This window comes from Ursus americanus, chromosome 33 (genome assembly GCF_024610735.1).
Source record: "Ursus americanus isolate L20-20 chromosome 33, mUrsAme1.1.p, whole genome shotgun sequence".
Classification (NCBI taxonomy): Eukaryota; Metazoa; Chordata; class Mammalia; order Carnivora; family Ursidae; genus Ursus; species Ursus americanus.
Window position 1 is genome coordinate 12,242,267 of NC_142159.1, and position 70,745 is coordinate 12,313,011.

The following is a 70,745-nucleotide window of genomic DNA, read 5'->3' on the forward strand; positions in this document are numbered from 1 at the left end:
GGCAGATGCTTAACTGACTGAGCCATCCAGTCATTCCTGAACATTTTTTTTTTAAGATTTTATTTATTAGAGAAAGAATGTGCATGAGCAGGAGGAGAGGCAGAGGGAGAGAGAGAAACAGACTCCTCTCTGAGCCGGGAGTGTGACACAGGGCTCTATGCCAGGATCCAGAGATCATGACCTGAGCAGAAGGCAGACGCTTAACAACTAAGCCACCCAGGTGCCCCTCCTGCTGAACATTTTGAAGGAATAATAGAATAGCAAAAAAAGGCTATCAAATGAATAAAGTTAGGTCCTACAGCTGCAACAATTCCAGGGACCTTGACCCAACTTCAAGAGATCCACTCCTGCCCCAAGTTTTGCCTCAGTTGATAGAGATGCCTGTCAATACCGTACTCAAAAGAGACATTGGAAAAAGAATTGCCCACTTTTAAATGGACGGCCTGTTAAACAATCCAGTTACCGCATAAGAGAGAGCCCTCAGCTCCCAGACTCTGGTGATCACTGTCAACAGTGACGGGGCTTCAAGAATTTCCTGGTAAGCTGCTTCCAATAATTCCTTAAATTAACAAGGAAAATTAAACTACACTTAAATGGGACAATTTCTACTGTGTTGAGAGATACCGGAGCAACTCTATTTACTTTACACCCCACCATTGTACATGAAACCCCACCATTATACATGAAGACCTTGGAGTAACAAAAATATCTTAGCAGTGGAAGTTTCTAGTCGAGTTCAGAGAGTTCCTTTACTGGAATCCATAACTGTTACCCTTGGCCCTTTCTCTGAAAGTCATACCTTTCTATACATGACACTACCCTTGTGAATTTCCCAGGTAGAGACCTGCTTTCTATATTAGGAGGCCACATAAAATCTTCCTGAGGAGAACTAGAGTTTTCAGAATCATCAGACACTGAAGCATTATGTGTTCTCCAAGTCCAAACTGATTGTCCTGAGGAGACTATTAAATTCGCTGGAAGTGCAGAAGCGATAGATCCCTCTGAAATCCTTGATACTCTGTGGGCCTCTTCCACAGATGTGGAAAAAAATCAGAAGTACCAAACCCATTAAGATTCAGATTGATCTTTCTAAACTGCTTCCTCCATACCCCGTAAAACCCGACGCCAGAAAGATCTCACCCCTATAAAAGAAGATTTAATAAGTCAGAGGCTTATTCCTTGTACCAGTCCTTGCAATACTCCTGCCTTGCCTGTAAAGAAACCCCAGGGGCGCCTGGGTGGCACAGCGGTTAAGCGTCTGCCTTCGGCTCAGGGCGTGATCCTGGCGTTCTGGGATCGAGCCCCACATCAGGCTCCTCCGCTATGAGCCTGCTTCTTCCTCTCCCACTCCCCCTGCTTGTGTTCCCTCTCTCGCTGGCTGTCTCTATCTCTGTCGAATAAATAAATAAAATCTTTAAAAAAAAAAAAAAAGAAACCCCATAGATGGGGGTGGAGATTTGTATAAGACCCTAGAGCCATAAGTAAGATTGTGATACTGAAGGTTCTGGTGGTAGTGCAGTGAGTTCAGCTATGTCCATATACACTAAAATAGAAGAAAGACAGTATAGAGGAAAGTAACATCTACAGGTGTACCACCTGCCCTTTGCTTCATTACCTTATTGCTAACTAGCTCCTATTACCTGTCAGGCTTGTTTTTTATAATATAAAAAATAATTTTTGACTTCTGATAATGGAAAACTTCAGGCATATACAGAAGTAAATATCGCAGGGTAAGAGACTTCATGCACAGAGACTTAGCCACGTACTGCCAGCACCAGTGCCTACAGGAGAGCAAAGCCGACAAAACCCTGCACCTCTACCCAGAAAATGTCTAATAACTTGCTCAAGTTTAAGTTTCCAACCTTGTAGTTATACTATGGTTACCACCCCATGCCAGTGGGATACCAAAGCCGACTTTTGCAACAATGCTATCCAGAAAATTCTTAATATCTTACTAAAGTTTAAGATTGCAGCGTTTTAAAGTGCAATCCATATGGATGACGGAATGAGAATTGAAATGGAAGCTGGATATGGGTTAGTACCAGTTCTCCCAATTTACTTCATTATGTCCAAAAGCAAATCACGTAAAACTTGGAGCCTGTTCCCTCAGAGGATGACTATGAAAGCTCAGTTTTCTTCAAGCCCTAGGCCTCGAAGTCTTTAACAAATTGCCTTTGAGTAGCACTGCCGCTTGTTGGAGTTAGAAGAGAAAGCTTAAGCGCTCTTCACAGAGTCCACTGCAACTGAAAATGCTCTAAGAATAAGGTTGAAGTATAGTAGCTGTGACAGTTTCTCAGACTTCCCTTGTTTTTGATGGACAGGTTTGAGGAGTACTGGTCAGGAATATTGTAGATGTTGATGTTTTTTTTAATGTAACATTTCATGATTAAAAATTACTTATCAGGGCACCTGGGTGGCTCAGTCAGTTAAGTGTGTGCCTTCAGCTCCGGTCATGATCTCAGAGTCCTGGGATCGAGTCCCACATCGGGCTGCTTGCTCAGTGGGGAGTCTGCTTCTCCCTCTGCCCCTCCCCCCACTGTGCTCGCTTTCTCTTGCTCACTTTCTCTCTCAAATAAATAAATAAAATCTTTAAAAAAATTACTCATCAGTTGTGATAATAACACCTGTTGGGCCTACCTTAAAACACACACAGACACACAGGCGCGCACACACACATACACGCCAACGACACATGCTATCATTTAAGTGCTGACCAGCCTCGTTCCTCATTCTGATCACTGCAGTTGTCTCCCTGCTTCATCTTAGGCCTCCACTCCCCCATCTTTTCTCCACACAGCAGCCAGAGAGGCTTTAAAATACAAATCAGATTCTATGACTCTGTTCTCCAAATGCTTCAATATCTTCTCATCTTATAGAACAAAATCCTACAAAGCCTTCATGCTCAAGGTCCTGGCTACCTCATTGTTATCACTTTCCCCCCAGCTTGCTCTGCTCTGTCACAGGCCCTGAAACACGCCACACTCCTGCCCTCGAGCCTTTGAACTTGGCCTCTCTACTGGGAATGTTCACCCTCCACACCCCCACACCGTGAGCTCCTTCACTCCTTTCAAGTCTGCTCAGATGTTACCTTTTAAGAGAGGCCTTCCCTCACACCCTGTCTTGCATAACAGCCTCCCCCACAAGTTGTCTTTTCTCCTTAGCCTTGTTTTAATTCAAAGTAGTTATCACTACCTGACGTTATAGTCTTTGTTGATTTGGTTACTGTCTGTCTCTTCCATGAAAATCCAAGTTTCATGAGACCAGACACTTTATCCAATTTATTGCTGTGTCTTAGGCTCAAAGTTAACACTCAGTAAATATTGGTTGAATAAGTGAATTAATGCATAAAATACTTTTTTTTTTTTTTTTAATGAGCAAGTTGAATTGTTAAGTCAGGTGGTTCACAATCTGGGACTCCCAAACTCCTAGACGTCTTTGAAGGTAGCAATTTTCTGAATTTCTAAAGGTCTGATCAGACATGAGTTAAGAACAGGGGCAAAGGTTCTTTCATGAATGTGTCCCCAGAACCTGGGACAATTCCTGGAATACACTGAGCAATCAATAGATCTATCTGTGTTATAGTAAATTGGGATGGAATGGCAACAGGGGAAATAAAGAATCACATTTTCTCCAAAGTCTTTGTGATAGCACCATATTTGAAAGGCAGAGAAATGATGAGAAAGTTTATGTACAAGGACAGTAACCTCAAAATAAAATTATCTTTACATGAAGTCTTTTATTTTTTTAAAAAGATTTTATTTATTTATTTGAGAGAGAGAGAGGAGGGTGAGGAACAGAGGGAGAAGCAGATCCCCTGCTGAGCAGGGGGCTCAATGTGGGGCTTGCTCCCAGGACCCTGGGGTCATAACCTGAGCTGGAGGCAGATGCCCAACCAGCTGAGCCACCCAGGTGCCCCAGTTTACATAATGTCTGTTAATAAGTACTGTTATGGACTGAAATGTGTCCCCCCTTCCCCAATTCATATGTTGAAGCCCTGACCCCAAATGCGGTTATATTTGAAGATAGAGTCTTCAAAGAAGTCATTGAAGTTAAATGAGGTCATATGTGTGGGGACCCAATCCAATAGGACTTGGTGTCCTTATAAGAAGAGGAAGAGGGGCGCCTGGGTGGCACAGCGGTTAAGCGTCTGCCTTCGGCTCAGGGCATGATCCCGGCGTTATGGGATCGAGCCCCATATCAGGCTCCTCTGCTATGAGCCTGCTTCTTCCTCTCCCACTCCCCCTGCTTGTGTTCCCTCTCTCGCTGGCTGTCTCTATCTCTGTCAAATAAATAAAATCTTTAAAAAAAAAAAAAAAGAAGAGGAAGAGACACCAGGAGCATACATGCACACAGAAAAGGCCATGTGAGTACACAGTGACAAGGTAACTACCTGCAAGCTAGGAAGAGGCCTCACCAGAAACTGACCCTGCTAGCACCTTGCTCTTGAACTTCCAGCCTCCAGAACTGTGAAAAAAAGTAAATTTCTGTGTTTAAGCGACCTAGTCTGATATCAATCACCATGAGTGAAAATATTAATCACCTTAGAATGTGAAGGATAATAAGGAAGGTACACACCCTCTCCACTATGTTTCGGGGTGGCATCAAATTCCTTGTTTTATGTACTATATGAGAAAAAAAATCCATGAAATAAAATTGTATTTAGTTTTAAAGAACGAATAGGTTGGTTCTCTTTCATTCCTATAATGCTCATAATTTAAAAGTCCTGGAAAAACAAATTCACAATCAAATTTTTAATCTGTAATTATAGCTATATAAGTGAAACCTTGGTAATTTGATAGCTTGTTCATCTTTTGTTTTTATTTTTTAAGGGTTCTGGACCCAAAAAGAACCTTGATCTTTCAGAATTTTCAATGAAAATAATCCTTTGACCAAGCTAAGATTCCCCGCAGTAACAAACTACATACAGCTATGTTCAGGGACCAAATTGTGTTTATTCCTTTCTTCAGCAATGGAGTTCCTTTTGACCATTTTTTAAGAATTGTGCAAGAAAACTGCCTATTCGTTTCCCATATTCTTTTTGGCAAACAAACTGTGACAGAGCAATAGAAAAATACAATCCTGGGATGCATTTGCAATCAATGTGTCAAAGTGTGGCAGCTGCTTAAACACTGCCACACACTGTCTGTCTGTGTGTCCTGCACTCAAAGGACTCGGCTCAGCCCTTGGACTCCGTGGCAGTAACACAAGCACTATCAGGTTCACAGAATTGTTAATTCTTTGAAGGAAAGTATAAAAACCTTAAGACTCTAATAGCATACTCTCATTTAGATTCCAGGTAGCACACGATTGATGTCTTCAGGAGCAACTGGTCACGGTTACAAAAGTAGAGGCCCCACCAGAACGATTTTATATGTAATGTATTAAACTTACTAATGCGTTTTAACTTTTTATGTTACAAATGTCATAACATTCTCTCTTTATCAGTGCTAATTTTATGTGATACTACATAGAACCAATTTCTCTAAAAGAATTGGTTCAAATAAAAGTATATCTGCCTTTTCTAAAAACAATGTAATATCCAGATGCCTGGGATGTATTTCAAGGTAGGAATCATATTTACTTCAGTTTTTTTTTTCCTATAACTGGTAAAAGAGGAAATACAGAGAAAATGCTTGTTGACCGACTGAATGCATGGATGCTAAGCATTATTCAGAATTCCAGAAATTTCTAGAGAATACCAGATCCTTAAAGAAGCTACCATTTACTTCTAGTCTCCCCCTTTTCTGAAAATAATATGGAGATGGAAAGATTCAAAACTAGTCAGTTTCACATCCTTTTTTTTTTTTTTAAAGATTTTATTTATTTATGTGACAGAGAGACAGCCAGTGAGAGAGGGAACACAGCAGGCGAGTGAGAGAGGAAGAAGCAGGCTCCCAGCAGAGGAGCCCGATGTGGGACTCGATCCCGGAACGCCGGGATCACGCCCTGAGCCGAAGGCAGACGCTTTAACGACTGCGCTACCCAGGCGCCCCCACATCCTTCTTTATTCAGCAACATTATCCTCAAGAGAAATAATAGCACTAAAATAAAATCGTTGTTTATTCTAATTACATTGGACAGAAAAACTGAACGAGGATGTGTTACTCTTTGCTGTTGTCTAAAGTCCTTCACTTTAATAAACTCTAGCATGAACCATTTCCAATTAACATAGAAATAGCAGATTGAAAAATGTCTTTTGCGTATGTAACGTCAACTCAGTATTAACTCCATTCATTGAAAACTGATAACTTCTAATATGGTAAGAGAAGATCAGATGCTGGAAAAAAAATAATACTGACTGGCCTCATTTTAAACTGATAATCACAACCTCAGGTGGCTCTGAGTGATGCCTCACTGTCCTACGTCTAGTCACTGTCACCTGAGATGACTGTATTGGACCTTCTTTCTCTTCACACCTCCAATAACTCCTGCCTCTCTTCAATCGCAGCTGCTTATTTCACTGGGGAAAAAAAATCACAAGAGGACTTCTACAAGTGCTCACCACCAAGCTGTCCTACCTCCACCTGTACTCACACCCTGTCTTCCCACTTGTCCTAGTCCATTTGGCCTGATGTAACAAATTGTTACCACAGACTCAGTGGCATATAACAACAAAGATTTCCTTCTCGTGGTTCTGAAGGCTGGAAGTCCAAGATCGGTGCCATTATGGTTGGGTTCTGGTGAAGACTTTATGACTTCTCACTGGGTCTTCACATGGTGGAGTGGGTGAGGGATCTCTCCAGAGTCTCTTAGAAGGGCACTAATCCCAATCATGAGGGCTCCACTCTCATGACCTAATTGCCTCCCAAAGGACCCACCTCCTAATCCAGTCACGTTGGGGGTCAGATTTCAGCATATGAATGGAGGGGGCAGGAACGTTTAGACCCTAGCACCACCCGTTGTGTTGGGTAAACTGTCTGTGCTCACATGTAAGGCCAGCTCCTCCCCTTGTTCACTAGACCTATCCTCACTCCTACGACATGGAGCCCACAACTGTCCAATGACTCTCCCACATCATCCATTTTCCCCTTTCTTACAAGATTATTTCCATCAGTATACAAATATGCTATATACAATATAGCCCCTCTTCAAACAAAACCAAAACAAAACAAAACAAAGCTTGATCCAACCACCTTCTCTAGCCACCAGCCCAACTCTTTGCTTTTCTTTATACCAAAACTCCTTTAAATTCATACCCACTGTCATTAAAAATTAAAAGAGAGAGAAAATAAGGTGTTGGCAAGGATGTAGAGAAATGGGAACCCTCATACACTGCTGGTGGGGATGTAAGATGGTGCAGCCACTGTGGAAAACAGTCTGACAATCCTACAAAAAGTTAAACATAGCATTATCAAATGACCCAGCAATTCCTCTCTTAGGTATGTATCCAAGAGAACTGAAGACATATGGTCATAAAAAAACTTGTACATGGGTGCTCATAGCAGCATTATTCATAATAGCCAAAAAGTAGGAACAACTTAATGTCCATCAACTGATGAACAGATAAACAAAAGGTGGTGTATCCATATGATGGAATATTATTCAGCCATAAAAAGGAATGAAGTATGGATACATGTTGTGACATAACATGCTAACTGACAGAAGCCAGACACAAAATACCACATGTTATATGGTTCCTTTTATATGAGATGTCCATAATAGGCAAATCCATACAAATGGAAAGTAGATTTCCCCTTGGGGAGGAAGGGAATGAGGCATGATTGCCAATGGGTACAGGATTTCTTTTGGGGGTTATGAAAAAGTTCTGGAATTAGTGAATGTCTGGAACATTGTAGATATGCTGAAAACCGTAGGATTGTATACTTTAAAGGATGAATGTTCTGGTAAGTACATTGTATTTCAATTTTTAAAGATTTTATTTATTTATTTGAGGGGGAGGGGCAGGGGCAGAGAGAAGCTCAAGCAGACTCCATAATGAGTGCAGAGCTGGATGCGGGGCTTAATCTCAAGACCCCGAGATCATGACCTGAGCTGAAATCGAGATTTGGACACTTCACTGACTGAGCCACCCAGGTGCCGCAAAACATTATATTTCAATTTTAAGATCATTCTAATTGGTCTAAACCTATCTTGACTCCTGTTTTCCCACTTTTTTCTTGAGCCTACTGGTCTTCTTCCCAATACCCCATAGAAACCATTATTGTCAGTGTCATCTATGCCCTGTTGTTTCCCGTAGTTTTAATTGAAATCTTTTCAGCAGAATGTCAAGGAAAAATAAAGAGTTTAAAATTCCTTTCGTAAATCCTCATAACAGAGGATTCTGGAAGTCGTGAAAAGGAAGCTAAATATGTTCACTAAGGACAATATTTTAATAGTATTCTATAGCGCATAATAAGGTGTGAGATTATGCATTTTTGTAGTAAAGCTGTGTTAGGTGTCTGTTTAAGGAGAGCATATATTAAAATTAAAAGCCTTTTGAATTTTATTACCCAAATCCTGCAAGTATTTTCTTCTTTCCAATCCACTTAAGTCAAGCTATTTACCATCTCAGTGTTGTCCAGTTAGCTTTGGAAGGGCAGTTCAGTATTTCTGACAAACTAGGACCCTGCTGCTTGAGAATCGGACGTTCACATTTATGGCTCATCCTAAGCTGCCCTAGTTCTGCACCTCCAGTTTTATCTTCCCCAAATTCCCCACCACAAACTCTTTGCTCTAGCCAAGTTCACTTATTTTCTGTGCCCGAATAATAAAATGGGCATTTCCATTTCCAAGATTTTGCTAAGACCTTTGTCCTTCTCTAGAATGTTCCCTTCCTTTCCCTCTGCCTATCCTTCAAGACTTATTTGAGATCCTGTTTCATTTGTTTATTCAGTAAACACTGAGGGTGCACTATATGCAGTGCGCTGTCTGGAATGCTGGGGTTCAATAAAAACAAGGCTGTCCTTATGTAATTTATGTTCTAGCAGGAAAATGATACAAAATGAATTAAAACTAATTATTACAATTGTGACAAATGCTAATAATGTGAGGCACAGGAAAATAGATAACCTATAATGGGGGAAATGAACTGGTCTGGGGCATCAGAAAGGCTTTCTCTCATATATTGTTGTTTGTTACAACCTCTTTGGAAATAATACAGCAATATTTTCAATCACATAGACCCCCTTTCTTTTTTTAAAGATTTTATTTATGTATTTGTCAGAGAGAGAGAGAGTACAAGCAGGGGGAGTGGCCCACAGAGGGAGAAGCAGGCTCCTAGTTGAGCAAGGAGCCTGATGTGGGACTCAATCCCAGGACCCTGGGATCATGACCTGAGCTGAACGCAGAAGCATAACCGACTGAGCCACCCAGGCATCCCAATCATGTAGACCCTTTAACCCAGATATTCATTCTTTTTCCTTATTCAAGTATAATTAACATATATGCAAGCGTTATACTAGTTTTAGGTGTACAATAGAATGATCCAACAATTCTATGTATTTCTCAGTGCCAGCAATTCCACTTTTGAGACTTTATGATTTAACAGTAAAAGTACCACTACTTAAAGTGGCATGCGACTGGGACACCTGGGTGGCCCAGCTGGTGATGTGTCCGGCTCTTGACTCTTGATTTTGACCTAGCTCATGATCTCAGGGTCGTGAGATAGAGCCCCCCCACCCCCCGCATTAGGCTCCACACTCAGCAGGGAGCTGGCTTGAGATTCTCTCTCTCCCTCTCCCTTTGTCCCTCCCCTTCTCTGCTCGCTCTCTCTATAATAAATAAATAAATCTTAAAAAAAAAATAAAGTAGCATGTGACTTTTGTTCCTAGCAAAGTTGCAAGTCTTACAAGGTTTAAAATCCCACCCAGCCAAGCTGCGCACGAGGTCCTCTCCAAGCCAGTCTTGTGGATGGAGGAAAGTAAATGAAGGTAATCTAATGTGCCATAAAGTACTACTCATGTAGGTGCACTGATCGTGAGATGCATGGAACATTCTAGAGAAATCAGATTTAGGTCCACTTGCATAATACAGTGGATCCAGCACAAGAGCTTGCTGTAAGATCCTGACAGATGTCTCCCAGTAAAAACTTACCCATTAATGTGCTTTGACAAAATGGTTGCTGAAAATGGGGACAATGGTCAGGGTGACTACGCAAGGCACATTTGTTTTATTGGCCAGATTAGTTGATATGTGTCAACCTTTGCCTCTGGAAGGCAAATTACTATATAAGATCCTATCCAGCTGGTAAAACGTCATGGCTTCACTGCACTGTACCTTGAAGCAAAGGCCATCCGTTGTTAGGTTGAAGACAGAACAGTGCATCTTTACACAGGGCCAGACAAGTGCCCAGTCTCCTGAGACAGTACCTGAGATTGTTTGGTTTTTGAGCCCAGGCAGCAAAAATGAAGCATGGTCAAGTGAAGGCTGTGAAAGGACTTGAGGGAGCTGGCATGCAGCAGACTGCATGACATCTAACCTTTGAACAAGAAGTCTTTTACAGCGTCAATAGCGTAGCCTTGTGCGATACCTCTCCTGTTTCCATTCTGGGCCAGTTGACATTCTCTAGTTATTTTGCCTCCCATGACTGTGCCATTATGGGAGTCAAATTCCTTGTGAAGGTTGTGTAACATAATCCACATAGGGTTAATTATGGTTCCTTCGACATTCAGGTGAGTGTGGCTGAGACAGCTTGTCTGACTGAGTAGCAGGACCCTAGTGAGCAGGGTGTGCACTGATTGCAGAGTTGAGTAATTCTCAAGCAAGAGATTTGGGTGGCCATTAGGCAGGGAAACGAATGTCACATTCTTAGGTAGGCAGAAGCATGGATCAGTCCTTATACTGTAATACCACCACTGGGACTTGCACCTTTGTGGGTTATCAGGAATGATATTGGCAGATACACATCTGGATGTGTGCTGCTCACGTGCTCTCCTGGCTTCTTCAAAACCAAATGACAGTACAGAATCCCCAACACCTCTCTATGGTGGCTGCAGTGGGGACAGAGGAGCAGCTTCCATGGTGATGTTACAGATAACATCCTCATGTGTAAGTCTTCATGGCAGGAAACAGATGTGTTAAGCTTGATAAATCGAGGGGTGCCTCTTGAACAGCACTGTACGCCTGATATTTCCATGCCAGAGCTACCAACCTGAGAAATGGTTATCAGGAGGAGCAGTAGGAATAACAGTCTTGTGGCGCCTGGGTGGCTCAGTTGGTTATGTGACTGCCTTCGGCTCAGGTCCTGATCCGGGAGTCCCAGGATTGAGTCCTGCATTGGGCTCCTTGCTCGGCGGGGAGTCTGCTTCTCCCTCTCCCTCTTCTGCTCCCGCTGCATGTGCTTTCTCTCTGTCAAATAAATAAATAAAATCTTAAAAAAAAAAAAAAAAGGAATAACAGCCTAGTTATGTCTATTTGGAGGCAGTGGAGGCATGAGCCCACATGGGTGATGATTGAACCAATGGCAGGAGTTCCTTGGGACATACTGAACACAGGATTGTCACATCAGACTGGAGTTTATCGATCTTTGTGTGACATGCCTTGAATGTTGCACTGGTGACTGTAGTTAACGATTCTACAGCAGCTCTAACAACAGAGATGTCGGATGTCAACTCGCGTGTGATATAAGATCAATGAATATGTCTTCTATGTCAGAATCACTCCGAGCTCTTTTTCCTCTTTGTAGCTCACTCCAGATGAGCTCCTTGGTTGAAAGCTCCTCTGATCCTGTCTCTTGGTGAGCTGAGCTCACCCCTGAGCTACCACGTCACGTGTGTTGGAGGTAACTCCTCAAATAGTGCTGGGGTATGAATTGCAATCAGCTGCCCCAGGTCGTATCCTGAACATGGCTCTGTTGACCTTGAAACCACGGATTAGGAGCATTCCTGGCATGCAGAGGAGCTCTGCAACTGCTGACATTTTCAGAATCAAACACTGGTTCCAAGGCATAGTTTTTAGTGGTGGAAAAACTGGGTACCACATGACTGTCCATGAATAAGCAAAAGGGATAAAAGATTAATTTCTGATATTTCTAGACTATGGAATATTTCACCACTGATAAATAGACATAATTTAGATCTATATATCTCAAAGAATACTGTCATAAAAGCAAGTTTTAAATCAAATTTTTTTAGAATGAGTCCATACTCATAAAAGTCCACATGCTTGTCTATTTGAAAGAGTTTGGAGAAAGATGACAGGGCACTTGCTAAACTGTTAACATTGGTTACTTCTAATTTATGGGCAAAATAATGGGGACCTCTTTTAGAGGGTTTCATACCTCCAAGGAATGGATTATCAGCTTTTACTTCATATATCTTCAGATTTCCTCACTTGTTACAAAATTAGCTGTCATTAAAATTAATGAAAAATTTTAATTTGGGGGAAAGGACCACTAAATTTTTCTCAACTTACCCGACAGCATCTAATATAATAAACATTCTATGAATATTTGTGGAAGAAGACAGGAGGAGAGGAGAAAAAGGCTAAAATATTTGGTAGCGATAAAAAGCCATTAAATCACTAATGACATGAAGCATTGCAGAACCTCTAAATGAACAGTGAGGGGGAGGAAAAAAGAGAAACTTGATCAGGCTGGCAAAATAAAATGGGAAAAAGTGAAAAAAGCAAAGTAAAATAAATAAGATACTAATGAGAGTGATTAAGATCAACATTGCAGTTACTCCAATCAATGTAAGTGGGTTGAATTTACCTATCAAGTGAAAAAAATCTTTCATATTGTTTAAAGTCAAGGCATCAGCAGGGCTGTGTTTCTTTTGGAGACTAGGGGAGAATCTCCCACACCTTGCTCATTCAGGTGTTGGCAATATTTAATTCCATGAGGTTATGGGACTGAGATCTCCATTACCTTGGTCTGTGTCAACAAGAATCAGACCCTAGGTCCTAGAGGCCTCTCAGGCTGTTGGAGATGGCCCTCAACGTTTCAGAAGTAGCAACAGGAAGTGCCATCCTTCTCAGGCTTTCGATCTCTCCAGTGATTGGATTGGGCCTACCTCACCCACCCCCATAATTCAAGATAATCTCATCACAAGGTCCTTCATTTTAATCACATCTGCAACATTCCTTTTGTAAGGTAACACTGCCAGGTTCTGGGAATTAGGGTGTGGACATCTTTGGGAGCCATTAATCTGCCTACCACAGTGAAGGACCTAAACAATTTTAAATCAATGTAGAAAAGCATCACATTCTTGGGTGGGAAGATGTGCTATTGTAAAGATGTCATTTTTGCCTGAATTAGCCTACAAATTCTGTGCAAGATGCTTTAATGATAACTGAAACTGGATTTTGAATCAAGTGGGGGGATAGATGTTCAGAGAAGAATGTATTGCTTAGAAAAAAAAGAAACACATTTCTTGCAGACTTTAACTCAGGTAGACTTACACATATTCTACATACAAATATACCAATATCATGCACAAGGGCAAGGAACATACCCATTGTTTCCAATATTCTTACTATTAACATCCAAGATTTTTCTACTCACCTTATTTTAGGCACACATTTGACTGATATTTTGAACCATTTACAGTGACTTCCACCACCCTTTCCTTTTTAACAATCAAAAGCTCCAGACTCCATCATCCTGTATTTCCCCAACACATCCTTTTTACACTTGTCCAATCTGAAACTCATTTTATTTTTCTGTCCACTCATACAGCTTCAGAAGAAATTTCAGGAGAAGTTCCTGGCAGTTGGGCACTGTGTCTTCTCAGTTTACTTGTAATACCACTTAGAATGTTTCAAAGAAACATTTCTTTCCTTAAGAACGATTTCCATCACGATGCTCCCCTAGAGATATGGATGATACTGTGGACAGTACCAAGGCAGGTTACGGTGGGTGCAGACTCTGTGATAAGGTTTTTATCCCCCCCATTTCTTCGCCTGTTCGTGGATGTGGGCTGAAGATCAACAAGAGAGAATTTGTATCGCCCACACAAGAAAGTAACTTTACTTAAACCGCCACTCTTGACTTGCAAAGAGCTCATATAATGACTCTATTTACAGATGTGATTAGTTCATTCAATGAAAAGTTGTTTCAGGGCAATTATCATGCTTTATTAAGCACAAGTATGTTTGGAATGTATCCTATTTACAAATCCCCGGAAATAAGTCACCATTGTTTAATCCCCAACACCAAGCACAGAGTCCTCGGCACTGACTTCTCAGACGTCATTCTGACCCCCTGGTTACAGGTCAACTTGTGGGTGTCCTGCTTGTCTCCAACTTTCTTAACCTAAGCCCCCTTTTCTAAGTAAAGACTGCATTGACAGAGATCCTGGGACGTCCGCGGAGGGGCGCTGTCCCGCAGCTCCACGGAGTCCCCATGTGATCGCTCTCTTCCACCGCCGGTCACTGGTCAGGAAGAAGTGGCCGTGAAGCGTCCAGGGAGGCTCAGCCCGAGTTTGCCACTTCCCAGAGGGCGGAGGCAACGGCCTAGTCTGCATCGGCCCAGCAGACAGTCGCACAGCCGGGACTGGGCCGCACGAAAATCCCTCTTTACCACCAGCTTCAGCAAAGAAAACAGGCTCACAGGTACCCGGATGCAGCAGCTCCGCCCCCACCCCCCCGGGGGACGATGACGCATGCGCGTCCAGGACTTTGGGCACAGCGGGCGGGGCGGGGCGGGGCGCGGGAAGAGATGGGGGGGAAAGGGCGGCGGTTGGGCGAGAGGGGAGCCACGCCCACCACGCCAACGTTTCTGCGCATGCTCTGCGCGTCGGCTTCTGGTACTTTTCGACGCATCTGCGGATTGAAAGGTCGGCGGTGGAGGTTGTGAGTCTGTTTTTCAAAAGAAGCTTCGAAAGTCCTCTCTTCGTCCTCAACTTCGAAAGGAAGGCGTCCTTTGGTCCTTTCTTTTCGTCTTCGGTGTGGCGTTGACGGCCTGTGGTGGTAAGTTTCCTGGTGACGGGGTCGGTCCCAGGTACGTGGGGCGGGGGTGACGCACAAAGGGGCCAATGGCAGGGCGGGCCGGCTGGCCTTTGGGGTCGCCACCTCCCGGAGTCGGAGCGGCTCAGTTAGTTTCTTGGCTTGGGGCCCGTCCGCGCGACTCACTTCCGGTACCCCCCCGCCCGGTTGTTTTTAGGCGCCGAGTTTCCGGGCAGGGATCCTCAGAGACGGAGGGAAGCTTGCAGCCTCGGGCCGAGATGTCTCAGTACGTGAACTATCTGTGGCCCGGTTCGCCGCAGGACAAAGAGTCCCCCTCGACGTCTCGGTCGGGCCGGTCCAGCCGCCTGTCCTCGGCGTCCAGGAGCCGCTCGTCTTCCGGGAGCGCTCGGTCCGGCTCCAGCGGCTCAAGCCGGGCGTCGTCGCGGGTTTGGACCCGGAGGAGAAGCAGGTCCAGGTCCTGGTCCAGGAGGCTCCACCAGAGGAAGTATAGGCGCTACTCGCGCTCCTACTCGCGCAGCCGGTCGCGCTCCCGCGGCCGCCGGTACCGGGACAGGCGCTGCGGCGCGTCCGGGAGATACCGCCAGTCGCCGTCGCGGCCCCGCTCCCGCAGCCGGTCCCGCTCGCGGGGACGCTCGTATTACCGACGGGCCTCCGCGCTGCCGCGGGGTCGGCGCTTCTATGGCTTCGGCCGCTCCGTGTGCCCGGAGGAACGCAAGAGTTGGAGGGCTAGGTCCCGGACCAGGTCGCGGAGCCCCACCCCTTTTCGCTTGAGTGAGAAGGGTGAGTCATCTGCCGCGAATCTTACCATCGCACCCTCGTACGTGGTTGGCGACAGCACGAGTACGCTGGGGGACCAAAGTTGCCGTGTGGTGTGGCTGTTTCCATTGCTTTTGGTGCCTGTAATTTTAGTAGTTTGTTGGGAGCAAAGAGGGAAGGGACACATAAAGCAGATTAAGGGCAATTAAAAGCGCTCTATTTGGTCCCCAGTTTTAAAGTGGACGTTCTTTTCCCCTGGGGGTTAGAAGTCGACTGTGGTATTAAATAGCTTGCGGTGGTGGAAATCTTTTTCCTAGTGGCTGGCCCTTCTCAGTGGAGCCTTTTTAGGTATTACTAGTGACTTACATTGTTGGGCTTAAGCTTTTGTTGTCTATTGAGTGGGAAGAAGAGTATCAAAACTTTTTTTCCTCAGTACCCTGTTACTGAAACAAATAGATTTTGTTCCAGTATTTTATTTACTTATTTAAGGTTTTGTTTATTAGCACGAGCAGGGTGAGGGGCAGAGGGAGAAGCAGACTCCTGCTGAGCAGGGAGCCCAATAGGAGGCTCTATTTGGGACCCCGGGATCGTGACCTGAGCTGAAGGCAGATGCTTAACCGACTGAGCCACCCAGGCACCCCAGTTCCAGTATTTTAATACAGATGATTGTTTTAGTGCGGGATAAGATACAGAACAGAAAAAGACACGCAAACTAAAACTTTTAGGAGTTTGGAAATGGATTTAGAAATGTATCTGTATTGGTTCATTCATTGTGACAATTGCGCCGTGTGTAAAATCTATTACAAAAGAACTTGATGTTCAGAGAGACAGATTTGAAGAGAAAGGGAAAACAATTAGGAAATTCAGGCCTTCGGTAAACAACTGAAAACCAGTTGAGATTATTTAAGGATGCATGCTTGCTTTTCTCAGCAAAAAATGAGGTAGAGAATTTTTTGTTATAGCTGTATTTTACCCACTAAAAAAATATTTAAATGTCTTTATTGTTAGCCTAAATAAATAAAGCACAAGCTTGTTTTGTGATTTGGCATTCTTTGGGGAAAGTACTACAGGATTAAGAGGGTAAACGAATGTCTTGTCTTGTTTTTGTAGATCGAATGGAGCTGTTAGAGATAGCGAAAGCCAATGCAGCAAAAGCTTTAGGAACAGCTAACTTTGACTTGCCGGCTAGTATCAGAAAAGTTCTTGCATCTAAAGAGACGAACCATGGAACAGCTGTGCCAAACAGTGGTGCAAAGTTTGAGGTAAGTATTCTAGGTTTATCCAAACAAAATCTTGAGAAAACTGTTAGAAAGATCTAATTAGCCATTTTTATTTGATTTATCTTAGAGTGCTTCTTGGAAAGCCTAAATATATTTTGTTAAGATCAAAATAGCAGCTCTAGAAAGAGTCTCTCCCCCATGAAAATGGGAGATATGTGATCTTTATTTTCATGTGACACAGTACAAATCATTTTCATAGTTGTAGGTGGTATTTGGCGATTTCTGTATAGCTATCGAATTTTTCTCACTAGCCTTTATGGAGTATTTTATCTGTAGCTTTCATTTGCAGCATTATGTTCCCACAAATTTTGTATTCAGCATACAGTATAGTTTATCTGCTTTATTTCTGTCTTATAGAAATCATGAATGTGGTCTCCAGACATTGATGAAGAAAATCTGTTGGTAATTGATAACATGGGCAAAAGCATCAGAGGTTTTACTAATTCGAAGTTTACTTTCACACACTGAAAGTTTAGTTTTTTGTTGGTAGATCCATGTGCATGCTAGAATTTGGTATAGGTACCATTTTGATAAGATACTGAAGACAAATTTTTTTTTTAAACATTTTGTAATGGTGGGGCATCTGTGATACAGATGTCCTTTTCATAATATATGCAGTATATTCCAGATGCTTTGAGAGATTACAGAAGAAGAGGCCTGCTTCACTTGCAGATAAGTTTATTATAATTCTCCAGAAATTTGCAGGATGTGCATTGGCAAATTGCACTCTGGTCTTAATTATATGAAATAGAAAGTATAAAATTCATAGCCTTCAAGGTTTTAAGGTAGTTATGAGTTTGATAGAATCTTAGTTAAGATAGGAAAGATGTTCTCTAGATGATCCTATCATTCAAACCCAGATGTGGGTTTGCTTAAGTATTTAGTAGTAAATAAGATCTTAGTCGGGTTGTTTTTTTCATATGATTAGGTTTCCAACTGGCAAATGCCTTAGTTCTTTTGAAACTAGGTACTTTCTGGTATGACTTTACTTTCAGAGTTAATTGAATTTGCATTAGGGGAATAGTATACTGTTTTATTGGGGAAGAGTTTCTTAAACTGATACTGAATCAGTTTTGTTTTAAGGGGAAAGCTGGAATACTAATGTTGTTTAGGCTGTTAACTGTATGATTAGATCCAATTCAATTTGTGTCTCTACAACTAAATTTATTATATACGGTTGGGCTGCATTTTATACAGTACCGTAAACCAAGGGTATGGTTTTTTAAAAGTATTTTTTCTCTTACCTGTTTAGCTGTCGGAAAAACTAGGAGAAGATGGAACTAAAAATCCCAGTGAAAAGCCTTCCCAGCAAAAAAGCATAGTTTTTAGCTCTAATGTAAGTATATCTAGGCATTGACTACTCAAAAATTGGACTTGGGGGCATAATTCTATTATGTGGGCTTTTATTTTTGTTGGAAGGCTCATTGGTTTTGTGGTGGTAATTAGGGGTCTACTAAACCACTTCAGATAGAATAAACCATTCATAATTTTTTTGTACCATTCTTACAAGTGACCGGTATACTGGCTCCTGCTGTATCTGATACATTTTTCCTATCAGTATTTTACTTTTCTTTTGCACATTCCTTCTGTACTTGTTGAACTATTTAAAAAGCACATTTCAGAAAACCCTGTAATCAGAATATTTTAAAATCAGCCAAGGCTTAAACAAAACTGAAAACTCTTTCAGCATATTATTTTGTAATATACTTTGCATATGTCTGATTTTTTCCTAGTAGTTTTTAAAGTAGGCTTTACAGTTTGATTGGATCATGTGATAAATGTGGGGTCCATTCTTTGTGTTTGGTTGGTGTCTCAAGTTTTAATCTTTAATGGAATTACTTAGTGTATTTTGTAAAAAGCAAGTATTTTGAGTACAATGTATGTGTTTGCATAGCTAACTTAAGAATTTCTTCTTTTACAGAATTCTGTAGCAAAACCAATGCTTCAGAAATCAGCTAAAGCTACTGCTGAAGAGACCTCTTCAGGATTCCCCAAAATAGATGAGAAAAAAAGTCCATATGGACTGTGGGTACCTGTCTAAAAAAAGAAAACTAATTATAAGGTTGGCTGAAATGCACTTTATTGCAAATGTGTGTTCCTGGCATTATTCCATCTCTGGGAGTCATTTAGTGGTAATTGTTGCAATTACGAACAATGACACAGAAATATGTAAATCCTTAATATTTAAATATTAACATTTTAGATTTCTTTTATAGATAAGAGATAACACACGGACCAGAGGATTCATACAGGTGGGAGTCTTGTACATACAATTGTAAATGTTTTGTATGATATCAGTTAGTTATGTAAAAGCAAAATTTATAAGAACAGTAATTGATTTGTTTATATTTATTAATAAATTTCTTGTTTTTTAAATTTGTGTCACTTTGTTATGTATGTGTATATATTACGTAATGAGTCTTTATTTAAAGAAGCGTAAAGTGTCTCTTGTTTAAGCCTTGCTAATCCCAAATCCCAATCCATGGACTGACAGCATAGGGTTCACTGACCTTACCTGGAGTTTGTGTGAAATGCTAAAACTCAGTTCTCCACCCCAGAGCTGAATCTTAATATTCCCAGTTGATGTGGGTCTTCATTTTGAGAAGTTAGGCCTAAAATTTATGGAATTCTGACATAGTTTTGTCCTAGATGAGTTAAACTACAAGTTTTAGGGCAGGAAGCTTCAGCCAGAGAGGTAGAAATGGAATGCCTCTTTGAGCTCTAAAATCTGTGATGTTAGCTGCATTTCTTTATTATGGTTTTTTTTTTTTTTTGAAAGTAGGTTTTTCTTTCTTATTTGCTTTAGCTCTTTTGCCACCAACTTGGGTAGTCTCTTGAATTTAGGAAATAAACCAATTTCCAGTAGGCAGGGGTGGTAAGGTAGAGAACAGGATAGGCAGAATATTAGAGACAAAACACATAACTCAGGAAAAGAAACAGGCAAAGTCCTGAATTCTTAAGTAGAAGGGACAGTAGGGAAGGTTCTGAAGTGGGACTTAATTTGCTGTTTACTAAAGCTGTGCTGTCGAGTATTTTACCTGTACTTTCCAATAACACAGCCACTGGCCCCACGTATAATTACTTTACATCCAGTTTCTCAGTCCTACTAGCCAGTTCTGAAGTGTTAAGACTAGTGGCTGTGTTACCGTAAAGTACAGATAATAGAACGTTTCTATCCTGAAACATTGTGTGGGAAGGATCTGCTGTAATAAAATTTGACCTTATGAAAAGTGTAAATGGACAATGAACAGGGGAAATTCCTGTAAGAAAGGGTTGCTCCTCTGGGTAAACATGTCCATTTTACATCTAGGTTAACAGTAGTTACCAGGTGGGGGACATGTTCCTAAAGGAGTACGGAAGTTTATGCTGTAGGTTCATTTTTATTCTAAGGAGACCTGAGAACATCGGTAGGCTGGCCTGGTTACAGCCAAATTCAATAAAACATGAGGATTTGAGTTGTAACTGAAAATGTGGCTAATATGAACACCTTGTTAGTATCTTTAGTTGGTATCCTTAGCAAAGTTGCAGAGGATTTCCTGGTGAGGGAGACTTTGGAAAAGAATTTCTGATGTGGTAACAATCTTCTTCACCTTTGTTTCGCTGGTAACAGCATTCGCTCTGATTATGACATGTATTCGAATACTGCCCTTAACGGCTAAGTGACTGGACAAGTCATGTAGCTTCTTCAGCCAAACTCCTTCAGTATATAAGAAAGGTCTGGCTAATTGCCACTTCGGATACTTCTGCAGTGATTTTTATCTTTGACATTCTTCACCATCAGCTTCTCCTGTTAGCACACTTGAGGTTTTGCTATTTCCTCTTTCATTTCTTAAGTCTGTTGGCTCATTTTCTCTTACTGTCTAGTGTCCTGAAAAGAGTATGGTTTATATTCATTTTTTTTTTTTCCCCATAATTGCCCTATCAGGTACTAACAGTGTTCTTGTCTAAGTTCACCTTGTCTGTTGGGTCTAGCTGGGTCTGTGGTGTTTCCTCTGTCCTGGGCTTTGTAACACAGAAGATAATGTACTGTGTGTGTAAACCCAGACTGGCTCTCATTAGGTTAAGTGGGATGCAGTTGCCCGGTGTGCTACCTGTTCCCGTGTGAATGGTGGACAGTATAGCAAGGTGGTGCTGATGGTGCGAAATTGTATCAAGAGACTAGATTCAGTGCTTTCTAGTGGAAATGAGGAACCATATTGAAGAAGGTAAAAGAATTAGTGTAACTTTTTTGCCCCAGATCTAAAATGTCATTTCAATATTATAAGAATTAGTGGCATTTTACTTTTTTTGTACTAGGTATTGTGATCAGCGTGTATTTTACACTTAAAGCACACCTCAGTTTGTCCTAGCCGCTTTTCAAATCACATATGGTGGGTGGCCACCATCCTGAAAAGCACATCCCTAGATTGGTTCAGGTGTTAAACCTTTTGCTTTTTTCTTTAATAAAAGTGTGAACCGGAGGAACTGTGTCTAACTCACCATAGCATGCTGTCCTTTCATTTTCTTTGCTGGAAACCTCTATTAAGCTTATCTAAAATAAAACTTGGTCTTAACGAGTGCTTTTCACTCTATATAGAGTCCTTCCTCAGAATTTCCGTTCACTCGGGGATTTACATGCGTTTATTTCCTTTGACCTCTTCATTTCCTACACTGGCTCTTTGTCCTTTGCCCACTGTTGGGATTGTATCCTTGGCCTGCTGCTCTCTCTACAAGCATGGCAACATCCTCCACGCCGCCTTCAACTACTACCGTCTACTGACTGAAAATCCGTTTCCTGAGTTCGTTCCAGTGCCTGCTGCCCAGCTCTTCAAGATGAATCTTTCCTGTACTGAGCTTACTTCAGGTTGCTTATTTGACCATCCACCCAGTCACCTTCGGAGTGGTCCTCAAATCAGACTGGCATCTTCGCTTTTGGTTGAAGCAGCAGTCAGTGGCTGTTGGGGAGTGCTTTTCTCCTCTGGAGAAATGTTTCCTTTACTCTTTTAAAGATTTTATTGATTTAAGAGCACAAGCAGGGGGATAGGGAGAAGCAGACTCCCCTGTGAGCAGGGAGCCCCAATACTGGGCTCAATCCCAGGGCCCCAGGAATCGTAAGCCGAGCCGAGGGCAGACCCTTAATCAACTGAACCACTCAGGTGCCCCTATTTTTCCTTTAAATCCAGATAATTAAGATTTCTATGAAGCCTATCCTTATTGTTCCCTCCTCTTTTCCCTTAGTACACTGGCATTAAATGTTTTCTTGGAAAATACTGGAGAACCAAGTAAAACAGGCCGGTTATTAGGTTTTTTGAGAAGACTGGGCAGCAAAGGTGTGTATTTGTCTTCAATTTTTTTTTTATTAAGATGTATTTATTTTGGAGATAGCACTAGTGGGAGAGGGAGAGGGAGAGAATCTTGAGCAGAGAACACAAGCAGGGGGCAACAGGCAGAGGGTTGTTCTTCCCTGAGCAACGAGCCCCACATGGGACTAGATCCCGGGAGCCTGGGATCATGACCTGAGTGGAAGGCAGATGCTTTTTTTTTTAATTTTTTTATTATGATATGTTAGTCACCATACAGTACATCATTAGTTTCTGATGTAGTGTTCCATCATTCATTGTTTGGAAGGCAGATGCTTAACTGACTGAGCCACCCAGGTGTCCCTTGAAATTTTTTTTTTTTTTCAAGGAGTTACGCGTATTTTTTGTTTGTTTTTGTCAAGAGTGAGAGAGCACACAAGCAGGGGGAGAGGCAGGCACAGGGAAGAGCAGGCTCCTGCTGAGCAGGGAGCCTGATGGGGGCTCAATCCCAGGACCCTGGGATCATGACCTAAGCTGAAGGCAGACACTTAACTAACTGAGCCACCCAGGGACCCCTCCCTAGACTTAATGCCTCTGTCTGCATTCCACAGAGGGAATCATACATAGCATGATGTACATGCTGGATTTTTTTTTTAATGCCTTATACAAACTCTTTGGATATGAGCATCTTTTCACGTTTGTATATACAGATCTACCTCCTTCTATATTTGAATGTACAACATTAAAGTTTCTCCATTCACAGTACATTCAATGTACCATTATTAAAATTGCACTTACATTACCATCTTAACTAGCCCATCATTCACTAAATCAGAGCTACTGGTGTGCCCAACTTAACTGATCCCAGTCCTACTCTTCTCATATAAAATGGCACAAATAACCTTTACTTTCATGGGATACTCCTGACTTTCAGGTTTTCTGTCCTATATTTTCCATAATTACTACTCAAACTAATGCCCTCATTCTTCAGTTACAGTTGAAATAAGGTTAAAATTTCAATTAGGTTTAAAAAAAAAAACCATTGTATTATGTAAGCTTTAATAATACTTTGACCAAATGTTTTAACTTACTTTCTTCCAAGGGAAATTTGCTTTTGAAAATGGTGTATTTACAAAATGTCATTAGAGGAGCAGTACCTATCTTTTGTGCCTGTCCCATAAATGTACCTGGGCCCTGGGGTAGAGCATGGGATAGGCTAGTGTCTGTTAACTGTGACTATTTCTGGAGAGGGTTGGCCAGGGTAATTTCCAGGAGCCACTGTCCCCTTCCTTTCACTACCTACCATAGCTTACAAGAAAAATCAGTCTCAATTTAGCATTCTATCTCTGAAGCTCCCAAGTTCAACTCTAGGTCAAGTCAAACATACAACAAACTAAGGATGACGGTGACTCACATGTCTGTAGCTAGGAGATTTAAGCCCAGCAGAGGACACACACGAAGCACACACTCTGAACACAGAAATACATGACTTTTTTTCTGAAATGAGTGAATAATAAATACATAAACATGAAAATACATAGTCATAGAACACTTCACAAATTATAAAAGGAAAGGTAAAGTCCTGGTTTACTGTTGTAATTTGGCAGTCAAAACAGTTCCTAAAGGAGATTAGACTGCTGTTCCTCTTTCTAAATTCTGTTTAATTTCAGCTGTATACTTCCCATAGAATCTTTCTGCTTTCTTATTGAATTTGGCATTTCTTTCATTAATGTAGTCGATATCTGCATCATCATTATAAGGACGTCTCCGGCTATACTTGTCTCATTTTTCAATTCTGGAGGAAGGAAAAAAAAAATTTACAAAATTCAAAATTGCCTTCTTTTTTGATCTTAACAAAACCTGCCTGAAACTAAGACTAGAATCAGTAATGGAAACAGATACACAAAATTCCAAGCTGCTTTCTTTTGTGGTCTTAAGACTGGAAGCAATATCTTTAGGAAAAAATTCTATGAAGAAATATGTTCATTGAACTTTACTGAATTTATAAGTTAATAGTACTATCAGAGGATCTAGTCTTAAGACTGGGAACACAACTTCATGTTGAAATACAAGGGCAGTGACATATTATACTACTTTGAGAGAATTTATATATATACTGCTGGTTCTGCCTAATTACCCTATTCAAAACATAAATATACAAGTGATGGCGATGGGACCACTCTTCAAACTAGTAATTCAGGTGTTCCTTAATTTCTACCCTTTGCTACACTTGAAGACCACAAAGTTAATTTTGTCACGAGGCATGAAATCAGTACTAAAACTTACGGCTGCATGATAGTACTTACTGCTTTTCCCAGCCTATGACCATCCTATCAATTTCCTCTGTGGAGGGCACATGTGTTCCATGAAGAAGACTGTTGGATGTTGGGTAGAACTCCTCTCCACTGAGAAAGAGCAAGGTATAAGTAACACTATAAAGATTCCATACCATCAGAACTGGACAATGTTTAGTGGTCAAAAATGGAAACCTCTGGGATCACACTTGATTTCAAAGAAACAAATCAGACCTGAAAAAAGGTACTTAAGAAATCATCTACTCTAGTGCCCAAGTGAGGCAGCAGCTGAGGACCAGAGGCTAATGGACTCACCCACCCTAGTCATACAGTGAGAGAGCTTGAGTGAGAGCATGGTGTGCTCTGAACAGTTCAGAGCTCTCTCTGCACCATCCCTGCTGCAGCAGTTGTGATCTTAAGCACACCACCTGTCTTAGGGAAGGAGCTGGTGCAGCTTAGGACCGCTTACTGCACCTGATCAGGGCAGATGCCCTCCACAGGTAAGGGACACAGTCGCAGCAACAGTAATCATGAGGATGGTTCTACACACAGTCCTATGTGCCAAACATTAAGCACACTGTGTGAGTGCATTCATTCATCTTTACCGTAACCCTATGAGGTACGCGCTACTATTCCTTGTATACAGATGAGGAAACAATGTGTGACACGTCTAGTAAGACGCTTAACTGAGCCACCCAGGTGCCCCTATGGTCTTTATTGGAGCTTTTGTTACTGTAGCTTAGGCTCTTACTCTAAGCGCCATTGCTTATGCCACTCTAACTATGTGCCAGGCACTGCTGTTAAGTGTTTTACACATTGTATTCTCACAACTCTCTCAGGTGCAGCTGAGACCAGAGCCGGAGTGCTCACCTGCTATGCCAGATGCTGCCTTGACAAAACACAAGAGAATCCCGGAATCCACAGCTTGTAAGGATGGTGGAATTGTACTTACTTTTTTCTTTTCTTCTTCCTGCAGCTCCCATTCCAGATGAGCTTTTTTAGCCTCCCACTTTGCAAGTAGTTTAAGTCTTTTATCTTCCTCCACAACTTCTGATGATTTAACTTTCGAGCTTCATTCTACCACCAGGATACACAAAGTTTGTCAGCACAGGTATGGAAACAAATCTAAATAGACATTACCTGTCTTCTTGTATGGCAGGCATCCAAAGCAGACCTTTGGATTTTATCCTGAACGGAGGAGAGCCACTAGAGAAGTTTCCGTGTGTATTTGTGTTGGGGGAATTTTATGGAGGGGGAGATGAGGAGGTCAATACCTATTCCTATAACTTTAAATATTCTTTTACTACCTTCAAGGAGCCAGGTGGTAGGGATGGAAAGAGCTATGGTTTGGAAGTAAGAAGGCTTGAGGGACATATGGACTTGACTACTCTCTGGCTGTGAGATACAAGCAAGTTTTTTAGGATTGGATTGGAACAGGGTTTCCCACAGTGTGAGTTCCACTGTACGGAGGGACTTGAGAGGATTTTAGATGCTACTGAATGACACTGAGTCCATACAGAGAAGGTGATTCCATTTTCATGTCTCTTTTCATTCAAATTGGGTCCAAGACAAATTCTCAGCGACTAATGGGTTTAACACTTCTGAAAACACCTTTCCTAACACCTCCTTTAAAAACAAACAGGGTAGGAGACACCATCAGAATGCATCCCACAAAATCCAGACTGTGGGAAGCTACAGAAAAAATAATCTTTTTTTCCCAACCAAATCAAACAAAATGACCTCCCCCAACCCAAAATAAACAAAACACAAAAACTCAAAAATAAAACCCCAAAACAGAAAAGATGAAAAGAGAACCTCTAAAGACATAAAAATGTAAAATTCTCATCTTTAATAGTAACATTAAATTTAAACAGCAATTTCAAGATAAACACTGAGCAAGTGGACAGGTGGTCACATGTATAAACTGTGAAGGTGTTGGGAGAGAAACTCCAATCTAATTTTTATGAATTTGAGAACGTTTTTAGATCACAGTTAGTGGCAGAGTTAGGCCAAGACCAAATTTCCTGATTTCTGGCTGTTTTCCCCCCCATCTATGAATATTTTAATATCTCCTTTTTAAAAAAAATTATTTTTAAGTAATCTCTACAACCCTACATGGGGCTTGATCACAAACCCGAGATCAAGAGTTGCTTGCTTCACTGACTGAGCCAGCCAGGTGCCCCTTAGATGCCTATTTAACCATACTACCATCACACTCCCAAAATAATTAATTCCTTAATATCAAATATCCTGTAATGTTCACATTTTCCTGATGGTCTCAAGTGTTCATTATTTTTACAGTCTGAATTCAGACAAGTTCCATATACTGTGATTAATCAATACATCTCTTAAGGTTTATTTAATCTATAGTTTCCTTCTCCATCTTTTTTACCCCCTGCTCTTTTGAGGACTGTGAAAATGATCAGGCTGATTATCCTATTTCCCAAAGTGCTAGCTGCCTCCCTATGATGTCCTTTAACAGGCTCCCTATATTTCTTGTAAATTGGTCATTAGATCTAGTGGTTCCATTCAGTTCGGGTAATATTTAACAAGTCTACTTATAAGAAGCTAGTTCATATACTTCTATCAGGAGACACATAATCGCCGATTTTCTCCCTTTTTGTGATGTTTGCAGTTACTGATTACCTAGATCCAGTGATCCATTAAAGATTACAAACGCATGATGTTTAAATTATATTACTTCTTCACATAACATCCAGCCTACTCTTTACACAGTGTTTCAAATTAAGTGTGTGTGTGTGTCTGACTACTTTTTGAATTGAGTTTTTCTGGGCAAATATAGATAACTACACTCCTCACACATACCCTGTCTCCGGCTACCTGCGGGCCTCCCACCCTAATGAGGACTCTGCCTTTAACTTGTCCTTACTGCTTGGATGCCTCTTCCCCCAACTCCTTTACTTGTCTGGTAATATCCCACTCATCTTTCTAGCAGCTTAGTTGTCCCATTCGTCTTTAGTTGTCTTTTTCTTCTTAAGATTTTATTTATTTATTTGACATGACAGAGACAGCCAGCGAGAGAGGGAACACAGCAGGGGGAGTGGGAGAGGAAGAAGCAGGCTCCCAGCGGAGGAGCCTGATGTGGGGCTCGATCCCAGAACGCCGGGATCACGCCCTGAGCCGAAGGCAGACGCTTAAGGACTGAGCCACCCAGGCGCCCCTCTTCTCTACTTCTCAGGCACTTTATTCCTCCCTCTAACATACAATTACCAAGTCGTAGAGTAATTATTGGTTATGGACCTGCCTCCATAACGAGGCAGGAGCCTTACCGTATTTACCACTGTATCCCATACCTAGTTGGCTATGGCACACTAGGAGCTTGGGGGTGCGGGGGGAGGAGGGTGTTTGGATGAACCAACGAGTGGCCAACTTGCTGTATGACAACAGACAAAACCAGTGTCTGGGTCCAGAAACGGATTGAGACATTCTAGAAGTGAGGCCTAGGCACGAGCATTTTAAAAAAGTTCTAGAGTGATTCCAGAGTGCTACCAGGGTTGAAACCAGCGGCAAAGATCTTTCTTCAGCTCCGCGGGCGTGTCAGGCGCGCCGGTGCGACTTGCTCGTCCCTCCACGAACCCAAACGCGCCACCCAGGTGACAGGTCTCGGCTGCTCGGGGGCTACTCACCCGCTTCAGGTGCAGCTCCCGGAATTTGCGCAGCCTCTGTTCGCGCTTCTGGGCGGCCAGCTCCGCGGGGGCCGCGAGGGTCTGCTCCGCCTCTTCCACGCTGTCCACCGGCACCTGCGGCGAGGAGGACTGGCTGGAGGCGGGGCGGCCCGGGCGGATTCCCCGCCGGTGCCACGGAGCCGGGCCGAGAGCGCACAGCCGCCCGCCCCCACGGTGTGTGCGCCTCCCTCCCTGGCATCGCCTGTACGTGTAGGCCAAACCGCTAGCCGCAGACGTCCTTATCCCCAACCCCTGGGCAAAGCCCGCCACCCACCTTCCCAGCCACGGCCTCCTGAGCGGCCATCACCCGGCAGCGCTCTACCCCTCAGACTTCTGGCAACAACAAATAACTTCTCTGACTCTCTCGCTCACTTCCGACCGCCGGCAGCCACAGGTTTCGGGGGACCCGGGCCCTCATCGGGAGATGAGGAACCAATCCCCGTCCGTCGAAGCCCTGGGCGGCATCCGATTGGGCCAGGCCTGTGCACCCGGGACATTGAGCAGCGACACCTGGGCGACGCGGATAAAACCAGAGAAGAGACCTGGCGTCTGCGCCGTCGGGACGGTAAAGAGGAGGAAGAGGGGGGGAAAGGGAATAAACCATCAAATTGTGAGAAAGCAACCCAAAGCACAGGTTGTGCCCCTCAACTGACCAACCTTTTAGTTCAGATTTCTGAATACCAAATACAAAGTAGATTCACATCCCGTCATCCTGTTTTAATCCCTGCCTAAGTTTATTGTCGCCCTGCTCAGTGTGGCGCGCGCTCCAAGAGAACAGCTGGTTCCTTGTGGCCCGAACGGTACCGGGTGCAGGGTATGAACTAATTTCATACTGTTGAATGAATGAAGGAACAAACTGGTTGGGGATTATTTGGTATCTCGAGTATCTTTGTGATGCGGAAGGATGTCTTGGATTGATTTGAGGCTTTGACTTTCTTCTGAAAATTCTGCACAGAATAGCATTCTTCATCTATCTGTCCACTCATTCAATATTGAACTGTATAATCATTCTTATTTATTTACTAACTAGTCTATCCTCTGGTCCATCATCTATGAAAAAGAAATAATAAAGCAATACTCATGTCACAGAGTAGTCTGAGGACAAATTAGATAATAGGGGTGAAGTATCTGTGACTAGTACCTGGCCCACAGCAAATGATGAGTAATTGCTGACTTTTACCAGTTGGCATTAGATGTGCCCCTCTGCTGCCTGAGTTCTTCTTCAGTGTCTTTCTTCAGGGAACCCTTAACCTCCACCACCTGAAGAGTCAGCTTCCCCTGTTATAGCTCGTCATGCTGTCTTCTTGTTGCATTTACATAAGTGTAATTAAATAAGGTGGAATTGCTTGTTTAATGGCATTAATTTAAAGGAGACAAATTTCTTAACCACTATTAAAGCAGCACATCTAGGCCTTTATGTTTTCTTTATTATGGATGAATTGACAAAGGAGTCTTACATGTATTTATGTTCTCTAGGAACAGAAATGTCAGTGACAAAATTATTTTCAGTAAGATCACATCAGAATTACAGGTTTTACAAGATATTTTGTCAGAGTCCTATGAACTGAAACCAAATAATTCAGGAGAATTTAATGAAGGAACTGTTTACAAAGTTGTAGACTGGGTTAAGAGAAACCAGCAAAAGAAAGTGAAGCGTTCCAGGGCTAGCATCAGGGGGAAGGCATTTCTACCCCTAATCCTAAAGAGGTAAGGGAAGGATAGGATAGGATAGGATAGGAGAGGGTCTTCAGACAGAAGCCCCGACTAAAGAAACTAGCCCATAATCCGGGTGGGGAATAAATATCCTGACCTCATTTCTCCCATATTTATCTTCTGTAGGTGCCACTCATTGGAAGGACCCAATGAGAAGAGAGCAATAAACAAGAGAGCTTATTGACACAGTCCATAGAGGCCAGCACTCGTGGGTGCAGAACAGAGTGGACACTGGTGGAAGGTGGTTCTAAAGGAGCAAACAAAATATCTAGCACAGTTCTGTTCATGGAACATGGTAAAAATTTCGTAATTTTTTGAGGTCTCAGAAGAGCTCTTTGGTCAAGTTATATTTGCATAGATTTAGTAACAAGAACAGAACAAGATGTGTGGTCAATTGAATTTTCCAAGATGATAGAAGATCTTCCATCCTATGTGCTATTCTTACAAGGTGACATTGACACACCTTCCAAGGAGAGGTAAGATCTATGTCCCTAATCCTTGAATATGTGACTGGAAGAAGTGACACTATGTGATTTCTGAGGCTAAGTCTTAAAAGGGAAAACAGATTCCACCTGGTTCTCTTGGGATGCTTGTTTTTTGAACTCAGTCACCATTCTTTGAGGAAGCCCAGCCCAAATGGAGAGGTCATGTAGGCCTGAAAATTGGTACAACCCTTAGGGAGGGCAATTTGGCAATATTTATAAAAATTACAAAGACATTTACTCTTTGACTCCACTATTACACTTCTGGGGATTTATCCTACAAGTGCAATTGCACAGGTATAAAATGACTTATGTACAAGGATTGCGTAGGGCATCTGTTTTCTCATATGATTTAGTAAAGATGACAAGATAGCAGATTCACTGGGCGAGAATGAACAATATTCTTTGTTGGCTGTCGTTTAAAGCTTGTTGGGGAAAAACAAAAAAAATATAAAAAATAAAATAAAATAAAGCTTGTTGGGTAAATTTGGTAAAGCCTCTGTATACATGATAACATCTTGGCCAACAGAAGGAACAAAGACAGTGGGATGAATTCTTCCTCATGCCCAGGGAAAGCCAGGGGGAGATGATCTAACTCTCCCGGTAGAAATCATGGCCTAAGATCCGTGCCACATAACCACTGAGTGCCATTCAGGGCTGCTCAGTAAACACCTGGACAGGACGACCAATTGGTGCCAAACCAGTAACTTTCTTTCAGTATAACAGAATGTTCACGAAGTTCTAGATAGTCATCCCACATCTCGGGTATAATTGGGTTGGTTCTGTTTAGAGTGATTTTGTTGTTGTTTCCAACATGGGGGTGCCTAGGTGTTCAAATGTCCATATTCTGGGGTAAGCCACATAAATCCATCCCAAAATTTGGGTATAGCCACCCATGATTCTGACAGTCATAATTTTAGGATTCTTTTGGTTAACAAGTTGGTGGGCTGTCTGCATAGTTTGGTTAACAGAAAATGAATACTTACGTCCTGTGTCATTAATAGTGTGTGTTATAGGTCAGGCTTCTAGATCAGGGCTACTAACGTCAGATGTACGAAGGACACCAATCTCAGCGTGTTCTTCCGTAATTGTTGCTTTAAGGCCTTCCAATCTCCCCCCAAGGAAGTGGTAATATCCACCATGGTAATTTTGACAAGCTAGAGGGAGGAAGCTGTCCACGTATTCAACAGTTGGATTGATTTTTATTTTGGGCAAATGAGTGGGTCTATTGCAGAAAGACATTTCCATCAGGTGTCCATCCCATGACTGGACGCCATAGGATAAACAGAAACCTAACCAAATGATTTCTAAAAATTATATGATTGTACTTGGGCTGTGAATTTTCTGTGGATTTATTGCCCATCTATACTGGGGAAATTAATATAAGAGCTTCAGGGCTTTGGGAACAAATGTGAGGCCAAGTGACCTAAGGCTGTATCTGTGAACCTAAACCAGTTCTAAAGAACTGAAGTTTATTAAAGAGGGGATTTTACCCCCAGCAGAGAAGGCTGACCTTGTGTCAAAGATAAAAAGTCATGAGAATTCCAATCAGAAGGAGTAAGATCCCAAATATTTCAACTGGCTTAATCATCCTATAAAATGCTCATATAGCCTTCAAGGTTCCTTAAATATTAAGTGTTTAGACACCTAAGTATTCATAAAACTCCCCACTTTAGACAAATATTTCTACAATCAGAAATGCAAGAATCAGGGGGCGCCTGGGTGGCACAGCGGTTAATCGTCTGCCTTCAGCTCAGGGCGTGAACCCGGCGTTCCGGGATCGAGCCCCACATCAGGCTCCTCTGCTATGAGCCTGCTTCTTCCTCTCCCACTCCCCCTGCTAGTGTTCCCTCTCTCGCTGGCTGTCTCTCTCTGTCGAATAAATAAATAAAATCTTTAAAAAAAAAAAAAAAAAAGAAATGCAAGAATCAGGGTTACATGTGTGAATAAAACTTTGGATAGTAGAGCTGGTATAACGATCACAGGATAAGAGGAATAGGAGAGTATAAAGGATGATGAAAAAACTTGAAATTGTAATATACAGGCCTGGTCCAGAGTCTTGGGATAGCTGTCCACACAGACGTCATCTACTTCTGGGATGTCTTACGTTTTAATTCTCTGATAGGAATGGATTGCCCACCAGGTATTAGAGATTTCCTTAAATGAGCACTGTGAACCCAAGAATCAATGCCTTTGAGTTTAACTGCACAAGGATTTGTCAAAGTAACCCGGTAGGGTCCTTTCCATTGAGGCTGTAAAGCATCTTTGTGGTGATGTGTTTTCCAATAGACAGAATCTCCAGGTTGAAGGTGGTGACATGGGATGTCTGTCTCCTGGGAGCATGCTGTGGAAGAACTTTTCTACCAAGCATGCATTTTCTTTAAGGCTTCTCTAACCCCTCGTAATAGTCAAGCATTTCTCCTTTAATTAATAAAGGTTCATGAATTTCTGGACTTAATCTCATAGGTCTCCTAGTCGTGATCTCAAAAGACAATAATTTATGTTTTTTGAAAGGTGTGGACCTTAAATTTAACAATATAATTGGCAGTACCTTAGGCCAGGGTAAGTTAAAGGCTTCTCTAAATTTAGCCAGTTGGGTTTTAATTATACCATCTGTCCATTCTGCCAATCCTGATTACTAATGAAAATGTAAAATAGGCCTAATATCAAAATTGTCTTAATTATTTGCCCACTAATGGGTCCCTCGATCGCTGTGCGATTCAGATGGCACTCTCCCATTGGGAGTGATGTTTCCTAATAATAACTTGGCTATTGCTGGCGCAGTGGCTCTGTGACAAGGGAAGGCTTCTATCCAATGGGTGCACATACAAATCATTACTAACCCATATTTACATCCCTGAGAGGGTGGCAGCTGCCTCAAATCCAACTGGCGTACCTCAAAGCATCCTGAAGGCAGTGGGAAATGCCTCACGGAACTGTGACTAGGTTTCCCGGAATTATGTTTTGGACAGACTGGACAATGCTGATAGATTACAGGTGCAGCTTTGTGGGAAAGGTTCCAAAAAGTATTGTTTCCCCCAGTTTATCATTTTTTTTTTCTGTGCTCCGGTGGGTCATTTCATGAACGAATCTTGGAGTAGTCTTCTGTGCACAATCAGGGAGGACAGGCAATCCATCTGACCCAGACCAAAGATGGATAGTTGAGTCAAATTCGCAATTTGATTTGACCGTCTTTTCTTTCTTTTATTATTTTTTTTAAAGATTTTACTTATTTGTTTGACAGAGAGATAGACAGCCAGCGAGAGAGGGAATACAAGCAGGGGGAGTGGGAGAGGAGAAAGCAGGCCCCCAGTGGAGGATGCGGGGCTCGATGCAGGGCTTGATCCCACGACCCTGGGCCGAAGGCAGACACTTAACGACTGAGCCACCCAGGCACCCCTTGACTGTCTTTTCTTTTCCTTAAAGTTGGTGTTCTATTGAGCACCCTTAATTATTTGTTTTAAGTCACAAATAGTAGTTGACGTGAACATTAATTTTACAGAAGAGCTTTGTGAAGCCGCAGCTTTGGCTGCAGCGTGTGACATATGGTTGTTTTTGCTTTTCTCCGTGTTTGTTGCAGACTGGCCAGGACTTTTCATTACAGCTAATGCCTTGGTAATAGAGTAGAGTCTAATAGCTCTAACACATAAAAGCTCTTTTTAATCTTTTGGCCAGAGGAGGTTAAAAATCGTAGTTGTTTCGAAAGCATACCAAAACCACATGCAACACAAAGGCGTACCTGCTGTCAGTATCATATCAGATATTTGTCTCTTGCCGAAATGCAAGCTCTAGTTCAGGTAAAAAGTTCAGCCTGTTGAGGTTGCCAGCTATGGAATGAATAAATCACGGCGATGAAAGGTACAGCATAGGAAATAAATGTAGTCAGTGGTCCTGTAATAGGGTTGTGTGGTGACCGATGGTAGCTACACTTCTGGTGAGCACAGCAAAGCCTATAAACTTGTTCACTACGTTGTACACCTGAAACTAATGTAACATTGTGTGTCAACTATACTAAAAAAAGAAAAAATGAAAACAGCTCAACACGTTGAGCTGCAGAGACCTCAGGTGGAGGATTAGCCCCAATTATCTCTGTAGTTGGTTACAGCGTATCCTGCCTGATATTTTCCCGTTTTATCCCTTAAATAAGACCTATCAGTGAACCCAATTACGCAGCATTTTCAATAGGGCTTTCTTGAAGTTCTAGTCCACGAGTCAGTAGTGGATCAGTCATAGTAATATAGTCATGAGGAATCTCATCAGAGGCAAAAAAAAGTTGCAGGATTTAGGGACGCCTGGCTGGCTCAGTGAGTGGGCGTGTGGCTCTTGATCTCAGGGTTGTGAGTCTGAGCCCCACATTGGATGTAGAGATTACTTAAAAACAAAATCTATGGGGCGCCTGGGTGGTGCAGTCGTTAAGCGTCTGCCTTCGGCTCAGGGCGTGATCCCAGCGTTCTGGCATCGAGTCCCACATCAGGCTTCTCCGCTGGGAGCCTGCTTCTTCCTCTCCCACTCCCCCTGCTTGTGTTCCCTCTCTCGCTGGCTGTCTCTTTCTATCAAATAAATAAATAAAATCTTAAAATAAATAAATAAATAAATAAATAAATAAATAAATAAATAAAAATAAAATCTAAAAAAAAGTAGCAGGCCTTAGAGTGACATCTGGTGATAAGATGTTTGAAGGTGACAGCAGGAGAATGTCAGAGGAAGTTCATTTGCTAGCAGATGAGAGCTTTCACCAAATGTGAAATCTGAATGATGCGGGGGAATTCACGATTGGTTCTTCTGTGTCTTCTGACAATACAGCGGTGGCTGCTCTAGCTCTCGGGCAGGGTGGCAGTCCTTCAGCCGCTGGGTCCAGTTGCTGACTGGAGGACCCTAAAGACCTGTGTTGGTCTCCATGTCTCTCTGTCAAAACTCCTAAAGCATTAGCTCTGTGTTTGTGAACAAAAAGAAAGAAGGGCAATTGGTAATTTGGGTGCCCCAGAGCAGGGGTTGAGCAAGGTGTTTCACCTCCTCAAAAGCCTGTTGGTTTAATTTAGTCCAATGGAAGGGCTCTGGTTTAATAGCAATCTGATCACTTAGATAGGAGGGGCAGAGTGTATACGTCTGATGTTGTTGGACTTTTGGACCAAAGAGTGTCAGGGACAGTGTCCAGGAGGGGGTGCTGTAGGTTTTGAATTACAGAAAAGAAGGGTATTGATGTAGGTTCCTTTTCTATAGACTATTCCGTGTGCTGTTCTGCTATTTGCAAAAATATTCCCCCCGGCTTTTTAAAATAATCTCTACACCCAAAGTGGGGCTCGAACTCATGACCTGGAGATCTAGAGTCAGATGCTCCATTGACTGAGCCAGCCAGGCACTCCCTCCTTTTTGATAATGGTTTGTAATTCTGCCTTCGTCCAAGGAGTATTAGTAACTGATCAAGTCCCAGAGCCTCTTTCATGAGGTTTAGCTTTGGAAGGAGTCTGGATGACTGGAGAATCTAGGGGAACCTCTGGGTTGTTGTTATAGAATGGAAATTCAGCTAGACTGGGATTTTATTGGCGGAGAGTGGAGGGAGAAGGTGGAAGAGGAGCAGTAGTTGGCAGCAGTTAGCTCAGAAGACTGTAAACTTTCATAGTTTAGAAACTCCCTGAGAGCAAGCAGTTACAGTTAGCTATAGAAAGTTTAGAGTTATTTTCTTATAAGGAAGCAAGTTTAGAATTATTTAATTTCTTGGAGGCTCCAAATACCAATTTAAATACACTTCCCACCCTTGGTTGCTTGGTTTTCTTTCCATTTTCCAATTGTGCATGCAAATAAACTAATTTTGGAATCTCAAAAGATCCCCAAAGTGGCCACAGTAAGGACAAGTCATTTTCAGTCAGATTGGTCCAACAAGACAGAAACTTGTAAGGAACGGATCCAAAATATTTGAACATAAATATAGCTGGGCTTCCAGATGGGGCTGCTCTTCAGCAGCAATTTTTGAAACCAAACACCCCACTGAGTAATCCATCACCAGAGAGAAAAGCATCTCTCTCTGTAAATCACACAGATAGAAGCCGGCACCAGAAAGACACCCAAAGAAATTAGGCCTGAACCTTAACCAAAACAATGGAGGTTGGGAACCAAGAGGATTTACCACCAGAACCTGGAGTTGGCTGGGGAGAGGGTAGAGCCCAGTAGGCTCAGGAAAGTACCCTGCTCAAATCCAGCGGTAGCTCAGGAGTCGGAGGGGTGTGTTGCTTCTGATTCCATAACGTCAACTGAGAAAAGGCAACACTGAAAAACCACAAAGGCCTTTATCTGGGGTCTCAGAATTGCAATTCGGGCAGCACAGATTCCAGCAGCCACCAGAAAAAGGTGTCACCTGTGCGGGGAAGGCAAGGGGTTTTTATGAGAAAGGGGAAGGAGGGCAATTACATGACTTGAACAGAAGAAAACAAAATTGTCAATAGGTACTACCAGGCTGAACAGCTCTTGATGGGCTGACTTGCTGTTGCTAACAAACGAAACTACTCCTGATACGCATTAATTCCTTTGTCTTCGTCCAGACGCCAGTCTCCCCCCACCCCCCACCCCCTTCACCTGTTCACTATAGGAACAACCGCTCCTCAAACAATTGCTGTTTCTGGCCCAGTTCAAGGTCTTTTTGCCCCGTTCAAGAGTTCATTAGCTATTTGTTTTAAAAAGGAAAGTGAAGCTTCTCTCAAAATGGGAGTCTCCTCTAGAAATTTTATACAGTTCTACGGGTTGGGGGGGAGGGGGTGGGAGGAAAACGACCGGACGAGGAAAGTATCTCCCACTACCGAAGAGAATTAAAATGGTGCCGCACTGAGGCCAAGCGCTGAATGAGAAACACTCTTCTCCAGGGAGTGGCGTGCACTTGGGGTGACTTTCTACCCGGCTCCAGGTTCGGTCACCCCTCCTAGCCGTCGCCTTCCGAGCACTTCCTCGCCCAGCCCTCCACGCCTCACCCCTCCCCTCCTCGCCCTAGCCTCTGAGGCCTTTTGCGGCTGCGCAAGGCCCTACCCAATCATAAACTTCTCACTGTTAAAGGCGGCAGGGATTGGTCCCAAGCTCCTAAGACCGCCAGGAAGGGGCGGGGCTTATAGTAGGTTTTTAATACGTATCGGCGGGGTGGGCCACAGCCCGACGGAAGTGCTATGTGTTGTCGGAAGTGGTGAGGGAAAGATCGTGATGGCGGCTGCGATTTTAGCCGAGAAGGTAAGTTCCGCCGGCTGTACCCAGGGATTTTTGTTGGGGGAGGCTCCGGGGGGGGGGCATGAAAGGCGAAAGGTGGAAGAGATGCCTGGGTGCTGGGCCAGGAAGGCGCAGACGCTGTGAAGTCGGGGTTGGTGTGAGGGCTTGGCCCGGCCCGGCGGGACTGGCGGGGAATCGTCCTGGGCCGCCCCTTCTCCAGCCAGTCCTCCTCGCCGCAGGTGCCGGTGGACAGCGCGGAGGAGGCGGAGCAGCCCCTGGCGGCCCCCGCGGAGCTGGCCTCCCAGAAGCGCGAACAGAGGCTCCGCAAATTCCGGGAGCTGCACCTGAAGCGGGTGAGTAGCCCCCGAGGCGGCTGAGCCTGGTCACTCTGGCAGGCCCGTGCGCGTTTGTGGAGGGACGAGGAAGCCGCAAAACCGTGCCTGACAGACCCGCAGAACTGGATGAAAGATCTATCCCGGTGGTTCTCAACCCTGGCAGCAGAGTGAAATTACCTTTGAAAATAACACGTGCTCTCTCCAGCCGTCCTCTCACTCACTTTTGATTTAACTAATCTGGGCTAGATTTGGAAGTCTCTATTACTAACAGCCTCCCTGCTGTATGAGTCTGACAGACTTCCTTTTACTTAGGCGATATGTAGAGCTAGAGACTGGAAGAAACTCGTTCGTGTTAATAAGAGAGCTGGTTGCCCGTTCATTAAAAAATAATCAGCGAATCTCTGAAAGTCTCCTGTGTCAGTGGCTCACCTAGTTGGTGGGAAACTAGATGATTATGATATGGCTTTTGCTCTTAAGTAGAAGAGACGACTTTCTAGCCAGAAATTACATGGCATGTGAGCTTTGGGAACAGAGTGCCCTGGGAGTGAAGAGGAGAGAATACAGTTTGAGGGGCTCCAGGAGTGCCTCATATAAGAGGTGACACCCAAACTGTTTGAAAGATTTGTAAGGTATTATCAGACAAAGAAATTGGAGGAAGAAATATCCAAGCAGAGGAACCAAATGCAAAGTAAGGGAATTCATATTAGGGGTAAGAATCCAGCAAACAACTGGCTGCAGTTGGAGCTGAGAAAGGAAAAAGCACCTCTGGTCTACTTGAACTTAAGCGGCCTGACTGACAGCTTGGCTATGGTTTCACAAACCCCCAACATCACTCTGACTATTGGAGAGAACAAAAAAATACTGTTCAAACCACAGAAATGACCACACATTCCCCTCTTCTGCTAACCCTAGTGACTGTTAGGATCAATTACAGCATTATTCTCACCCCATTAATCCTGTAGAAAAACTTACGGTATCCAGTCATCGAATGCCCTGCCTTTCTGACACTGTCTTATCCACAGCACCGCCATACTCCCTTGAACCTTACTCCCCACCCCAGGCACCTGATAAAAACCAAAATCCTGTAACTAGCCTCTCCTAACACACTCACTGAAATGCCTACAGTTCCCCATGGTTTGCTCTCTTTCAGTGCAACAAACACAACTTTGTTTGACTATAGGTATGTTCTTGGTGTTTTCAGCTGGAGGGCATTGCCAGAGCCAAGAGTATAAGGATGTAAGATGGATGGTAGTTAAGAGGAGTATCTCTGTTTGCCCAGAAAAAGTTAATGAGGAATTACACACACTTAAATATTTACTTGGAGGGACTGTGTAAAGTACATGTGGTTGGAAATTAGGAGACATGGCTTCCTGGACTAACTGCTGCCAACCTGTGACCTAAGAAACATCTAACTTATGTTGTCCTTAAGTTATGTGCAGTTAAGTTCATTTTATTTTTTTATTTTTTAAAGATTTATTACAGAGCGCGCATGCACACACACAAGCGGGGGGCGGGGAAGGGGCGAGAGTCAAGGGGGACAGGGAGAAGCAGACTCGCCACTGAGCAGGGAGCCCAATGCGGCGCTCCATCTCAGAACCCTGAGGTCATGACCTGAGCCAAAGGCAGATGCTTAACCAACTGAGCCATCTAGGTGCCCCACTTAAATTCATTTTAAATCATACTCTTCGTAGAGTAATTCAAACGGAAAATATCTTTCCTTTGCCATAAACTTGTAAAATATTTAAGAAGGAGGAGGAACTTGGAAGGGGTTAGGGATACTAAGATTAGTGTTAAAGCCTCCAGCCCCAAATTGAAGCTTTTTGCTTGAATTAGGATTAAAAGAGAATTGAGGGGTGCCTGGGTGGCCCAGTTGGTTAAGCATCCAACTCTTGGTTTCAGCTCAGGGCATGATCTCAGGGTACTGAGATCAAGCCCCACATCAGGCTCTGTGCTCAGTGCAGAGTCTGCTTGAGATTCTCTCTCCCCCTCGTCCTCTTGCTCATGTGTGCATACCCTCACTCTCTCTCTCCCTCTCTCTCAAAGAAATAAATCTTTAAAAAAAAAAAAAAAAGCCTAATTAGGCCATCCCCTTGCTTAAAATCCTTTGATGGCTATTTTTTGCTTTTAGGATAAAACAGAGTCCCCTTGTTAATGTGTCTTACCTGACCCTTTTCAAAGTGGGCAAGATTTTGTTTGGATTTTTTTCGTGTCCCAGCCGACAAACTTTTTTGTGTTATGGTTTTAGAATGAAGCCCGTAAATTAAATCACCAGGAAGTTGTTGAAGAAGATAAAAGACTTAAGTTACCTGCTAACTGGGAAGCTAGAAAGGCTCGTCTAGAATGGGAGCTGCAGGAAGAAGAAAAGAAGAAGGTGAGGGTTTACTCCGCTGGCTTCATAAGTGGTTTATTCAGTCATTCTGTTGTATGGAGACCGTAGTAACTGGTTTTGTACACTGGCTCTGGAGCCCGACTGCCGGAGTCCACGTGGTGGCCCTGCTGTTTACTAGCAGCAACACTCGGGGGAGTTATTTCACCTCTCCGTGCCTCTGTTTTCTCATCTGTAAAACGGGGATTATAATAATTCGAGTTCTGATGAATTAAACGAGTCAGTGTATGTGAAACGTTTCCGAGAGGGCTGGCACCTGCTACTTATTGAGTATGTGTTTTAAATTCAGGCATGCACTGTCTTACACACCATAGCAGGTTCCCAGATTTCCTCCAAGTAGTTACCATTAAAGTGTTGCCTAATATCTTTGTTCAGCCTTGATTTAAAGTGGATCCAGTACTTGCTTGGATCGTCATTGCAGTATTCGCTTCTTTTCCCTCTTCTTAGGAATGTGCAGCGAGAGGGGAGGACTATGAGAAAGTGAAGCTGCTGGAGATCAGTGCAGAAGATGCAGAAAGATGGGAGAGGAAGAAGAGGAGGAAAAACCCTGACCTGGGATTCTCAGGTGAAGCTCGCCTTTCCTTGACTGGCCCCATTAGATTCGCATTACCTTCAGTGTTTCTGGTTTTAAGAAAGGATAGCCACCCCCCCTCCCAAAAAAAGAAAAAAGGATATGTCCCTTTGTGGAATATTCTCCAAGAGGCTTAAACCCAAGAAAAACACAAATATGTCTCATGGGCAGAAGTAAAAAAGGCTCTACTTCAGCCAGCTGGATTCTTTTATTCTTTGTGGTAAAAGTAGCAAAAGCCTGTATCGTCCGCATCTTCAGGGTAGGAGCTGTGCTTAGTGTCTTGTGCAAATATTACTAAAAATGGTTTTGATATTCTGGATCATAATGACAAAACAGGGAGATACATCTTCTCCGATTCTCCTTTTATCTTCAGATTATGCTGCTGCCCAGTTACGCCAGTATCACCGGCTGACCAAGCAGATCAAACCCGACATGGGAACTTATGAGAGACTGAGAGAAAAACAGTAAGTTGGCAGGATTAATGCGAGTCCTGTTTTCGTTCTGAAGGGACATAGGGGTGTGTGTGTGTGGCGTATACATATATACACACATACATAAGTACACACTTTAAAGCTTAGGTATGGGTCATCAGCAGCTGCCCAAGAATGTTTTCTGGCCTTGACAATACGGTTTATTGCTCACGCCACAGCACTTCAGCTAACCACCTGGTTATTGTTCTAGCTGGGCATTCTAAGACTGGGTGTTGAGTTTAACAACCAGATTATCAGTTACTCAGATGTTTTAGGAGGCAGAATGTTTTAGTGCTGGGATGGGTGAACATTGTCTGCAAATATTTTAGGCTTTGTGGGCTCTTTGGTCTCCGTCACAACTACTTCGCTCCACTGCTGTGATGTGAAAACAACCATGGAGGGCACATGAACCAAGTGGGTGTGGCTGGGGCCCAGTAAGATGTTTGCAAGGTGTGGTTTGCTGACCCCTGCGTTAGTGGGAAGAGAAAGAACCTGAACCTAGAAGCATGTCCCTTAACCTCTGGCCCTTGGCTCTTAAATCTGTAGAATGACGGTGCTGGAGGAGGGGATATCTTAGGTCCCTTCCAATTCTGTCATTTATTTATTTAGTTTTAAAAGTTAAGATAGGATCCCACGGTAAACACTGTATATACTTTAATATATATAATGTAATGTGTAAACTAATGTATAATATTGCTCACCAGGAGTGGTAACTTGGTTTGAAATTTGCAAATGTGGAACTGTGTAGTGTTACTTTAAGTCCGTTTTGCTGTCTTTTCAGTGGAGAAGAGTTTTTCCCAACATCCAACAGTCTTCTTCATGGAACACACGTGCCTTCCACAGAAGAGGTTGATAGGATGGTCATGGATCTGGAAAAACAGTGAGTACTCAGTACAGCAGCCTGAACTTTTAAGTATTGAACGACAAAATGGACAGAGCGTGCTTAGAGTGAATTGAAAGAGCAGATACTGTTCCTGCTCATTTCTTATTCAGCGTCTGTGGTGATACTGGGGACAGACAGCATGTGTGAGTAGAATCCATATGATCTGGAAACGGGTGCAAAATATTGCTGAAATGGAGTTGTCATAATTGAAGCAGGGAAAGGTCCAGAGAAAATGATTCTTTAAGGGCTTTGACCTTCATAAGCATTCCACTATTTGAGTTGAAGAAGTACGAATGTTCTAGTAAATGTACCTTTGTTATATTTGTGTTTCTTAATACTGATATGGGTGAATATTAGGCAGAGCAGAATTAATTTATATTTTAGGAGTTAATACATAAAACTATTAAATATAACTAGTATATAATGTGTCCTCTATTCATATTAGCTATGGTTATTATATACTTATATAAGTATATATACTTATATAAGTATTGTAATTTTCTTCTAATAGAACTTCTTGTGTCCAGTGGCTAACAGTGTATCATTGCTCTTTTTAGACGCATTCCAAAGATGAGTTTTTATTTATTGAATTTCAGGGTTCATACCCGGGATTGTGCTGTCAATTAGCAATTTCAAGTTGATCTTGATGAAAACTACCCCAACCCCCAGTGTGCTATTCTGAGTGCACTGATTCTGTTCTTAACTAGTTGGCCATGTTTTATCAAGATTAAAAAAATAGGCAGTTTTGAATTTTGTAAATTTTTTTCTTCTTCCTTCAGAATTGAAAAACGAGACAAATATAGCCGGAGACGTCCTTATAATGACGATGCAGACATTGACTACATTAATGAAAGGAATGCCAAATTCAACAAGAAGGCAGAAAGATTCTATGGAAAATACACAGCTGAAATTAAACAGAATTTAGAAAGAGGAACAGCAGTCTAATCCCTTCAGGAATTGTTTTCAGAAGCTTGAGAATGCTGGCAAATTGAAGTTCTCTTCAAAGTTCTACCAGGACTCTCTCTACTATGCCTTCCCACTCAGCATTTAGAAATAAATGCTTTTTCTTAAACGCATTCTTCCATGTATATTCCCACATTTCTGTGCTTGGATATAAGATGTATTTTAAGAGGTAGTGTACTTGTTTTGTAAAAAATCTACTTTGTATAAATACTAATTATTTTTCTATGTATTTTAAATGGGTATGATTATTTAATCTTTGGAGCATTTTGGGCTTAAGATTGCTGCAGCATACGTAAATGCAGCCGTTGTCGCCTTGAATGTTACAGATTTGACAAAAGCTGGAGCTGGACTCGGCAACCTTGTGAGGTTGTAGACTTGGAAGCTAAGTACAGTGAGGAGGAAGGCGCCCATAGCTACTGGAGGGTTCTCTCTACCCATGGCCTCTTAAGACCAAGTTCAGGAAGCAGCAGACCCATGAATATTGACCATATACAGTTCCTTTTAAAAAAGCAAATATCCTGTGGGATAGAATGCCTATGAAGCACTAGCATTTAAAACAAGTATTTGTATATATACGCAAAATTATGTGCTTTCATTCAGTAAACATTAAAACATTTTTTTAATTATGGAGGATTCAAAACAGTCAAAAGAAGACAGAATGATGCGATGAATCCCATATACCCAATACGTATCTTCAGTAACCAACTCCTGGCCAGTCTTGTTTCATCTTCATTTCTATCTACTTTCCCCTCCGCAGGTCCCATGTTATTTCGAAGCAAATATTAAATGTATAATTTTGTCTATAAATATTTCAGTATTTGAAAGATAAAGACCACTATACTATTACCACAACAATAGTTTTATATTAATAAAAAGTCCAGAGAGAAAGGTTGGTATAATTTTTTCTATGTGTTGTTTAAAATGAGGACATTCCAAATCTGAAAGAAAATTTCATGAATTCATCAGCATTTGTGTTTAAAGACAGCTTAACATTTAATACCACTGGTGATAATTCCCTTTTAAAATTTATATAGCACTTTCTATTTCTGTACTTGTTTCTGCTTCTAGCATTTCTTTTTTTTTTTTTAAGATTTTATTTATTTATTTGACAGGATAGAGACAGCCAGGGAGAGAGGGAACACAAGCAGGGGGAGTGGGAGAGGAAGAAGCAGGCTCATAGCAGAGGAGCCCGATGTGGGGCTCGATCCCATAACGCCGGGATCACGCCCTGAGCCGAAGGCAGACGCTTAACCACTGGGTCACCCAGGCGCCCCTGCTTCTAGCATTTCTATGTGCAGTTAGGTCTGATCACAGGGCCTCGATGCTCCCTCTCAACGTATATTGAGTCTGATTCTATTTCCATTGCACTATCTTAGTTCAGGTCTTTGATCCTGAATATTGCAATAGCTTAAAAAAAAAAAAAAGTCAAAACATTGTCCAAATTATTTAAAAGCATAGTCCACTATAAGCCAGCAAAGTTTATTCTAAGAATGCAAGAGTAGCTTGTAGACCTGTTGGTTTTATGTCCAATATCAATTCTCAGTTCGTGACCACTAGAACCCTGATTTTTTTTGTGAGTTTGTGGTAAAATTTCCAGCTAAACATTTGCTTCTCCAGTTTAACTTGCTATTATAGGTGGTGAAATGTTAAGAGTTCTGGCCAATAAGACACACCAACTAATTTATTCTGAGAAACTCTTTGCTTTCTTGGTAAGGGAATTGCCACTCCCTGCTTCCCCCGTCCTTTCTGCTTGGATCACAGTCATGAGGCCTGGGGCTGTAGCAGCCATGTTTTGCCACGAGGTAACAAGTATGAGAACGAAAGTCAGCGTGCTGAGGAGTGTGGAGCAGAGCTGGAGTCCCTCTGGGCGTTGCTGAGTAGCTATGCTAGCCCTAGGTGTCTCTCATCTTCCTGTTTCTTGCCACTGAATAAATTCACGACCAAATGCATGGTTCAATTTCAGTACATCTGTTGATAAATATTACATATACAAAAGTCAATATTCATGTGTAAACGTTACATAAACAGCTTATCCAGTCTAGACATAAGTATGTAGGAATGGAGAGGAAATAGTTAAAATACAAATTAGATATTTAAACACAAATTTAATGAGAAGGTCTTCATAAGACCTATGTGAAGAAAATTATAAAATCCAATTGAAGGAGTGAACAGGAGACTTCTACTTCCAACCGAGATGGAGTGACAAGAAACATATTTGCCACTTGAAACAACAACAACAAAAAAAGTATATATGAAACAAGTTTCCAAGATAGTGGAAATCAGGCAAGGAGAGCCAGTGGACACTGCTGCCCATGGGAGGCTCTGGATCTGAAGTCTGGTCTCTCTGTTCAAATACGAGCAAGCACGAGAGGTGTTATGAAAGCACTTTAGCACCGTGTGGAGGCTTTCCGCTTGCCAGTCACCAGGTTGCAAAAGAACTGTCTCACCCGTGCCCACCTGCGGGACTCATCTTGCTCTTTGGGAAATGCTCTGCCAGCAGAAAGGAGATGCGTCCATCCATGGGACTGATGAAATTGAGCACCTGAACAAGAAAGCAAGGCCTAATAGGGGGGATGTAGAGGGCAGTGATGGAAGTGGAAATGGGGTGTTCTTTCTAGGTGGCTGTGGTGGGGAACAGAAGCAATATTAGGAACCGCCCTTGGATCTCAACCTGACTGCTGCTGAGTCCCCGTCAGCCATTGCGTATTCAAAGGGAGCCAGGGCAGTGGCCCTGTTCATCATCAGTGCAGTAGTCCTGGCTGGGTCATGTCCCTCTAACAGAGCTCCTCTTTCTCCCCGCCCCTGTCCCCCAGGTCAGGGCTGCCTCCCCACTGGCCCTTTCTCTGCCAAGGCTGTGATGTCTTAGAAGGAACACCTTCCTCACTGGCTCGTTTATTTCAAAGGCCTTCTCAGAGAAGTGGGGGCTTCATTATTACTTGACTCAACTATGTTATCTCACTCGCAAGGCTGATTTGAACAGTTTTTGGCCAAGTGGTGGAGCTGACCAAACAATTATAGAATAGCAGAGTGTACCACGCTGGCTCTGGAGTGCGTTTGCCCCCATTGGAATGCTCTTAGGGCTTTAGGAAATGGGGACAGTCATGACCCTAGCCTCCCAGGATTGCTGTTGGTGTTAATGGATAATCCACGCAAAGTGCTTAGCGCAGTGGGCTGGTGCAAAGTGGCCATGCATGTTGGTAGTTCCTATGACCGCCATTCTGTTCCCCAGTAGGACTCTCCCACTCTGCCAGGGCGAGAGGCACTGTGCAATAGCCATGGATTAAAGTGGCCTGGGGGGCGCCTGGGTGGCTCAGTCCATCGAGCGTCTGACTCTTGGTTTGGGGTCAGGTCATGATCTCACAGATGTGGGGTTGAGCCCCACACCGGGTTCCACGCTCAGCGCAGAGTCTGCTTCGGATTCTCTCTCCCTCTGCTTTTCCCACGCACGTACACGCTCTCTCTCTCTCTAAAATACATGCATACATAAAATCTTAAAAAAATAAAATGGCCTGGATTAAAACTCCAGTTCTTCCATTTGCCAGGCAAAAGGTCTCAGGCAAGTGACCTGTCTCAGTGTGCAAGGGCTGCCACAGGGGAGCACTGCAGCCTGGGGGGATGGTAAACAACAGGAATTTATTTTTTCACAGTTCTGGAGGCTGGAAGCCCACGAGCAAGGTGCTGCTGGGGGTGCTTTCTGGTGAGGACTCTGTCCCTGGTTTACAGATGGTCACCTTGTGGTGTCCTCATGGGGCCTTTTCTCCATGTCCACGTGGTGTCACTTCCTCTCCTTACAAGGACACCAGTCCTAATAAATTAGGGCCCCACTCTTAAGACCTCATTCAACCTTAATGATTTCCTTAAAGGTCCTATGTCCAAATATAAACACTGGGGCTTCGGGCTTCAGCGTATTCACTGGGGGGCCACACGGTGAGGTCCATAATGTCACCCGCCCACGTTGTGCTTCATTTTCCTCAGCTTCCTGAAGCGGTCATCGTCTCTACCCCAGAGGGTGGTTGGGAGCGTCATGTGCTTGGACCAGCGCCTGGTTCCTAGCGGGGTCAGCGTGAGTTGTAAGAGCAATAACAAGATGAATAAACATCATCGTCCTCACGGACATCTCCGACACGTGGGCTTCTCTTTCCTCACCTCCCAACCAAGATAACGCCAAACCGAACATTCAGGAATCTCGGACGAGGTAAGATTTCCATGGACTTCCACCCTGCCCCCAAAAGTATTGGCAGCAAAGACTTCCTCTTCTTGCAGAAGTTGTCTGACGTTTTGAAGCGATAGGAAGCCCTGAGCTGTAAGGGCCCCTCCCGGCCTCTCCTCCCCTGCAGCGCTCGGCTGGGTAGCAGCCACGGAGAATGTTCTCCACGCACTGGCCTTGCTCCTCTGGGACTCTCTGCAGCAGTCATCACCTAGGCAGGATTAACTTTGTGCTCTCCCTGGGCTGCGGCCTCAGTCCAAGGCCGTTAGAGTCAACATCCAGTTTCCGACAAATGACAACTACTCGCAGAACCCAGGGCTCTGAGGCCCAGAGGTCCCATGTGGCTTTTTGCTACAGTAGAACCAGAACATATGGTTGAATCATTAAAAAACAAACCAACCAACCAACCAACCCAAAACAACTTTTATCTTCGAAAATGTTCACATTTTTTTTTTTTTAAAGATTTTACCTATTTATTTGACAGAGACAGCCAGTGAGAGAGGGAACACAAGCAGGGGGAGTGGGAGAGGAAGAAGCAGGCTCATAGCGGAGGAGCCCGATGTGGGGCTCGATCCCAGGACTCCGGGATCACGCCCTGAGCCGAAGGCAGACGCTTAACCGCTGTGCCACCCAGGCGCCCCGAAAATGTTCACATTTTGGATGAACAGTTTAGCTTTGGATCCAGTCCTGTCCCCTTAGATGAGGTCCGCGATTTTTGTTTGGAAATCTACATACAGGCTGTTGGGAGCTCTAGAGGCTGGAGCGCATGAGAAACTGGGAGATACTGACGTCTCACCTTGCTGAAACTGTGTGTGTGTTTGTGATAGGTTGGGACGGGCGGGTGTGTGTTTCTAAAGCTGGAAATGGCCCCCTGGGGAGAGAGGCAGAAAATACCCAACAGTCTCAGAAATACAGTCTAGAACGCGTGAAATCTTCCATACATATGTCATTTATCACATACGTGTAATGGTTAAATGTAAAACATCTAGAATATACCAGAATTTTTACAAAATCCTGTCTTGGCATTTCTCATTCTTTTTAATACAATAGAGGCCCTGGAATAAGGATTGGTCTAGCCCTCTCCTGTTGCTTAGAGGCCGGTGTGCGCAGGGACCCACCCAAAGCCGAAAGTGGGTGGGGACGGAGAGCACGGACAGCTAAAGCCGCCTCGGAGATCGCGGCAAGCTGTTTAGCGCCCTCTTGTGACCTTCGCGGAGCATAGCTTCAAGTCAGTTCTGTAATTTTTTTTTTTTTTAATACAAGAAGCAAGCGTTTTATTTCTTCCTAGTTACATCAATCCATAGTCATTGTAGAAAATTACTTCCTCCAGCTGGGGTGTGTGTGTGTGTGTGTGTGTGTGTGGAATTTGATTGGTTTATTCAATCCTTAAGTACGGGAACCGCGGGACTATCTTAAACCTCTTCTTAAAAAATCCGCCGTATAATTTACATACAACAAAATGCACAATCTTGAGGGCATACGTAGATGAGTCTTTACATATTTATAGACGTGGGCAACCGCCAACCAGGTCAAGCCATAGAAGGATCCCTCATGGCCTCCTGCAGTCAAACCGCCCCCAAGGGTAACAATTATTCTGACTTTTATCACTTCAGATCAGTTGGCCAGCCTTCGAAATTCCTATAAATGGCAGCCTACGGTATCTACTCTTTTGGGTCTTCCTTCACCCAACATGGTGTCTAGAGCAAGATCTGTCCAGGTGACGTGTGGGGCTCAGCTTAACCTTTACATCACTTTCCAACTTCAACATCATCTAATTCTATAAGGGAGAAAACGAGGGGAGAATACAATTGAAAGAGATCCTTGATGTCGTTTTAGAGTTGATAGTTTCAGGCTCTGCAGGAGAGTGAGGATTACTTTGAAAGGAGAAGACTTCAGTGACGTGTCCCACCACGGCTGTGCTCCGGGAGCCTCAATGCGGTCTGGACTTGATTTACATGCTAAGATCCTAGATGTTAACTGGTGCTCTAGTAGGGTGAGACTTGGTGGTTTTGTGGGAGAGGATGAGCCTACTTTGCATGTGGGAGGGCTGTAAATTTTTGCTGGCCAGAGGACGGGTTGTGGCAGACTGTAGTTTCCAAAGATGGCCACACCAATGTCTACCCCATCCCAGCGGCTCCTCCTACAGTGTGACATTGACGGTCCTCCATCAAGAGGTGGTGGATTCGTTTCCTAGGGTTGCTGTAATAAAGCACCACATGCTGGGGGGTGGGGGGCTTAAACAACAGGCCTTCATCGTCCTGCAGTTCTGGAGGCTGTGTGTCTGAGACAAAGGGCGGCAGGGGAGGTTCCTTCTGAGGGCTCCGGGGGAGAATCTGCTCCACGTGTCTTGTCTAGCTTTGGGTGTTTCCTGGCGATCTTTGGCACTTCTTGGCTAGTGAAGCATCATCCTCATCTCTGCCCTCATCTTCACATCGTGTCTTCCTGGTTAGCAGAGCTGTCTCCAAACCTCCCCATTTTATCAGGATACCACTCATATGGAATTAGGGTCCACCCCAATGACCTCATTCTAACTTGATTAGCTCTGTAAACACCCTATTTCCAAATACGGTCACAGTTTGAGGTATAGGGGTTAGGACTTCAACATCCGGACTTTGGGGGTACATGTATTCGAGAAAAAGAGCCCCCACACAAGTATATGTAGTTTTACGTGTATGTGTCTCTGTGTAGAATCTGTATAAATCAGTACGCATATACATCGATGTGTGAATGGAGTTATTATGAGGAACTGGCTCGTGTGATTTGGGAGGCTGAGAAGTCCCATAATCTTTTTTTTGTAAGCTGGAGGTGCAGGAAAGCCAGTGGTGTAGTTCAGTCTGAGTCTGTGGGCCTGAGAACTAGGGGAGCCCAGCTCAAGGGCAGAGAAGACTGACGTCCAGGCTCACCAGGCAGGTGGGAAGAGGATGAATCCTCCCTTCCTCTTCTTTTTGTTCTATTCAGGCCCTCAAGGTATTGCATGGTGCCCACCCACACTGGGGGGGGGGGAATGTACTTTCCTGAATGCACTGATTCAAATGCGAATCTCATCTAGAAACACCCTCACAGACACACTCCAAAATAATGTTTAATCTGGGGATCCTGTGGCCCAATCAGATTCACCATACGATCAACCATCACAGTGCCCAATGCAGTCTATAGCAGGGAGGGCCTGTGTTTACTCCCCTTGAACTCGAGTGGACCTTGGTAACTATGATGGAAGCGACACCAGTGAAACACCAAGGCTAGGTCCTAGAGGCAATATACAGCTTCCGCCTGGCCGTCTCTCAGATGCTTGGTTTGGAATCAACCAAGTTGATGAGCCACCATGTTGTGAAGAACACGGACAGGCCCTGTGAAGGTCTTGGTCAAGAGCCAGGACCAATTGCCAGATGTTTGTGTGATATTGGATGTTTCAGTCCTTGCTTTAGAGTCTTAAGGATGGAGGCACCAGATTTGTGTAGTGGAGTCAAGCCGTCCCTCCTGCGTCTTATCCGAATGTTGACCCACGGAAGCTATGAGAGGTAATGAATTACAGTGGTTGTGTTAAGTCACTAAATTTTGGGATGATTTGTTACACAGCTTAGATAACTAATACACGCTGCCAACTTCATAGGCTTCCTGTGAAGTTTCAATGAACTAATTTTTGGAATTAACTTAGTATAACACTTGGCACATAGCAACTCAGGAGAAAAAACATTCGTAGATAAATTAAAAAGTGGGAGAGTTGTAATTTTATTTAATTAATTTATTTAAAGTAATGTCTACATCCAATGTGGGGCTTGAACTCATGACCCCCAGATCAAGTCATATGCACTTCTGACGGAGCCAGCCAGGCACCCAGAAAAGTTATAATTTTAAAATACATGGTAAGCTGTTCTAGTTACTACATGTAATTAAAAGAAAAAAAGGAAATTCTTGGGGCACCTGAGTGGCATAGTCGGTTAAGCAGCCAACTCTTGGTTTTGGCTTGGGTCGTGATCTCGGGTCATGGGGTTGAGCTCCGAGTTGGGCACCACGCTCAGCGCAGAGTCTGCTTGGGACTGTCTCTCCCTCTGCCCCTCCCCTCCATGCTCTTTCTCTCTCTCTAAAACAGGTAAATAAATCTTAATTTAAAAAAAGGAAAGGGAATTCTAGAAGCCATTTAGAATTTAAACTTTACCACTTCTGTTTGCACTTTTGCTCAAGTGGACCAATGTTTTTTTCTTCTGCCAGACATACTCAGTGATGGGACTTTAGTAGCTGAGAGAATAGAGTCATCTTTTCCTTTGTTGTGGATACAGGCAATCAGTGCATGTGAGTTAACCAGGTTTTAAGACTACTTTGTTCATTATTAGGGAAAAAAGAATTTTGGTTTCATAACGTAGACTCACAGAAGATTTCAGCAGAACGAGCCTACGCAGATACGATTAACTTTACGTCTATCCTTTTTTTAAAGAAGATATATGAACGGCCAATGAACACACACGAAAAGATGCTTAAAACCATTAGCCTTAGGGAAATGCAAAGTAAAACCACGACGAGATACCCCTTCACACCCACTAGGATAGCTCTAACCAAGAAACAGGTAACACCAAGTGTTGGTGAGGATGTGGAGAAATTGTAACCCTCCGTACGCTGCTGGCGGGAAGAAGGAACGGTGCGGCAGCTTTGGGACACAGTCTGGTGGTTCCTCGGAAGGTTAAATGTAGAGTTACCGTGTGACCCAGCAATTCCACTCATGGGTATGTACCCGAGAGAAAGGAAGGTACATTGCCACGCGAAAACTTTGATCAAATGTTCACAGCAGCATTCTTCGTAAGAGCCACAAAGTGGAAGCAGTCCAAATGTTCATCGGCATGACGAATGGGCAAATAAAGTGCGGTATATCCATACAATAGAATATTACTCAGCAATAAAAAGGAGTGGAGTCCTGACGGCCACAACATGGACGAACCTTGAAAGCATCTTGCGAAGCGACAGAAGTTAGACGCAAAAAAGACCACACACACGGTAGGATTCCATTTATATGAGATGTCCAGAATAGGCAAGTCCAGAGTGACAGAAATTGGATTAGTGGCTGCCAGGGCTGGGTGGGGTGGGAGAGGGAGGGATGGGGACTGACTGTTAATGGGTATGAGGTTTCCTTTTGGGGTGAGGAAGATGTTCGAAAGTTATATTGTGGTGATGGTTGCACAACTCGGTGAATATGCTAAAACCACTGCACTATGCACTGTAAAAAGTGAATTTTGTGGTATGAGAATTATCTGTTATGGTTTCTGTTTGTAACTGTATCATGAGAAGACTTCCATTCAGTTTGGAGGGTCTGTTTGCAGGCTTCACAAAATTCACTTGGGTGTGACTTCCAGGAGTCCCCTTGAGAAGACAAAGCAGCCAAAACAGATTCCCAAGGGACACATGTGATTGGCCATGGAGAGAAATATCAACAACTCAATTACGTTATTCATTCAACAAATTACATTGAGCACCTATTTTTTTTTAAGATTTTATTTACTTATGTGACAGAGAGACAGCCAGCGAGAGAGGGAACACAGCAGGGGAGTGGGAGAGGAAGAAGCAGGCTCCCAGCGGAGGAGCCCCATGTGGGACTCGATCCCGGAACGCCGGGATCACGCCCTGAGCCGAAGGCAGACGCTTAACGACTGCGCTACCCAGGCGCCTCACATTGAGCACCTGTTATATGCTAGGAAGTGTTCGAGAAATCAGTCAGTGTAATCATGGATTACATCAATGAACAAAAATCAAGGTTGATTGTAGTTAGGCTGTTTCTCAAATGAGCAACTCTACACTGAATGGGGTATCTGGGTGGCTCGGTAAGTTAAGCAACTGCCTTCAGCTCAGGTCATGATCTCAGGGTCCTGAGATCGAGCCCCATGTCAGGCTCCCCTTTCAGCAGGGAGTCCGCTTTTCCCCCTCTCTCTGCCCCTACACGGTTCATGCTGCTCTTTCTCTCTCAAGTAAATGAATAAAATCTTTAAAAAAATTAGATAGCCAGGGTGAGTAGAAACAACTACTGGCTGACTGATAGTAGCAAAGATTGTGACTTCCGTCCTGCTCTTCAGGGAAGACCAGCCAACTTAAAGAAAAAAGAGGGAGATGGGAAGATACAGCTTTTGTAAGAGTTTTTGCCATACTTTAGAAAATCAAAGGCAGTTAGGAATGGCTTTGGCTGTGATTAATAGAAATCCCAACTAATAATGGCTTCAACAAAGAGGAGATTGTTTTCCTCACAAAAATGTGGAGGTGGGCGATTGCTCAGCGGCTTGATGAGGTCAGCAAGGACCTAGGATTAGTCCCTTTTTCTTCTTGGGCATCCGCATACTAGCCTTTTGTCTTCGTGCCTGTTGCTTGTGGTCACCAGATGGTTCCCAGCAGCAGGCACAATGTCCTCATTCCAGTGTCCAGGGAAGAAGAGGGGGGCCAAGTCAAAGAATGTTTCTTCTCTGGAGTCTCCATTTTCTCTGGAAAGCTTTCCTGGTGTATCATGGACTAGAACGTGATCAGGATCTCCATCGGCACATAATGTGCTGTAGTCAACAACCACCGGGCTGGCTGGAGTTTGCTGAGTGAGGCTGGTTCCAGGAGTGTCTGGTTTGGGGCTTCGGTCCAGTTTGGGCAGGTTCCGTGAATCTCACTCTAGTGCCCCTTGGGACGAGGGGGTATACCGATGGCACAAGCACATTTCAAGCCCTTGCTCGAATCACATGCCATTGGTCAAAGCAAGTCACGTGGCCAAGCCCAAAGTCAGGGGGCAAGGAAATCCACTTAGTCCACTGTGAAGCCATGCTAAGGGTTGAGGTGTGATTCTACCAGGGGAGTGAAGAGCACACGTGTTCTTCCCAAGACCACTGAACGGGGGTGGATTGCCCTGGACGACTCAGAGCGAGGCCGATGCCTGGAGTGTTCTGGTGTAGTGAAGAGCATAGTCTTTGGAGAAGGACTTCTAGGATCAAATGCCAGCTTGTCCTACTGTTGACCCAGGGCAATCAGATTTCTCGTCTCCACAATAAGGGTAATAACAGCACTTTCCAGGCACTTCTAAAACCGCCTTGTGCACAGTAGGGCCTCATTAGGGTTAGCTCTGGGCCTCTGGGGCCAGAAGAGAGGAGGGTCCTTTTGTCCCTGCTGTCCCCAGGAGCTGTGACGTTCAAGTTTGTCCACAAAGAAGAAGGCAGGAGCTGTGTCCGCCTGCTGCCTCTTGTGTCAGCGAGGGCTTCCATCTTGCTCTGCGTGGTTCTCATTCTTCCCAAACAGCTCACCAGCTAAAGTACCACAACTGCTTTTTCATTAGTAGCCACAGAATTCACATGCAGTAGCTCTTGACCACTGAGGTTTGCAGTTAATGGTGGCCTCGTACACAGAACCATGAAGCTGCATGATTGGCTCCAGCTTGTGGGGCTGGAATCAGCCACTCGAAGGAGGAATGCCACTGCGTTCATTACCTGCTCTGGGGCCAAGCATGAGGGGAAAAAGACGGTCCCACCAGACGCTCCACGAACCAGGGCTCCAGAGTTCTCAGGGCTTCCGAGTGTGTACGTTCCAGAGAATTCTCAATCAAAGCACAACCCCAGGCAGACACATTTTCACACTAGCATGCCCACAGCATGTGTGGAAAAAGCAGGGGAGATCTGTGTAGATCTTAAGTCAAACTAATTAGCCGTCAGCTGCATCACATCTGGAGATCAAATATAAATTGTTGGCATCAAACACCGTTCCGGTCCCTGTCATTTCCGTTCTCCTGGTACCACGCCATCCTTTGTAGCACAGCCCCAATATGTTTCTCCACGCGGAGAAAAACCCAGCAGCTTGTCAAGCATGGAATCCCAAGTCAGCTGCTCTTGGTGACCGCAGCGCCCTTTATTTTGTGCCGGGTGGGGTTAGAGACCCTGGTCTTTTGCTGGGATGGGTCAGTGGGAGTGGGTACTTGCATTTTTAGTATGTTGGAGTGCAAATATTTACACAGTTGCCCATCACCCGGGTCCTTTGCCATGGCTGCTGTTCGGTGTGTGCAGAGATCACAAAGTCCAGGGTCTGAAACACGCTCGTTTCAGCCGATCTCCTGCTGAATTTTATCATTTGCGCCAGGTCGAGGTGGTCGGTCGACAGCAGACTGGAAGGCTGGGATGTGGATTTTCCTTTCAGAAGACGTATGTGCATCTGGAGAGGAGAGAGTGGCCAGAGAACAGAGCCCGCAGCGGTTTTATTCTATTTAGATATTTTAAGTGTTTTTCCCTGGTGGAAAATAATCTGTTTCTGGTTTAAGTTGATTTAAAATTGCTGCCATGTTAGTGTAAATAGCGTGACACCTTATTTCTTTAAAGAAGCTTGGAATACGGTTACAGAATCCCAGTATACACACGACAAGTTGGCTTTATGAATTTGACTCTTCTCCACGACAAAAGACACTTTATTTTTAGCGCACTTTAAAATCGAAGGAAGAACTGGCATTGGGTACTTCTAATGACTATCCACTAGGTGGCATTATACCTTTACATTTTGGACACGTAGCGCGGTTATTCTCAAAGCGTGGTCCACCCGTGGGCAGCATCAGCGTTGCCTGGGAGTTTGTTAGCTCCTTCAGTCCTCTGGTTCCACCCCAGACCTTCTGCATCAGAAACTCTGGGAGTGCGGCCTCGTAATCTGTTTTAACAAGGCTTCTGGGTGACCGTGTTGCACTCTCAAGCTTGAGAGCCAGTGATCCAGTCAAGCTTGAGATCTTTCTGTGGTTTGAAAATGCCAGCATTCCAGACAACAAGGTGTGGTGGGCTTTAGATACACGTGTTGTGACTAATAGACACTAAAAGTCACCTATGTCTCAATGTTTATATTAGACTTTTCCCAGTGTCTGAGATGTCCCCCATTGATCGTGACTTATAGTATGAAAAGCCCCAGCCAGGCAGTGAGTAAGTAAGCCTCTAGATCCAATTTATTAACCATTACAATCCATGAACTCCTAAGAACTATCGCAATGCTTGGGCCAAATCTGGCCCATCACCTGTTTTTATAAATAAAGTTTTATTGAAACACAGCCACACTCATTGGCATATTGTCTATGGCTGCTTCCTCACTGCGAAGGCTGAGTTGAGTAGTCGTGACATAGACTCTATGGCCTGCGAAGGCTAAAATATTTACTAGCTGGTCTTTAGATGAGGCGTTATCTAGCAAGGCCCTGAGGGATCGGGTCAGCAGCCCAAGGACAGTGGAGGGACCCAAGGTGGGAGACCTTGAGTAGTGATATGGCCAAGAGTGTGGGGTGGGAGATGGGCAGAAGCAGCAGGGTAGGTAAGCCACAGAGGGGCACTGAGATGCTTCTGGACCATTTGCTAGTGCACTAATGTGCACAAATCCAATATTAACTGACAAATCTACTAACTAGAACCACCTTTACTCGTCTGTAAATAACAACCATTTACTCATCTGTGACCAGCTAAGATACTTCTTGTTGGGACTGATTCCTCCACTTTCTAAGGACTTGGGTGACTGTGCAGATTCAAATGCAGTGACAAAGATGCTTGCTGGTAAAACAGAATGGACCATGTTTGCCAGACGTCTTTCCATTTATTTCCATCCTTAGTTCTGGCTACTGTGCTGGAATTTCTTGAGCAATATTTTCCACGCATTTGAAGCCTGTTTCATCCTGGGCAATTTTCATATATTCACCTATCGGATTTTCACAACAGCCCCAACAAATATTCCTCAATCCTTCCGTTTATCTGAGGGAGGAAATAGCTCAGAGAAGGCAGGCAACTCTCTGGTTGAAAGTCGGACCCTGAGGTTTGAACCCCCCTGAACTAGGCCTGGCATTCGTCCGAGCTGGGTCCACTCCTCCACGCTCCCTTTTCTTGAATGTCTTTATACTCGTGCTATTTTTGGTATTCTTTTTATAAACTGGCAGCTAGGCCTAGCAGTCTTATTTAAGTTATTATATTATTATCCTTCCTAGTAGGACCCTGATTAATTAATCATATAGAAATTGTTCCCTGTGTAGTCCATTAAGTTAAATCGAGGTCTTACCCAGAGGAGCCGAAGCCTCGTCTGACGCGTGGCGGGCCGGGCCGAGGCTCTGACTGCACATCCGAGAGACACGGGGCGGGGGATCAAAGGCAAGAGGCCGATATTCAGAACAGATGTACCTGGAACTTGCCATCCTCAGGAGACGGGAAGGAAGTTAGACCAAAACAAGCTCCGTGGATCAGGATAATTTGTTTGACCCTATTCTGGGTCTTAACCTTTCATGTTGACCTGGGGAGGAACAGTTAGCCCAGCCCAGGAATGGGCTTAAAATTCCATCCTGAGACGGACTTTGGCAGCCGGAAAAGGTCCTTTGGTGAACAGAGAATTGTACAAGGGCATCTGGAAATAAATGTGCCAGGGAGCACATTGCTCTTTTATTCCTTGGTATTTTGTTTGTTGTCTTGGGAAGTGTGGACAGGTGTACAAATTAGAAATAATAAGAAGAGTGTGTGTGGATGCCCTTGAAGAAACGCTTGCCCTGAAGATCTCCACATCCCCCACCTCATTTTCTGCAGGAGGTGCTGACGGCAGAATAGGGTCATTACTTATGTGGCTTCAGGTATTGATAATTGGACCCTTTCATGGCCCCAAATCCTTCCCTTTCCTTCCCAATCCAAGGTGGATAACAGGGTGTTTAAGACCACATTACCTAGTGGGGAAGGCAGGTTCAGAGGACACATTCTCCGGGGATTTGTTTATCTGTTGAATTGACCTCTTGGAAGGTTCTGGAGAACTTGTCCCCAACAGGTGACCTCCAGTTTGTGCGGCGAAGGGTGAACCGGAAGCTGATGGCCTTGAGTGGCTGAGAGCTGCCGGGCTGTCTCCTGGAGGGGCGGGTCGGTGGAGGAGCGAGGCCCGGGACGGCAGCGACCTGGAACCGGGTTCACAGTGGGTGGAATGAAGGGGGAGAAAGATCACGAAACTTAAAAAAGGCAGAGAGGATGTAAGAAGGGCCCAAAGACCCACGCCACGTACACAGAGAGAGCTTCCCACGCGGGAGCCCGTTTAAAGCACACAAGAGCCCCGAGAGTGGGTGGTGTGGTTAAGTGCTCAACCACCAAGCCACACGCCTTCTCAACTTGGCCTGTGTGCTGAGGCTTCTCTGAGAGGCCCAGGCTCCATCTTACCCTGTCCCTGTGCTCCCGCCATCTGTCCCGAGCCCGTCAGAGCATGGGTGCCACATGGTGCTGCCTTCTCACGGGCGAGACTTTGCTGTGTGGCTGGGCCCTGCTCGGGAGAGCTCGGACTTGCTGCATCCTGTGTGCGTGCCGCCCCTTGGCACTGTTCTGGAAGCTTCTGGAACATGCAGAGAGCCGGCCGGGGTCCTTGGGGGCTCAGACTGGAGCTGAGGCCCTCACATTCCTGCCGCCTGCCAGAGCTGTCTCCGAACGCCTGTCAGATCGTGACGGCGAGGAGTTGCACGTAACAGCTGCAGAAATCAGGCTGGGTCAGAAGAGCTTAGCTTGCAGATAGAAGAGAATTGCTTTGGAAAGAAGCAAGCTGCAAATAACCTGTAACGGCCAGAGCCGGGCCCTGCTGGCTTCGCTCTCAGTTTGGTGAAACGTCTCAAGACATTTTTCCAAAGCCCTGGGTTTGGCCAAACCTGAAATGTCTTTTGCTAAAGGCTTTCTTTGCCTTCATTTTTAAAGTCGAGAATATTTTGAAGGCAATCTCCTCTGCTGTTTCAGGTTCACTTACTCTGGACACATCACGAGGCTGTCTGGTGAGCAAGGGGTATTTATGAGAGCAGATATTAGGAATCAGAGGCCAAAGCAGGAAAGACTTGGTCCATCCCATAAGCATATCTCCCATACAGAGAGAAATACGTTTTCCTCCATCATACATATTTCTCCAGAAATCTATATTCCTCTACCTAGAAAGAAAATTCTGGAAACAAGTGATTGAGGTTTAGGATCTCTGACGGATGTGAGAAGTACCCCTCAGTCCCTGCTGGGACCCCTTTGGGACACAAAAGACACCTCCTGCTGCCCCAGAGCTTCCTCACTTGGCTTTTCTCTTGGATTCTAGAAAAGCTCCAGAGCCCAAACCAGATGCCCAGAAGCCTATCAGGCAGTGAGCCGCTGGGCCTCGGTTTCACCTTCGTCTGGGTCTTTCTTCCCTCCCGGAAGTTCCTTCAACGTGGCCCCTCAGGTCTTTGGAGGGGCTGGCGAGTGGCTTCCATGGAGCTGACCCACAGCCCCAGGCTCTGCAATTAGGCGCGGAGCCCCAAGTCGGCCAGGACACGGAGATAGCATCCCGAGGCCTTTGGCTCCTAGTTTCCAGCCTTCCCCCCCGGGAACCCCGCCTCGCTCCCCGCAGCTCTGCCTCTGTGGTGGAAGGACAGATGGTGTGATGTTCGCCGCTCCGCTCACCACACTGGCTTGGAGTCCGAGTCGCACTTGGGGTCCGCACTGCCCGCTTTGCTCCTTAATAGCAACGCAGGGCTTGAGACGATGAAGAGCAGCGCTTCAAACATACACCACCTCTCTCTTTTGGCCTTATGCTGGGAAACTCTGCAACCATGCCTTCTGAGTCAATTCCACTGGGTGCCTGGGGACAAACCACTCTGGCCGTGGCTGGTGGGTTACAGTCACCAGAGCCCTTTGATGGAATTACAGCAGTTCCTCTGTGCTGTCGCTGTCTCCCTGCCTCTGTCTCTCTCGGCCTCTGTTTCTTTCTCTCGACATGGAAAGAGTGGAACCAAACTGGAATGTGCACTTGGGCTGCCTCTATCCCCAGTGTCCATGTGCTGGTGTGTCTTTGCAATGGTGGCACGGAGCGCCCTGGCAGAGCCAAGCGGATGAATGGGTAGTTAAACTGAGCATTTCTCTACTGAGACTCATTTCCCTGGTTCCGATTTATTACTTAATTAAAGGGCGTTCACAGTCTGCCAAGAGATGCTAGATCTTTCTTTCCTTGTGCCAATGGATAGTTCATCTAATACTCCCTTTTGGCCTTAATTCTGTCTCTGAAAGACGCACACACACACACACACACAGAGTTTTAGATCAAATAAGATCATTTGCTTTCGGTAATATGAGATTACTCCCTGGTTAAGACCGCATGCAATACTTTTTGCCACGGCACAAGGCGAGTGGACTGGTCCAGCTCTGCTTTCAGTGGCCATTTAATGGGTTTGAGGTTGGGGCCAGGGGGAGAGGAGTCACGGGGTTGTGACTCAGACCCCACTGTGGCTGGCAGGGCCGGTGGAGACAGGAAGGACCCCAGCTTCCTGGGGGTGGCCTCCGGAGCCACACTGCCGTGGCTTGCTCCCCGTGGCTGCCTCGGCTGTCCTCCTCCCGCCCCCCTCATTCCTTGCGCTTCACCTCATCAGAGATGAGCCTGTGTGCTTTGGAACACAGCGAACTCTTGTTCCAAAGACAATTTAAAAAAAATTGGGAAATTCAGCGGTTGTCCCTTCGCTGGGTCCCCAAGTTAGAATTCACCGTGTGTGTTGGGAGTACCGTGGCCACCTTGCGGACCGAGGCAGAACAAACCAGAAGGAACGAGAGAGAAACCTGAGAAGGCTGGAATCAGGCACCCAAAAAGATGAAAAGAGGCAACTCCTTCCTTAGCCTCCCGTGGAAGATTTAAAGCTTCAGTAGTCCCACCTGGGGACAGCCAACAGCCTCTGCTCCTCATTGTGGCCGTTGAGCAGAGCGCAAATGACCCGCCAGGGCCTTCGACCCGTCACGTAGCTGTCACCAGCGTGGTTTATGGCTTCTGAGCACGAGGTCCCTGATGGGCAACACTATCCCTTTCTTCCCTGGCCAGTGAATCTGGACTATGGAGCTCGTAAATCCAGCCGGGCTTCCCAGGGGTGAGCTGACGTCTCGGAGGTGCGGGTGAGGATTTACGGCTGAGTTAGCGGGAGCCACAGGTTACCGGCCAGGCGCTGCAGGGCACCCCGCTGCCCCACACGACAAAATGTGCCCACGCTGGTGACTCAGAGAGAGTGGTGCTTTGTTGGCACGAGCGAGGACGTGGGATTCGTTCATGAGCCTGGTGGCCGCTGACGCCTAGCGAGGCGCTGGGCTCTCCACGCTTCCGGTCGGGGGGCTGGGGCGGGACACATCCCCACTTGCCTCCACGCCCCCGTGGGCTGGCTTTGCCCAGTTGGAGGGACCAGTCCAGTTAGATGAGTCGTATCAGGGGAGAGATGGGTACTTCGTGTTCCTGAAGGGTGGGGCACAAAGCAGGGGCAGGGCCGTTGTCTCCTCTCCACCCAGATTCCCCCTGCTCTGTGCAAACGTCTCTGATGCCCCCTGACTGGTCCCTGCCTCCGTCCTCCAAATCCCCAACCTTGCTGGCATTCATCTTCCAGAGCTGGGCCACTGGGCTCAAATCCTTGCTCGGTCACTTACCAGCTGTGTGATCTTGGACACGTTACTTAACCACTCTGGGCCTCAGTTTCTCATCTGTAAAATAAGGGTTTTTATGGAGTGCCTCTATCATCGGGGTGTTGGGAGGACGACATGTATGTGCCTGACCCATAGTAAATGGTGAATAAATGTTAGCTTTTATCAATATTAGTATCATCCTCACGCCAACTCGTTAAACACACACCTGCTGGGCTTTGTGGCAAGACAGCCTGCCTGGTGTCCCACTTAGGGTGTCTGTGTCTGGCTCATTCCTGGAAGCCCCTTGCAGACTCGCTCGCACCTCTGTAACCCCTAGACAAGCAACCCATGTAGGGGAACATACAACCGAGAGGTTTAGCCTGGTTCAGGGTGTGTCGATCTGGGGTTCTCAGGATTTAAAGCCACCTAGGAAATGTTTTTCCTGATAATCTTTCAGGGTCGATTACAGGCGGGAGGGATGTGCTGATCCTAAAGGCTTCTCTGCAGCCGTGCTGTGGACCTCTGGAGTCCTTCCCGCTGCCAGCCGCCCAGCTCCCCACCTCTGTGATTTCACCGTCGGGACCCTGGACCCTGCGTGCCCCTGCCCCGCCTCTGCCCCCTGCTTGCTTCCTGGGCCAGAGGGCACCTGCTAGGCCCAGGGTGTGCCAAGCTCTCCTGCCAGGGTGGGGTGAATGGCCTGTGCTTCCTGCCTACCTCTCACACGCATTGTTCGTGCAAACAAAGGAGAAAGGAGTTTTGGTTTCAAGGTGTGATCCAGTCGGGCACATCCATCAGGCCCTGCTGTCGCCCTCTTTCTTTTTCTCCCCTTCTAATTTCCGCTTTGGGCTCTGGAGGGGAAATAGCAATTGTGAAAGGGCCACTTGTCAAGATAAAAATCACACAGCTGGACAACGCGGCTGTGCCCGGGGGTGGGGGCTGGCAGCGCTAAGGGCCGCTGCCCAGGGGGGAGGGGCAATCCCTGCCTGGTTCCAAATCCTAGCCCTGCCTTTTATGGCTGTGCTACCTCATTGCTCTGTGCCTCAGTTTCCCCCTCTGTCTAATGGACTGCAGGGGAGGATTCAGTGAATCCATTTGTATAAAGTGTCTGGAACCGTGACTAGTGCCTGGCCCAGAGTAAGCTTTCCATACATGATGGCTATTTTATCACGAATCAGGAAGGGAGCAGGTTTTGGGGGGAAGTCCAGTGTTCACTGGGGTTTTTGGGTGGGAACATTTGCCATCTGGGGTGGATATACTCAAGCCCATCTGTTCATCATAATCACCCAGGGAACTTTAAAAATTCATCCCACCAACAATGAGCGTCTACTGTTTCATTCATCAGCTTAGCCTTGGGGGTCCACATGCCTAAGTTCCACTCTGGGCTCTGCCACTCAGAGGCCGATCACTGGACAAGTCATCTGACCTCACTGAGACTCAGTTTTCTCATCTGCAAAATGGGTACTCTTGGTGCTGCTCCAGGATCCAATGGAATGATGTAGCTGAGTTCTGGGGTGACTTGGTCCTTCCGTGAGGTGCTGGGATGCAGCAGGGAGGAGACAGGCGCCCTGCGCCCCGGGTTGAGCGAGTATGGGCAGCAGGCTTCTCCTTCCACAGAATGCCGGCCGTGTCGCTGTTGCTTCTTCACAGGCCTAGCTGCCAGTTTCAAACCACCCCGAGGACGCCAGCGTTGGTTTCGTGTCGCCGTTGCTCTAAGGGCTGAAGAAAGGAGGGGCTGGCGCTTCCCGGTCTGCGGCCACTGCATGTCTCCGTATGTACGAAGGAGCCGCCTGTTGCTCGCATTTGCTCACTGAGCTCCGCAGCTCGAGGCGGCGCAGGCCCACGGAGGCACGTCTGCGGACACGCAGGATGGCAGAGGCCCTGGCAGGCCGGCCACAGCTCTGTTCCCTGTTAACGTTCCTTTGTTCCCCAGCCAGGCCAGACGCTGGCGAATGATTACAAGTATCAAATTGTCCTCCAGATTCGTGTTACCCCAGCGAGGTCTGTGCCTGAGTCACAGGAAGGCCAGTTCCCCAATCCAGATTAGACGGGTGGGGTGGCCTGAGCCCCGGCTGGTGTTGTCGTGTGGGGCTGGACATGGGGCCTGGCCCCTGTGGGTGTGCTCGGGCCGCTGACCCCGTGGTTGAAAGATCGTTGCTCCCAGGGACCACTTGTGGAGTGGGATGTGTGAGTGTGTGGGTGTGGGTGTGTGTGCGTGTGTAGGAGTGGATGGGAGAGATGGTGTGTCAGTGTGAGAGTGTGAGTAGGAGTGTGAGGAATGCGAGTAGGGGTGTGTGTAATAAAGTGTGTGTGTGTGCGTGTGCACATGTAAGGGTGTGAGAGGGAGGGAGGGTGATTCAGCCAGAGCCTTCAGTCGGGAGAGACAAGAAGGCCCCTGTCTGGATTTTGTCTGCTGTTTCCACAGGCCCCTCACCCCCTTGCGCAGTCCAGCCTGGGTTCTGGCCGCGGGGCTCCCTTCTGTCTCTCGCCTGCCTCTTGCCCTGAGCGCTGGGCATAGAGGCCCCCAGGCCCCGCTCTCAGGGCCACGCCCATCCTGCCCTCCTCCTAGGGCTGAAGCCTTAGATCTGCCCCCAAAGCAGGGGTCCCTCCCGGCCAGAGTACACCTGAGGGCCAAGGGTTTGTCCGGCAAGCGGGTAAAGACACCAGGTCATTTTTGCAAGTGGGCCAGGGTGGCTGGGGGTGAGGGAGTTTTTTTCTGGAACTGTTAGAGCCACCCTGAAGTTGACACTGAGAGGCAGGCGTCCTCCATGAGGTCACTCCCCCCCCCCCCCCGCCCCAGGGCGGTGCTGAGAGACTCCAGGGGCCTCTGCGGGGAGGGTCCTGCTGAAGGGGGACAGCTAAGTCCCCTGGCCCTTGGGCTTTCACAGATTGGTAAAGTCGACTTTTCTCCATCTTGGGACCACCTGGGGTGGCCAAAGTTTTATTTTGCCAGTTGAGAATATTAGAACTAAGGCCAAAAATAGACCACCGCTATCATATCATAAAAGGAAGGACAGTGAAGAAAAGGGAAGTGACGTATTCTCAGTATCTTCCAAGAAAAGACATTTAGTGACTTTACTAGGACCTGGTTTGCCTTGGACCAGAGTGCGCCCAAGAGGGCGGAGAGTGGGGAGACGGTGTTCTGGGGGCCAGGGCTTGGGAACAGCGGGTGGGGTGAGTGTAGCGATGGGGAAGGACCACCAGCCCTACTCCTTCTGCCCTGGGTGGCGGGACCTTGTGTGGAGCCGTGAGTCGAGTTCCGGGGAGGGCTGTGGGAAGTGGGGGGAAGCCAGGGTGGCCTGATGCCTGGACCCACCTCGGGAGGCGGGGCTTGAAGATGCTTCCTCAGCTCGAGTCCCGGTGCCATGACTTACTGGCTGTGTGACTTGGAGAAGTTACTCAACTTCTCTGGGCTTCCATTTTGTAATTTGCATAGTGATAGTGCCCTCAGAATAGTCCCTGAGGCACAAAATTCAATCTGTGGTATTTTATTATTATTATTATTATTATTATTATTAAGAGGGCTGCTTCCATTTTGGGGGAGGAATCTCAGGTGCAGAAGGAATCAGACTCTCCGTGAGGCTTCGGAAGTCAGCACCAAGCTCGCGTGAGCACTTGCTAGGAGCCCAGCCCTGTACCAGATGACTTTAAACATTATCTCGCTTATCAGAGGGCTTATCAGTCCCATTCTACCGGTGGGGAAACTGAGGCTCAGAAGGTGAGCAATTTCTCGAGGTCACGGAGCTCGGATGATGCAGAGCTGAGAGAAGGCCTGGCGTTGTTTTGTAACAGGTGGAGCAGATTTCAGTTTCAGGACACCAGGGATCGTGCTGTCCTGGTCGGTGCCGTCTGGTGAGCACCGACCCCAGCGCCCGGCCGGAGCGGGCACCCGGCAAGCCCGCGGCGAATGAACGAGAGGAGCGAGGGAGTCTCCTAGCAAAGAGCTGCCAAAGGGGCCAGACGCACATTAGGGACCCATCGGGCTTCTAGCCCTGCCTGCTGTGAGTCCGTGGCCAGCCACTCGGGGAAGGAGGGCCCTTCGGAGGCATGTGTCAGCTGGAAGCGCTCTCGCTCAGAGGTGCTGGTCTGTCCCTCCCTGTGGCCTCTGGGAAGTCGCTGACTAGCTCCTTGTTTCTGCAAAGGCGGGGACCCCTGCCTTAGCACTGCCTGCATTGCCGCCTGCATCTGTGACTGACAGGTGGCTTCGGTCCCTGTCTCCTGCCCCCTCGCTCTGGTCACCACATCCAACCACAGGACCTTGGGACGCGTGGGGACTTTGGTTTCAGTCACAACCCCTTAGCCTCTGCTCAGGAGCGTGCTGGAGCTGCTAGTACCGGATCGTGAAATCCAACTGTTAAATCCTGAGGAATTTTATGGGCAGGCCATCATTAAAAATTAAATTACAGAAGCTTACAATGAAATTATATTAAAAACAAGGACAATGTGTATTCAGAACTCACCACTTCCTAATTATTTTCCGACAGTCTGCTATTTCCTCTGCTTTTGAGATGATTGACATCTATTGTGGCCGTGCGGGGACAGCACGCGATGGTGTGAGTCTTCCCGAGTCTGTGCTCTACGGGGTCACTTGGGTAGCTTGACGTTGGCTGCGGTGGGAGTGTTTACACCACAGAAAGCGGCAAGCACTACAGATCGGGTCTGCCCACCCCCAGAGTCGGTCGGTAGACCCTTACCAGCACACCAGTGCCCCCGCCTGCGCTGACTGAGGAATCTCACTGATAATGGGCTGCCCGAGAAGTCGGGAGACCCGCAGCCTCTCGAGCTCAGCATTGGGAGTCTGCTGCACTTTTCCCAAACGACGGATTCATTTTGAGCTTCATGGACACAATTTGATTGTGTTAAAATCATTTCCCCCCTTTTTCTCTCCCTGCTAGAAAACTAAGACTTAGAAATAAACGTGAGTCATGCCTCAAATTCTATGTTCTGCACACTAACTTCATTTCTAGCACCTTATGGCTCCCCTTGGATTTCCTCTTTGCCTCGTCCCCCCTTCTCCTTTGTACATTTCAAATTTTTTTACAGCTCTACCTAGGTGTAATTGGCATATGATAAAACTACACATATTTAAAGCATACGGTTGGATGAGTTTTACTATATGAATACATCTGTTACACTATCACCACAACTGAGATTCTGAACATTTCCATCACCTTTCAAAGTTTCTTCATGCCCTTGGTAATCCATCCTTCTTGTCCCCTGGCCACCTCGGATTTGCTTTCTATCACTGTTGATTACTTTGCATTTTCTGGAATTTTATATAAATGAAATCTGTAGTATGTACTTTTTTTTTTTCTTTTTCTGAGTCTGGCTCCTTTGACTTAGTATAATGTTTTTGAGACTCACCCACATTGTTCACGTATTAGTAGCTTGTTTCTTTTTGTTGCTAAGTAGTGTTCCATTGCAGGGGGTAGACCACAATTTGTTTATCCGTTCACCTGTTGATGGACCTTTGAGTTGTTTCCGGTTTTCGGCTATGATGAATAAAGTTGCTTTAAAAATTTAGGTTCCGCTCTTTATGCTTTCATTTTTTCTTGGAGTAAGAAAGTACTCATAAGTACCTAGGAGTGGAAAGGCGGGGTTGCATGTTAGCTATACGTTTAACTTTTAAGAATTTGCCAATTTCAGTTTGCTTGTTTACCAGCCTGTGTGACCTTGGACAAATGACTTAACCTCTCTGGGCCTCAACTTTGTTATAAAACTCAATGGTGCAATCCCTGTCAATGTCTACCTTTATGGAACTGTTTTGGACAAAGAAGATAGTCCTTGTGAAAATGTTCAAGGCTTTCAGGAAGAAAAGTGACCTGGAGAAAGCCTGGATATCATTACCACCATCATCAAACCCTCGGAACTCTGAATAGATGGCTCATCTCCCCTGCAGACCTGAGGAGGACGTTGGGGCGGGGTAGGGGGCACTTTGGATTCCCACCAGGTGTTACTCCTCTCAGTTGTCCCCACAGCCTCTGAGCAGTGCTGGTGCTGTCATAGATCACAGATTGGTCAGCTGCCAGCTGACACAGCCCTGGTCGAGGGGCTGAGTTCCTCTTCTGTGTGAAATGTCCTCATTGGGTTTCAATATCCCTCAGGTCAGTTGGTGACCCTGTCCCCAGACTCAAAAGCAACATGAGGCTACCAAATGTCTCCCCCTTCCCCGCTGCCCCACAAACCCCAACACGCAGCTTGGTTAGAGAGCAAACACTTTGCAGAGGACTTGGAAGGATTCTGTAGCCTGCTGAGGCCTGAGGTCTTGTGGTGCCTCCATTGTGCCGTGGATGATGGTGGGATTGTCTTCAGCAAGTCTGTGTGCACAGAGGGGAGGCGCTCAGGGAGACCAAATACGTCTGACTTGGTCTGGTGGGGTTTTGGGAGACTGGGTCAGGGAGGAAGTGGGGAGAAGGGAGAGAATTCACGGGACAAGCTGGTTAAAGGAGACCCCGTTGTATGGCTCCAGCCCCTCAGGATGATGGGGGCAGGGGCTACGGGTTCTCGAACCCCACCAAACCTTGCAGCAGGCGGTCCCTCTGGGTCCCTAGCAAAGACGAGCCAGGGGCCAGTGAAGGCCTCTGCCTGCCCTTGACACATGATAACTGATGCGTGCTCCCGAGAAGATGCAAATTCAGAAGGAGAATGATTTTCTAGATGAGTCAGTTTGTCCAATCTCCCTGCTTCCTCATTTAACTGCAACTTTTCATTTTATGTGCTAGCGACTGGGGCAGAGGTGGGAGGTGAGGGAGGGCACTGGGGAGGGTGGAATAATGGGAAAAAGGAAAAACAGAAAGAAAAAGATTTGTGTCAGCAAATGAAAGAGCCAAGTTTTTCATGTGTTTCTGGGGAAATAAAATAGAATTTGCAGTAAATCAAGACGGCTGCTTCAGGCGGCTGCTGGCTCTGCGTTTGCTCTGGGGGCCAGGATGTAGGTGGGGTCCAGAGCCAGGCAGAGCACGTCCTGGCACGGGGCCGTGGATGGGGAAACAGCCTCAGGTATGGGGTCTGAGAGAAAACAGAAGCTGGCCAATGACAGTCAGTGGGCAGTGGGGGCTGCGGGGCAAGGACATCTGCTGACCCAGGTGGTTCCCTGTTTGTTCTTTCTCACGCAAGTCCAAACCCAAGTTCAAGTTCTTTGCTGTAGGCAGCTAACGCTTGAGCCTTCTTTCGGCCAGGTGATGTGGGAAGAGGTTGGGGAGATCCTGGGGGATGGATGGAATGAAGGGGGGAACGATTTTAGAGAGCGTTGGTAGGGCCAGGGGAAATTCTGCAAGCAAAATTGGACTTTTACGGGGCTAATGAGTTTGGAAATTGTTTTGCAGAGCTGCTCCAGCTCGAAGGGCTCTCTGGGACGTGCTGAGCATCTTGCTTAGTTTTCTCATTTGATGAGGTATTTTGTAAAGTGGAACTGGATGGAATTAGCAGCGCCCTCCCACCTGGAGAAGCTCCTCTTGCCTGATCAAAACCCCTGCGCATCCCAGTCCTCCACACACCCCGCCCACCCGCCCATCGCAAGGATGTTTGGTGACCACGTCAGCACCTGCTTACTCATGTTTCTCTTTGGCTCTCTCATCTGGGTTTGAAGCACCCGGGGAAGAGCCCAAACCCTTAACCTGTTGGACAGACCAATTCATCACATACACACCTGTGCACACAGGTCAGGGTATAGCTGTGTGTGTGCAAGAGGAAGGGGGGATCTGTCCCCTGGGGGCCTTGGGACACCTGGGTGTGAGTACCAGGACGTCTCTTGGGACCCGTGAGACCTCGGGCAGAATTGGCGAAGGGACGGACTTCGGCATTGCAGGTTGGGCCTTCGGGATGATGGGACTGAGACTTACCTTTCTTTTTTTTTTTTTTTTCTTTCTTTCAATATTTTTAAAAGTATTTTTATTTATTTATTTTTGAGAGAGAGAGAAAAAGCATAAGCAGGGGAGCGGCAGGCAGAGAGAGAAGCAGGCTCCCCTCTGAGCAGGGAGCCCGATGTGGGACTTGATCCCAGGACCCTGGGATCATGACCTGAGCCGAAGGCAGACATTTCACTGACTGAGCCACCCAGGCGCCCGGGGCTGAGACTTCTCAAACAAAGAGGGAAACTGGCTGGCAGGAGCACACGCTGGGCCCCTGGCCATGGCTAAGATGTGTTAGAAGCCTTCAGCCCGGTCCTTGCACACCACCTGTGGTTTCCTCTTGAGGCAACAATCATGGATGTGTGTAAAAGCCCAGTGACTTCATCTCTTCAGTTCCTTCATCTGTAAAATGGGGATGTTCCTCTGTCCGCTCTCCCCCCCGCCCCCGGCAGAGGGCTGTCCTGAGGCATCCCATCAGTGCTGCATCCGTGGGTGCTATTACTAAGGACAAGCTGAGTCCCAGCGGGGCTGGAGGGACTGGCTCCAGGGCACGGAGAGGAGCCGCCACCTCGCTTGGCCTGGGGCAGTCAGCCTGCCCACGGAGCCCCGACAGCGGCGGCTTGGGGGGCGGTGCGTGGTGCTTGAGAGCGCCGAGTGTGGGGAGAGGCCAGATGTCAGCCCACATGCCTTTCCTCAGTTTCTCCATTTGCCAAATGAAGTCAACAGGGTGCCCTTCCCTCTCCTCTGCCCGCTGAGAGGGGAAAGCAGATGCTTTCAGCTTTGGGGTCCCTTGGGTGGTCCTGGACCCTTCCAGGGGCAAGAAGTAGTAGCAGGAGCCCCTGCGCATCCCCACCATATCCCTCATCTCAAAGTCCTCTGAGCACAGCAGCGGGAGGCCTTGGGAAACCCAAGTACGCGTTCACGGATACAGTGCTCTCACACATTGCCGTGTACTCACACGCATTCACTCACACACACAACCCACCACCTCTCACACCTGCACACTCACACATCCATTCACGGTACACACACACTCCCACACACTCGCGTTATCTACAACACACATTCGCTCACACAGTCACATGCACACACATTTACAATGCTCTCACACTCACATATACTCACGTTCACTCCTATACACTCACACACGCATTCCCTCCCCCATACACACACACACACTCTCACACACTCACGTATCTACAACACACATTCGCTC

At 45.5% G+C, this 70,745-nt stretch overlaps 2 protein-coding genes and 1 pseudogene across 7 annotated transcripts; 2 read left to right on the top strand and 1 right to left on the bottom strand.

The window, feature by feature from the left end:
- The first annotated feature begins 14,678 nt into the window (after positions 1–14,678).
- RSRP1 (arginine and serine rich protein 1) lies at positions 14,679–19,256 on the top strand. 5 transcript variants are annotated; one of them, XR_006776960.2, is made up of 6 exons: positions 14,679–14,847; positions 15,041–15,684; positions 16,711–16,862; positions 17,238–17,282; positions 18,133–18,216; positions 18,802–18,832. XR_006776960.2 is itself a non-coding variant. In XM_045782452.2 (5 exons), the coding sequence occupies exons 2-5, from the start codon at positions 15,102–15,104 to the stop codon at positions 18,919–18,921; spliced, it is 939 nt and encodes a 312-aa protein (XP_045638408.2). In that variant the 5' UTR covers positions 14,682–14,847; positions 15,041–15,101; the 3' UTR covers positions 18,922–19,256. The 5 variants fall into 5 exon arrangements, 2 of the variants coding, with proteins under 2 accessions (XP_045638408.2, XP_045638409.2); XR_006776959.2 differs by having other exon boundaries at positions 17,238–18,216; positions 18,802–18,867; XR_006776958.2 differs by having other exon boundaries at positions 16,711–17,282; positions 18,802–18,830.
- Positions 19,257–22,272: 3,016 nt separating this feature from the next.
- Positions 22,273–28,555, bottom strand: LOC123782383 (pre-mRNA-splicing factor SYF2-like; annotated as a pseudogene). The gene is made up of 5 exons (XR_015722736.1): positions 28,414–28,555; positions 28,101–28,214; positions 25,406–25,530; positions 24,466–24,564; positions 22,273–23,954 (listed from the first exon to the last, which is right to left on the bottom strand). The product of XR_015722736.1 is annotated as a pre-mRNA-splicing factor SYF2-like (transcript).
- Positions 28,556–37,448: 8,893 nt separating this feature from the next.
- LOC123782357 (pre-mRNA-splicing factor SYF2) lies at positions 37,449–43,240 on the top strand. Its single transcript, XM_045782532.2, has 7 exons — positions 37,449–37,543; positions 37,759–37,872; positions 40,100–40,225; positions 40,688–40,805; positions 41,185–41,275; positions 42,063–42,161; positions 42,944–43,240. The coding sequence occupies exons 1-7, from the start codon at positions 37,517–37,519 to the stop codon at positions 43,107–43,109; spliced, it is 741 nt and encodes a 246-aa protein (XP_045638488.1). The 5' UTR covers positions 37,449–37,516; the 3' UTR covers positions 43,110–43,240.
- Positions 43,241–70,745: the final 27,505 nt, after the last annotated feature.

Excerpts from the sequence above, each read along its gene's own strand:
- LOC123782357 (XM_045782532.2), top strand. The coding sequence starts at position 37,517 with ATGGCGGCTGCGATTTTAGCCGAGAAG. Across the intron at positions 41,276-42,062 it reads GAGAGACTGAGAGAAAAACA|TGGAGAAGAGTTTTTCCCAA; the intron begins GTAAGTTGGCAG and ends CTGTCTTTTCAG. Across the intron at positions 42,162-42,943 it reads GTCATGGATCTGGAAAAACA|AATTGAAAAACGAGACAAAT; the intron begins GTGAGTACTCAG and ends TTCTTCCTTCAG.
- RSRP1 (XM_045782452.2), top strand. The coding sequence starts at position 15,102 with ATGTCTCAGTACGTGAACTATCTGTGGCCCGGTTCGCCGCAGGACAAA. Across the intron at positions 16,863-18,132 it reads ACAGTGGTGCAAAGTTTGAG|CTGTCGGAAAAACTAGGAGA; the intron begins GTAAGTATTCTA and ends TTACCTGTTTAG. Across the intron at positions 18,217-18,801 it reads GCATAGTTTTTAGCTCTAAT|AATTCTGTAGCAAAACCAAT; the intron begins GTAAGTATATCT and ends CTTCTTTTACAG.